Source organism: Pezoporus flaviventris, unplaced genomic scaffold (assembly GCF_033815535.1).
Source record: "Pezoporus flaviventris isolate CSIRO_AGI_PZ_B2104156 unplaced genomic scaffold, CSIRO_AGI_Pfla_v1 ptg000007l, whole genome shotgun sequence".
NCBI lineage: Eukaryota > Metazoa > Chordata > Aves > Psittaciformes > Psittacidae > Pezoporus > Pezoporus flaviventris.
The window spans coordinates 36039888-36111976 of NW_026892555.1; the positions used below are offsets into that span (position 1 = coordinate 36039888).

Genomic DNA, 72089 nt, shown 5'->3' on the forward strand with positions numbered 1-72089 from the left:
TTACACAGGAAATGTGATTTTTTTCTTTTAAATGATTTTGTGTAAAACAACCAGCATGCCATCACATTTTTTCTGTATGCTATCAGCATATAAAAAAATCTCATTTGTATTTGTTGGTTTAGGCTCATATTTTAATGAACAGGGAGATCTCCACAGCAGAGTCGTCCTATAAAGGGGAGACACCACAATTCCTTTCATAAAATGCTTAAACGTCACAGCTCAGCACTGCAAGTACTGACTCATGTGAGTAGGCTTTACTCTTATGAGATGATCTATTAGCTTAATTCAGACAATTTACCCTAATGAGAGCTTGCAGAATTGGGTCCTTCCAGCAAGATTACTTTTGGTTTTGGTTTTTTGTTTGTTTTTTATTTAGGGTGCAATGTTTATAGGATATTCTTTTCATTGTTTAATATTCTAAAGGATTCCAATTCTGCCATAATGTGTAAAAAAATTGTTCTCACTTAAGTATAAACATAGAGTATCTGGTTTGCATTATTCTGCTTGAAATTGCTAGTTAAACTGAATGAAATAAAACATACATAACAGTCTTTTAAAATGTGATCATGGGAAAGAGAGAACGCATGCATTTTTATTTCCAGTAGTGAATCACAGTGACTCACCCAAGCTAGTCTGGAAATACTAATGAAATTTTAAATTTTAAGGTGTGGATTTCCATATGGCAGCTCCAGAAAAGAATGTGTCCTTTATTATTGTAAGGCATACACTCCTAAGTAAAACAAAGCAAAACAGCCAAAAATGTACATAACATAACCAAATAAAGCCAAAATCTGTGAAAATCTCCTCATGTAAACTGCATAATAGCACTTCAAATGGCCCCTTTCTGTCATCCACTGTAACCATCACATTCCCATTTCTGCTGCAGTCAGGTGAACTGTCAAAGAGCTATTACGGTTGGCTGCATAGAATTCTGAGGAAAGACAAATCTGTGCAATTTTCTCCTTGGAGAAAAAATGGTTTTTGGTGCTTTTAGGTTTTCCTAAACTATTTTGGTAAAGAAAAATATTAATTAGTTTTTAAATATTTTCTTTATTTTTTATATGTATATGATAATACTAGGGGCTTTATCTGGGCTGAAACCTTTACTATGAATGTGTAGCTCTCTGATGGATGCACATTAGCATTCCAGTATGTGGGTAAGATTTATATATTTTTTTTCTTTTTCTGATACATAATATAGCTTCAAGTAGATGCTTAAGATGGTATGATGGCATGTTATATTTTAGTGTGAGTTTTGCACTATTAAAAGAACGAGTACACACTGAGTGGAACAACGAAATATATACACAAATGCAAAAATCATCCAATCTGTTATTCAAAACTAGTAACAACCCTACAATATTAGATGCATTTAGTTTTTCATGCCTGTTTAAAATACTGCATGCTCAGAAGTGAATACATTATTGTGCTGTGTAATACCGCATCTTCTGATAAGCCTTATCTCATAAATAAAAAAGACGTATAAATGACGTGCTTCTGAAAGGTTTTTCTTCAGAGGCAAGTATTTTGTCCAATCTGCTGAGGTATGTTGCATAAACAAAATGGGAGTTTGATTATGTCTTTCGTATAGTTAATAAACACGTGGTTGTCAGAAACCACAATGAGGTTTCTTGCTGGTTGTTTTCATCTCCTAGAAAAAATTAAGGTGTTTCAGAACTGACCTTTGCTCTGTTGAGTCATCTCCCTTTTTTCAGTTCAATTTGCCTTACTGATCAGTAGTATAAGCCAGAATTTTTATATCCTTAGAAAGAAGGTAAAAGAGAACTTGTTCCTTCAATTATTTAAGTTGGAATTTTTGTTTCTTATGTACATGATTTTGTTAAAATTTGAGACTTTTCAAATTGAAAAAGACAGCTCTGGATTTTGATTATAACTCTTTTGCTTCACCACTGAATTTCCTCACAGCAGTTGCCTGGTTTGCTGCTTTTCTATGTAGGAGTTGTTAAATAAGACATTCTTTATATTTAATTCAGTACTATATTAGAGTAGAAATCGAGTTGCATTCACTGTTTTTACTCTTATAAGAAATAGGATTTTAATTTGGTATATCTTTCCAGAAATAGCTTTGTTTACTGTATTCCACATATGTATAACTGCACCTTCCTGAAGAGTGTAAAGGGTGTAGTCCCACAAACAAGTTTAACACACAGAAGGAATGGTGCCCGCCCCAGAGTGTTTACATTTATGGTAGAAACTTACATATTGAAGCACTGTCATTCCTGAAAAATAAACCAACATGGTGCAGATAAGTCAGAGACAACCAAGCCCTTAGCCTCAGAGCTCGCTTCTGCTGTTTTCAACAGACAATGTTACAGGAGAAGAGCTTTTCTGTGTGCTAATCTGATGATTCTTCCTGCTTTTTTTTTTCCCACTACACCCCCTATTTGGTTTTTTGTTTGTTTGTTTGTTGGGTTTTTTGTTGTTTTTTTTTTTTTACAGTTAGTACTGTTTGGAAGTGTTGTTTGCGAGCTTACTTGCTTCTGCATTTTGTTTATAAGCAGAATATCATTCATTTCTGCATATCCGCTAGACTGGACAAATCAAGGTGACAATCCATGGTTAACTCTGTCAGGCCCTTTGTCCTGCTGCTTCTGTGGATTGAAATACAATGGAAACAAAGTGGAATACATAACAGTCCAGCTGCCTTGTGACACGGCGGCCCCGTGTTACAGTGCCTTAGCCCCTGTTTGCTTATCGATAGCCAGTTCATGAGATGACAATGCAAAGCCTGTGAAAGCTCTCCTGCAAAATAAAAAAATCATGTGAAGAAGGGGAAAAAAAAAATCAGACTTGCCTTGAAAAACAGAAACTCATTAAATGCTCTGTTCCTGGTACAGTTACTACATTCAGATGTAGGGCCTGTCTTTTTAACCATGGCATGCTTCTAAGGGATGCAGGTAGGCTCGTGCATTTAAATCTATCATATGGTGTCTGCTTACAGGGCTCTGCATTGATGTTACTTTTAAGGAAGCTTATATTTCATTTAAGCATGCAATTAATCATCTCTACAGTGTTGATATGACTGGCATCAGCAGTGTTATTTAATTAAATTTGAAATTATTGTACAGTAAATACAGGCTTCCAACTAGCCAGTCCAAATTAAATGCTGAGGTCTATTTCTTACCCATGGTGTTTCCAATTTAAATGCTCATCTGAAAGGTTACACTTCACAGGTTGAAATCATTTTTATGTTCTAACTGTTGCTAAACCCAAAGATCAACTGTACGTGAGTCTTTTGCATCTATTAGCTGTAGGAATGTGTACACATTACCTATATTTCTCACATTCCATTTCATATTAGTGATTTTATGACTGATGCTCCTTAAACACCATTTTTCTTCCGATACTTTGTCTTTTCTGTCATGTCAGCCCAGAGCTGCTTTTGTCAAAAAAAAAAAAAAAAAAAGAAAGAAAAAAAAAAAAAGAAAAAAAAAAGTCTTTCCTCCATTTTGTTTCAGCCTGGTAATCAAGCAATTAGCCCACAAAATGGAGGTATGCCGCTTTTCATCCTGCATCTTACTTCGGGTGGGCTTTACCTGCATGCAAGCAGCAGGCAGAGCACTTTGCTGCTGAGCCTGTGAAATCAGCCCCTGAAGAGCGTTCACACGATGGCCCATAAGTGGCCAACGCTTAGGGGGCCTCTGGGAGGAGGGAGACCTTCCCGGTGGGATCACCAGAGAATTACGTATGGCACGTGCGCTACCTGCAAATTCTGCACCATGTACATGAGAAAGCATGTGGCTGCGCTCCTTCTCCAGCTGTACTCGCTCCCTAATTTTATAGAAACCTGAAAACATGTGGTGATCCAAACTTTAAATGGTGGGAACATCGCTGATTTTCACCTCATCTTTTCTTTCAAAAAGGAAAGAAAAGGGAAAGAAGAATCAACCAAACCAAACCAACAACACCATTTGTTTTATGTTACAGCTTTCCACAGACAATTCACAACATGTCTAGCAAGGAATCAGACCAGAAATACTGTCTCACTCCTATCATATATATAATACAGCTTTTGAACACTGGAAAATCTGTCATCCGTTAAGTGCAGCTCAGGTCTTCTGTGTGAAAAGCACAAGCCTTTTTTTTTTTTTTTTTTAATGCAGTGCTGCCGTGTCTGCACTTTTTTGAAATTGCATATTTATCAGGTTATGAATTATTTATGAGTGGCGAAGGGAGGGGGGGGGGCTGGAAGGGGAAAGAAGAGTGAGAAAACATATGCTTGGGCAGAGGAATACCTTAAATGAATCCACTACCAAGTCGTTTGAAGGATTACTTGTAATTACTTTTTCATTTTGTTTTGTTTCTCTCATGTTTCTCTTGGTCATCTGCTATTGTGTTGTCGATTGGGTTTGTTTGGTTTTTAGGAAGCATGAAGGGATTGGGGGTAGTGTTTGCTATGAGTTGGATTTTGCCGTGCAAATGAATTGAGCATTTCTTTGACTTCTAAAGTACAGGGTGTTTAATAAATATTAATCCTTCAACTGTCAGACTTAATTATTGTCAAAAAGAGGCTGACAGATTGAGTATTAATGACGTGTTTTATAAATTAGAAATGAAATATCAGTGGAACGTCCAAAGCAGGGATCAAGAACGGACCAGATTTGTATCTTAGACCAGTTGAACATCCCATCTATGTCAGACTTATGCAGAAAACAAAAACAACCCTCCCTCCGTCCTGCAAACACACTTTCTGCTGTTCATGCACCAGGATCTGACATCTAGATCCCTTCTGCTTTAGGATCTGCATGTACCGAAATAGCAAATTTGTCTCAGACACCAGATAATTTGATTAGACAAAGGCAGATCCGTATCCTTTTTTTACAGTTTTGTTAGAGGAAAACTGGGGGAGGTGGAGTAATTTCTGTTCAAACATCTCAATGTCGTATTTTCCCACTATGAAAAATGCGATATCACAGAAAGCTGAAGACATGGCATTATAATGGTAAATTGTAAAAATGGTAGCTGCCTCTTCAAAAACATACAGAATTTCCAATATAAATTATGTATTAAAGGAAATATGTTTGCATAAACCAAGTAGCAGTAAGTTAATATAAGTTGACAGGATTTTTAGGGGAGGCTAATATATGTCAAAAAATATCATGTATAGTCTTTAATCAAACTCATGATCCTCAGTTGAATTATTGCTTGTAAAGCTGATTTTACTGTATTTTCTAATTCTCTTTCTCTTTCTCCCCCTCTTTTTTTCTTTTGTGATTATTAAGGGAAAATTAAGTTTAATTTGTGTAAGACCAGGTTTGTTTTGGGGGTGGCTGAATCAAGCAGTCATTTGGGGTGCCGTTCTTTCTCTTGGCACAGAAGTATACAATATGAAACTGGGCTACCAGAGTGTATAAAAATGTTTAGCTTAATCACTCCCTAATGACAGCGACTTATGTCCTTAGTGCAGTCGATTTGTTTCCTGGGTTTTAAAAGTAGATTATTTCCATGGTGCAGGCTTAGTGTAAGCTGTTGAGAAACCACAAGCACTGCACTTCAGCCTGAGTTTGGGACGTTCGCCAAGGGTAATCTGATTAAAAGGGCATTTTTTACAACATTGTGGTGCTTTGAAAATTCTGTGCAGCCAGATAGAGTAGGGCCAAAAAAAAATTGCTTTTTCAAAGCTAACGGTTTTGCCTGAGCTGAATTAAAAGCGTGATAAGCAGCATCACTGGAATGATTCTCTTCGACAGTCTTGCAACTGGATAAACAAAGCATCCTTAGTAACACATCTGTTACAGACCCACAAGCAAATTCATGATCTATTTAATGCACGGTTTTTGCTTTTTTGTTCTTCCTTTAATGACATTTGCTTGCTGCATAGGTGTGTGGTTCTGAGGCCTTGCTTTATCTAAAAGAACTAAAATGTTTCCGTTTTTCTACAGCAGCTTTGCTCTTCCATTACGTGACATTTAGAAATGTTCTGCTATGAAAGTGGTTATTTGTGATGTGCTCTAAGAACCAGTGTTGGGTACCATCTTCCTGAGAAGTTTAGTAGATGTATGTTGTTAAAAGATAATTATCCTACCTCGAATCTTGGATTTCTTATAAGAGTTGGAATGTAATACTAATTAAATATGTCATGTTTGCACACATCAGAACATATTCAAAGGAACTGTTCTTGGATCATTTGCCTTATTGAACTACTTTCATATTCTTCTGCAGCACCTAAATAAGGAAGAAAAGATATCAGATTTCTCTCCCCTTCTTTACAGCCCTGTATTTCTCTGAATGGCAAGTTCATGATGGTCTCCACACATGCTGATAGTACAGGACTGCTTACAGCAAGACATTTGTATACACAATGTACTTCAAAGTCACCAGGTTCAGCGACACTATACAACAGATCAGACTGGCACTAGGTTCTAGTATGACAGGCAAAATTAAATTTGTTTTCTACAAAACAGGCTATTTTAGTTTGCTTAATAAATATTGAATGACAAGACATGGTTTCTTATCTCCTACTACATCACATGGCTCTCTGGAAAGGGAAAGATACATAATGAATTAAACTGAATTAAATTTTCTAACTCTTTTAATTGTAGGTGCTGACTTGTAAGCAAAGCAGGACTGCAATGCATCATAAACTACATTTTTTCCCAGAGAGGCCTCAGTGATAAAATTAAAATTGTATTTCCTTCAAAATGGAGATTTATATTTTGTTTCTCTTTTTCCACATAGGTCAGAACATCTGTATCTTGCCCTGTGCATGTGGTAAAGCATGTTTTTCCTGTCTCTAGGAGCACCTTGTCATTTTTCTACCTATCAGCATCTTAACACTAGCTACCTTATGACTACATGATCCTTTTAGATATATCACTCACAGTATTAGCTGCAATGTGACGTATAGGCAATGCTGCATTTACTGTTTTACAGATTGACATATACATCCCAAATTCACTCATCCGTACATTCATATCTACATGTATGGACACATGTAATTATACAAAAGCCATTGATTTCAGTGAATTTCTCTGATACTCAGCTTTTTCTATTTCAACTCTATCAAATATATTTGCGTCTATGTCTGTGAGATAAAAAAGCACGTAAACTGCTTTTAAATCAGGTGAATGCAGAGCTACACAACAATTCAGAAGTAGCGTTTCCATTATGGGGCTGTGTGTATCAGAGCCTTGATGGGCTGAGAATAGCTTTGTCAGGGCAGCTCAGCTCAGGAGCCTTTGATGCAGTGCTAAGTTCAGTTTAGAGTATTTACTGATACGTGTCTTCAGCAACTGTCAAAACTGCTTGGAGCTATAAGATTCAGCCTTTTCCAATCCCAGTGACCAGCCAGACTCCCGAGGCACAAAAAAAAAAAAACGCTTCAGGGTAGCTATAGCCCACAAATTCACTTTGTTTAACCATAAAAAAAAGTGTTGGGGGAGCAATTTTACTGGGAGAAAGACTGAATGAAGGTGTCTTTGTGTCACACTTTATTTGCTGTGTTGTTACCACTGTTCCTCAGATATGGAAACAGAGCCCAGGCAGAATTAATTGAGAAACATCTGTTTACTCTGGATAGGTCGGCACAGCCCTCCTTTCCAGCATACTGAATGTTGCCAAGCATTTTTTTTTAATCTTCAAATTCAGAATGTACTTTTATTTAAAATTTTCCTTTTATGATTGAATTTTGTGCCTTTTAAAATGAGATATTCATGCCCGAAAGATGACCTGCTGTTCGCAGGGAGAGAAGGGGGAACCATTAGAAAAGAAGAAGATTTCTTGATAATCAAGGACACCTGTGATTCTGTGTTGCTTTCGAGAGCACAAAGACCTATAGATCTGCTCTTTCTTCCAGAATAAAATGTCTGTGATCCATAAGAAGCTCCAATCCTTACTTTTTTCTCACCCCAAAGAGAAAAGGAAAAGAAAAAAAATTATGCGCCATCAGATCAGCTGCTTTCCTTTAAAAAGCTGAGGATGTTGCTATTTAACATAAAACCTTCTGACCTTACTATCACGGCTGCTTTGAAACACTAGGCTATTTAATGATGCAAATTGCAAACAGAGGGAAAACATCAGAAGAACCTGTCTGGAAATTAGTGTGTTTGTCTGAAAATTAGCTAGCTTAATCGAACTTGCAGGAAGTGGAATTTCTACTCAGAAACCTGTCTTAGAGCTTTTGTCCATCGGGGCTGTTCTCAAAGAGTACAGGACCTTTGGGAATGCAAGCATTAAGGCTCCATGTAACACCCATAGTATTGTGCTTGTGTCTGATTTGCTTATATTTTATGTACAGGACCTTTGGGAGTGTAAGTATTAAGGCTCCATGTGACACCCATAGTATTGTGCTCGTGTCTCATTTGCTCGTATTTTAGACTGAAATCCTTATGATCTGAAACATGAGCCATACCTTGTGCAGTAATAAGCCTTAGATCAGACAGATCAAGCAACTGCTGTGGGTTCAGGTACCCGCTTTCTTAGACTAACAAAATCATGATGTTCAGTCAGTCTAACTGAGGGCAATATGTGTGTAGGGACGATGCTTATCCATTCATCCAAGTGTGGAGGGGACCCTCCACAAACAGATTTCTTTCTTTTTGCAAGGAAGAAAGACCTCAGCTGCCCATGTCACACTCCTCTATAGTACCAGGATTTAAATTGAGAGGAGCTCTATGGGCAAGGTGATTAAGATGAAGGAGTGAGAAGTCCAAGCAGCTGCTGGTGGAAGCAAAGTGCCTCTGTCAGCTTGTGCCCATCCTCACAACTCTGTGAAAGCATCTTGGCCAGAGGATTCTCACTCTGTTTACTATGTCCAAGACCTCATTGCCAGGTCTTTTCAGGGACAGGGTGGATATAGTACGTATGTTTTGCAAGAAAGAGGAAACTGAAGCCACCGCTCCAGGTCTTCATGGTAGATGAGTATTTTTCTGAATGCATGCATATCTCTCATTTACCACCAGCACATACTCTGTTAGGAAATTAAAGGCAGAATAAAGTAGATAAGCCATGTCCTGAGTGTCATTCAACTTAAAAGCTCTGATTGTGCCATGTATACAAAAAAAGGTTGGTTTAAAATACATACTTCAGCAAGTCTGTCTTCCATGTCTACAATAGTTGTGAATGGTTAAATGTAATTTATTTGTATTGCTTCCCTGGCATTAAGAATAGGACTCGGTATGCTGCCACAGGAAAAATAATTCGCCTAAGTAAAGGGTATGTTTCAAGCTTACAAAGCTCAAAGCTAAGGACCAAATTAAAATGATTAACAAATAAAAAGATGTAAGGAAAGATTCACACAGAAATTGTTCAAAACATTGAAATGGGAATGCTTGAAACTAGGACTGTAAATTGTCATAAAACATACACATCTGTAGATTCTGACTTCTGTTTTCCATCGTATCAGTAGGATTCTGGACAGCCACAGTCTCAAAATCAAGTTGTTTTTGTTAGGTATCCATATTTAGATTTAGTATTCTATATTTCAGCACTGTGGTTTAGATGTTTAGATGTTATAGTTTAGTTATGTTTTAATGGGAATTTCTCAGTTAAGATAATGAGAGCTTGGTCTGGGTAAGATTAGATGAAAAACAGTGTTTGTTTTGTTGTTTTTTTTTATCTTCTAAAAAAGACCAGGTAGGTTTAAAAGTGTAGAGAGATTTTCTAAGTTTTATAGGAATTTTCTGCAAAATAAAGGGCTAAATTGTATATTTGTGGAAGTTGATTAAATTGGGTAATATTTTACACTGGAGGTCTCTTCATGAGTTTCTCCATTTTGCTGTTGTATCATGCAAGTGCCATTGATTTTCAGGTGATATAACTACGTTTTATTCCTATTTTCATTTGATTCAGGCACCACATTACCAGCTGTGTCCAAGAACAAATATATCCATAGAGGCATTCATATTTATAACAATGGCTAGAGCCCTGTTGCAGAAGATTCACTATTAGGAAACATCCTGTTGCTAAATTTATCTGTTCTTCTGCACAGAGATATTTCTAACAAAGAAAGTCTAAGGAAAGAGTTGCATTGCTATAATTCTACTGTCTTGGTGTACCTATCTTTCCACTGGCATAAACAGCACAGATAAAATAGATATTTTTCACATTTACTTCCTTGGCACTGAAATTCCTATGTTTCTTAACTCCATGAAGGCTTAGGATAAAAATGGCCATTCATTGCTGAAAACATATCCTATTCTTCATAATTCTACTGGCAGTACTGTAGAATCACATCCCTTATAGGTCCTTGTCACAGTGTGATAGTGTGATACCACTTCTTTGGTCGCTTTAGACCAGCACGTCATAAATTTAACTTCCACGAAATAACTTGTATTGCAAAGTGCTACACTCAGTTATAAACTTTGCATTGAAAGGGGGCAACTCTTTGTCCTTTTTTTATAGGTAAAAACCTTGTGTTTTGTGGTAGCAAGGAATGTTTACAGGTGTAGGTGCTGAGGACATTGCTTTTCAAGCACTACAAAAACTAGCTTCCAATGATATATATATTTTTTTAAAATTTAAAAAGCAAATAATTTCCACATGTCTATGCTCATACCAGATTAGTGGGTTATAAACACACCAGTTGAAAATAAGAGATTTGTTTTTCAATGAAAAATAGAAACCCAGTGTTTTCCCTGGAAATGTTTGGAAAAAAATAAACAGTAGGGAAATAAGAAATGAGTATATTTTATAGAGGATAGTTAAAGCGGGGGTTAAAGTGTTTATTTTTTTTTTTTTTTGTCAGTGCTCTAGTCTGCAGCTTTCTCAGTAAAGCCTCTACATGTACGACTTAATTCTGACTACTATTGTTAGAATGAAACAATAATCAATGTATAATTCTTGTTTGCAAAAGAAATGCTTCTAAGCTGTCCATATGAAACACTATGCAACTAGTCTTTTGTAAACCAATGAACAGTAACTGTGATATATAGTTATCAAAAATCACTAGAATAATTTTTAAATCATCCAACACACAGAAATAGTGGGGAAAAAAAACCCTGCAGAAATTTAAGAAATTGAGTACCTGTTGTATCAAAATTTGGAGGAAATAATGAAAATTTCTTTTTGCCATTTTATCTGTTACATGCTTTATTTATGTTTTAAAGTGTAATTCACACCACTACAATGCAGAAGTTAACAATAATCCCTAAGCCAAGGGAGTGTACTATGCTGTTTCCCTGAAGACAAGGAAAGGCTTGTGAAATGTTTGGAAAAAATGTGTTTTAATTGCTGAAATAAATGGAAAATTTTAGAGAAGAAAACAAAAAGTTAAAAAAAAATTAAAAGTTAAGTATTGACAAGTCTGAATTAATAGAGACTGGTTTTCAAAAGGTTCGGTGTCAGCTATATATTGCATTTACTCATTCAGTTCCCACACTACTCTTGAGGCAATTGCTTAATTCCTGACACTATGTGGCAGAAAGAAACTTTGCTATAGAGAAATAATATCTATTTTGTTCTCCAAAACAGAGTAAAATACAAAAATTCTATCATTTTAACATTTTAAGGGGATATACACATGGGGTTATATTGGGCTCGGTTCACAAAAAAAGCTGTGGAGTTCTTTATTTGCATCTTCATTGAGCAGATACTAGTTCCTGCTAAAGATGGATTTTAATCCTGAACCCCTAAGTACACAACAAAGGACAGGTTAAAAAGTGCAAACAAGCACTCACTCTGAGTTACTTCCTGAGGGAGTGTGTTGGAGGAGCTTGCCAAGGAGCCTGAAGACTACAGTGAAAATATATACTTTGTGTCAAAGTATCACATCCTTTGCAGTGCCCTGAAATAATGCTGCAAGGTATTCTCCTGAGGAAGAGTTAAGTCTCTGGACAGATAACAGGCATCTGCCAAGACCTAACTGAATGCAGAAATGCTTTTCTATACTCAGTGCACTGGAGTTTTTTCAGACAAGCAATGCAGTATTATAGGCTACATACACATAGCCTGCTGCAATTTGACAATCATCCTAAGTTGGAGAAGACATTTATTAACTAAAGTGTCTTTGAAAACAAAAAACTGTGCCCAGACTATCATACAAAAATTAAGAAAATACTGACTTTTCAGGCACATAGTTACTGCAAACAGTTTGTTGTCCTTCGGGTACAATTCAAGAACTGTTACAGGGTTTCACAGATTGGTTAATGATTTTGGTGGCAGAACAAGTCTAGAGACTGTTCAGTTATAATATGCATAATATTCAGCTTGTTTGAGATGTCACAAGTTATTTTGAAAGGGCAGGGTGAGCCATATTTTGATCTTTTGATCTTTTTGATCTTGATGGGGGAGTTTTAACCCATCAGATGGTCTTTGCATCTTTATGCCATTAGGAAAACTCAGAGTCCACATTCTTGCTTTGTTTTGTGTGTTTGTTTTACCTGACACAATTTCTGTCCATGTTATATTTCCTTTTTTCCTGCTTATATAATTTAAATTGCAATATGACTGTGAATATTCATGGATTTAATACATGAAAATTTTCAAAATTATATTCCATATAATGAAATGTGAAAACAAAAATAGTTTTCCATATAGAAGACTTTAGTATTATATTTATTTCATGTCAGACTCAATTATGACTGAAACAAAAATTAATAAGATTTGTTTCTTTCTTTTAAAAATGTATTTTAAACAGAAGCTATTTGTCTCATCCTCCTCACAACTTTAGAAATTTCTGAGATTAGAGCTACAAAATTGGAGATTCTTAAAGATATGTCTAATGTACCTATAGGTAGTTTCATTAGAAATGTACGGTCTGGTCAAATTAGTGAATTCAAATGGAGGTGGCATATAAAACTTTGTAGCAAAACTTGTATATATTCTATATATCCCACGCAGGAGATTCTAAGTGTCAGGAAAAGATGGTTTAAACAAAACAGCTCAAGATAAAGGATCTTCAATTTAGTCATTATTTTTCATTTTTAAATCCCGCTGGACTTTTTTTTCCACACCTCCAGACTGGTGAAGGTTCCTACATACAGACATCGTAAGTGGAACAGTTAATTTGTCTCCCTGCAATTATTTCTTACAGTCAGTGGGACTGTTGCCGTGAGTCAGTTTGCAAGTTTGTTCTCATCATCTTTCTGGCAAGGAGTACCAACAGTTTCACAAGAAAGTCCGATTTCCCAAATCACGAATTGCAGCCCAATTTTGCTGGCAGGCTTGTGCTTTTTAAAGTATTTGAAAACTGAAGGTGAGTTTATCAGATAAAGAAGACCTAGCCTCCAGGGTTTGCCTTTTACTTGTCACAAGGAGATGAAAGAGTGACTTTCAAATTCTTTGGACTATACTACTTCTTCATAAGCCTGTAACTCTGTCACCTGTGCCACACTGACCCAATACTTAAAAAATGCTTTGTCTGCTCTCGCACCTGTGATCAACACGAATTTTAGCCTTGCTGATGTGCTGTTCCCAAGTATGGAGCGAATGCAGTTGGCTCTGAGCGTCTCATTGCGGCAACGTTTTGCTGTTTTTGTCACTGGTGTTTCAGGACTGTTCTTACATGCGCACACACGCCAGTTGTTGTTTCCTCACTTTCTCTAACAAAAGGAGAACTGTTGTCAACATTTTTGCCTGCTCTCTTGGTTGTATTTGTCGGGCAAAGATCATCATGCTCTGATTTAGTGTTTTCAAATAAGTATGCCCTCTGGTGCAACGCTCTATTGAGAGACAACACAGCCCAGGCAGGAGAGTTCAGCATGGCCACTAATAAAACACAAGTGCTGCTTTGTCAGGCCACGAGTGATTACTTGAACAAGTGCCAACCAAGAAACCAAACATTAGAGCGCAGCTCTTCAGACCCTCAAGACAAAGGGCCAATTGACTTTCCTCATTAGTTTTTGTGCCAAACATGTAAACACAGTTTCCTCTCTATCTTTGATGCTCAAAACATGCCAGCTTGTTAACATCTTGGGTGGTATGGTGGTTTATGAGCCTGTAAAGACTATTATGCAGTGGTGGGTTTTGTCCTAATTGAAAAGATTGGCTTATCCTAAAGACTCCCGAAACTGGCATCTTTTTGACAATTGAGAAATTCTGTCTTTAATAGGCTGGTGAAACTACCTAAAAGAAACTCAACATGCACAGAACCTTCACTGTCACACTTACACATTAAAGCTTTGTTAGAATTAGGATTGGTCTCCAGCTCTCTAAAAATAAAAACAAAAATAAACCCCCAGGTGATAAAAGTATCTTTGGCTACATAAACTGCCCAATGAAACCTCATTTGTTACAACTGTGCAGAAAGCTTACTGAGATTTTTTGCTTGATATTCTTTGTTTTACACTGCTTTTGTTTTGGGGACCTCTGACATTTTAACTTCCTTTGTATTTTACGCCAGCCTTTCTTGTTTCTAAATGCTGTGACTGTACAAAATAATGGAAATTTGAACAATTTTAAACAACCTGCAATGTTTGTGAAAGGTGTTGAATTTTAGTCAGTGCACAGGGAATGATTTATCTCTTGCAAATCCCCTCCACATATGGTGTGTCTGCTGGCATGAAATTTTACCAAAGTAAAACACTGAGAGTGTCTTAAAGTGGTCATTTTATGTATGTGTAGGGTGGTGAGCTCTATGAACTGTCTTCTCTTTCATCTTTGCAAATGATATCCATACCCCTTAGCTGAAAAGCTGAGTTTACTTTTCTTCCCCTCAAGGTTTTTAAAAATGAGGCTGATTATTAAGAAAACAAACAAACAACAACAAATCCCTCTATTTAGATCATGTTTCCAACTGAAATTGAAAAAGGTTGATTTGCCATCCTCTGTCTATATTGAAAATATAAAACATATAACCTTCCATTCATGGGTCTAATGAGAAGTTCATTATTGTCAATGCAGAAACTGTAAGAAATAGGCATGAGTAAATTATTTTGGATTTCCTTTTGAAGCACTTAAAGATAAGAAAGGAAAAGGAGAAGAAAAAGAGACAAAGACAGATAAATCCTTCTTTTAAAATAAAGGATAGAGCATGTGTGGAGTTATCTGCAGACAGAGCAGTGAGCACATTGTGCTTAGTGGGACCCCAGTTGCTGCTGGGCCTGAAGGCACTGAATGAAAGAGCTGGATTTTTGGTGGAGCATTGGCAACCTGCGCAGAGGCACAAACACGGCTCTTCTACTCCCTTACGCTGCAATTCTGGGTGATGCTAAGAAGAATGAGTACTAGTTGAACAGGAAAACAAGCGTATGGAATCTAATGGTATCTAATGCAGTATCTAATAACGAAACTCCAAGGTTTTTTTTTCCTCCTAGGCTACCCCACAGCCAAAAGCCCCTGGTGCTCACATCTCTGGTGCTGCAGCTACTGGCTTGCAGGGTATTTAGCAGGTGGCTGGACAGGCTCCCAGGCTCCTCATCCCTTTCCTGTTCCCACCACAGGCTGAGCTATGGGAGGTTTGGAGGTGCTGCCTGCAACTTAAGATATCTGCCTGGGCTGTCTGTGATTTAGGTCTCAGTCTGCAAGCTCTGCTTATTTGAGTTATCCCTGTGGTATCCTGAATTAACCCTAACCCAGTAGTAACAGCAGAGGGCTGTTAATCATCCTCAAGTGGACCATTTGTGGACAAACAAATGTTTTCTACCCAGAGCAAGCCAGTTTTCAAAAGCAATGCTGTAGAGGAACGATAACGAAGCAGGCAATCTCACAGCTACATATATGAGCCACCCGAGGGGTTGATGGTGGGTATCCTGCAACAGATTAAGTTTCAGATGTTTTCAAAGGTGGTACCTGCACTATTCACCTTGAAGGGAAACAAAGCAGAAAGAGACCTGCTTTCCTGAAAACAAAACCACCTTCGGTAGGCCACCAGGGAAAGATGAGCAAAGCTGTGGGGAGTTTGGTCTGGGGAAGGTATTAAAAACACTGTGCAAAATTGCATTTTCATGCCTAGGTGCACTGTCAGGTGCCTGTACGGAGTCGGAAGGGAATCCCAGAGGGCCTTCCTGCCCCTGGCCTGGGGAAATGGCAGGGTTAAGCCATAAGGAGGTCCATGGGCTCTGTGCTCAATCCAGGAGAGATTATGAAATAGGAATTTCATTTCCCAAGAAGGTTTTACTGAATTGCCTCCTCACACAAAATTGCACTGAGAGACTCCAAGCCAGGGCAGTGTCCAGACTCTTCTGAGGCTCTTAAGTCTTAAATTGCTCTGGGAACAGCTGCAAGTGGGACTAAAGGCTGCAGCCTTTTGAGCATCCAGAATGAAGATCTCAGCAGTTTTATGAGTTGTTGCCCAGCTCTCTGAAAAGCCTTCTGAAATTTTCTGTGTTTCAAAACTATAGCTATCTGATATTTAAGGAGTTTTCCCTACCAGTGAAGCTTCTCCTAGGTTTCTCGGTAGTATGGGTAAAATTAACTTCCTTGTGGTGCCAAAGCAGATTCTCAGTGCAAGGAGCAGTGACAGATTTGGAGGCAAAGAGATGGAAAGGTCTGTCTGAGTTGGGTGGACAGGTACTGCTGAAACAAAAGAGTCAGTGAGATTAATGGTGTTTGTGGTGATAGTCGAGAGAAATATGAGTTAAGATATCTCCTTTTCTCTCTTCCTTCCTCAAACCAACACTCCATCTCCCTTGCCCATTTCCTTGGGTTACAGGAATCTCAGCTTCTCCACATACTTTTCCCTCTCCTTCCTCTTCGCAGACTTCTACTTTCCCCTTCAAGCTGCTCACTTCCTTCATCTTGAACATCCCTCAGGAAGCAGTTCCTCTCCCATACCATGCATATAGCGTGCTCTGGGAAAGTTCAGTTCTGCCACGTTCTGGACAGTGTCTTCCCCGTGGATGTGAGGATGCCACGGCTTACTCAGGAAGAGGTCTTCTAGGTATTCCACATTTTTGAGATAATTTAGGTCTGCTTTCAAAATAAGAAAAGCCAGATACTGTCTGAGGCAGGTGATAACAGCTTTTGCTCAGGCCAAAGCTTGGGTATGTGACAGTCTCAGTCAGAGCCGCAGATGCTGCAGGACTGTGTAACTCTTTTTCTTTTTTTTTCCTTTTGAATTTGATTGAAAATATTGTGCAAACCACATTTTCTGCAACATAGTAGATTTGAAACAGCGCTGAATTTGGCTCAATGCACTCTGAATCAAATGCTGCATTTTGTAGTTTGTTTTAAATCTTCCTTAAAGAAATAGTAGTTTCAAAATGTGTTTCCAGTAGTCATACATTTTTGATTGCCCAGTGTTCAGGGTGAGTACATTAGTAATGTTCAAAATGTGGTTTGCAGCTTTTCTGACATCTCAACACTCTGGAATTTCAGCACTTGAATTTGACCTACAGAACCCTGTGTGCAAATCCCTTGAATCGATCATGCTGCACAAAGCAAAGCCTGCTGCAGTGTTGCTGCTAAAGGGAAAATTGAAGAGTATGGTATTGGTGCTCTTTTGCTACCAAGTTCATCACGGCAAAATCATGAGCTCATGATAGACCACATAAGTATAATGGAACTCACAACATTTTGACATATAAGCCAAGACCAATGCCTTGACCTTTCAGGGCTAGTAAAATGGATACAGGAATTGTGGAAGAGATGTCTGTTCTTATCCTGAGTCAGGCAGCATAGATATAGATAGGGTCATTGTGTTCAAGAAACACTATTCTAGATGTGTTAAGATGGTTTCCCACTGTAGTTCGGCATTGTACTGACATGGTGAATTTCAGGCAAAAACTAATTTCAGACATTACTGTGACAGAATGAGCAGTGCAGCGGCGTGGGAGAGACAGTCCCTGTGAGAAATCACTTTCTGTCAATTTTGCCACCAGCTAACTATGCAAAACAAAATGACCATTAGTAGATCAGGAAGATGAAAGTTAAAGTTGAAAAAAAGGCATAGAAGTATATGTGTCTACCTTGCTTCCAGATTTAGTTTCTGTCTGACTGTCACTCATCTGATCATCTGCAGCAGAGTTTATTGTTAGAGATTTGCAGGTTCTCAGAGATAGGGAGATTGCTCAATTTTTAGCAGAAACAACTGGTCAAAGTACACATTAAATCACATTGGGAACAGGTGAAAATTACTTCTTTGATTCTTCAGGTTTTTCTTTGTGTGTACAGCAAAGTGGCATGAAATGCCATTTATGATGTCTACTGGTGAGAAGAAAGTACATGACTGTAGGTGTCAAATTCTTTTCTTGGTAAGGTTCATCCTCTCTTCTTCAAATCCACAGTGATTATGTAGTGAATTATTAATGGTAAGGTAAATGCAGTTATTCTGGTGGAAAAGAAAAAGATGTGTACTGTTATTATGACTGAGAAATTGTTACATGGAAAAAGGGTAGGCTGTCATTTACAAACCATTTTTATATTTAAGGTTCTCTTATTCTCTTGTTCCTAAGTAGTTCCAAACAAAAGAGAGAGACTGGGACAAGCATGAAATTTCTTACTTTAAAGGTCACTCAGTTCAGTGGGGAGACTCCTGTTGGGCTTTTCCTTGCAGTAAGTTCTGCACAAGGCAAAAGCCTGTGCTGGCTCACATCAGAATTGTATCTAATCCCCTTTGCATCAGGGCAATAGGACCCAGGACTATCCAGGTATTTGGAATCATAGAATCATAGAATGATTTAGGTTGGAAGGGACTGAAAAGATCATCTAGATCCAACCCCCCTGCAAAGTGCAGCAACAGCTTGTGCTACACCAGGTTGCTCAAAGCTCCGTCCAACCTGGCATTGAACGCTTCCCGGGATGAAGCAACTGCAATTTCTCAGGGAAAACTGTTCAAGTACCTTACCACCCTTGCTTCTTCCTAATATCTAATTTAATGTTCTTTTTTTCAGTTTAAAACCATCCCCCCTTGTCCTGTCACTAAATGCCCTTGTAAAAAGACCCTCTCCAGATTTCTTGTAGGCCCCCTTTAGGCACTAAAAGCCTGCTCTTAAGTCTCCCTGGAGCCTTCTCTTCTCCAGCCTGAGCAACCCCAGCTCTCTCAGGCTGTCTTCACCACAGAGGTGATCTAGCCCTCTTTGTGGCCCTCCTCTGGACTTGCTCCAGCAAATCCAGGTCCTTTTTATGTTAAGGGCCCCAGAGCTGAAAGCAGTACTCCAGGTGGGTTCTCACAAAAGTGGAGTAAAGGTGGAGAATCACCTCCCTCAACATGCTGGCCACACTTCTTTTGATGCAGCTCAGGACACAGTTGCCTTTCTGCGCTGTGAGTACACATTGCTGGGTCATACTGAGCTTTTCATCAAATACTCCCAAGTCCTTCTCCGTAGGGCTGCTCTGAATCTATTCTCCACCCAGCCTGTGTTTGTGCTTGGGATTGCCTAAACCCAGGTGCAGTACCTTACACTTTGTTTTGTTGAACTTCATGAGGTTGGCATTGGCCCACCTCTCTAGGACATCAAGGTCCCTCTGGATGCTATCCCTTCCCTCTAGATGTCAACTACACTGCAAAGCTTGGTTTCATTGGCAAACTTGCTTAGGATGCATTCAATCCCCTTGTCCATGTTGCTGACAAAGATGCAATGATGTTAAACAGCGCTGATCCCAAAACTGACCCCTGAGGAGCACCACTCAACACTGGTCACCACTTCGAGCCACCTTGAGCCATTGACCACAACTTGATGTTTGGGAAAGTGGAAGCTGTCACTTTTTTTTTTCTTTTACTTTTTTTTTTTTTTGTGTGTGTGTATGTGAAATGAAAAAACAATGACTTTATAGAAGAAAACAGTTCCAGAAAGCCTAGTCAGGGAAGTGAAAGAGAGTCTAGAAATATGATCCCCAGAAAAACAGATTATGACTACTGGTGTTTAAATAATACAGGAAACAAATAAATATCTTTTCTTCAGTCACGTCCCTAAACTGGGGGAATATTACAGACACTTTGTGATACTGACTGAGCGATTTAGCGATTTGAGAATATTTTATCTTAGGTGTAAATAAAACATTTTAAATTCTTTCTTTTTTTCTTCATGGCTTAAAAAAATATGCAGAAATCCATATTTTGTATTTCTGAATTCTTTATCACCTGTAGTTTATGTACATCATATACTTTTTTCAGTCTCCCTCATTAACAGCTTTTGTATTCTATCTGTACTCAATCCAGAACAAATAGAAATATGGCATGATGGTTTTGTCCATACAATTACTATTTATACTATGTCACCATGCCGCCTTCTTGTACAGCAACCGACAAGATGGGATCCCAATCTGCTTTCATGCTGTAAGACTACTTACTACAATGCAGTAGGCACACATTTAGTTTCTAGATGCTTGTATACATACACAGAGAATTTTCGTGGGATTTAGAGTAATATATTACTCTTCTAGAAAAATGTTCTTTTTCTCTGAAGCTAAGTCTTTTAAGGAGTTAAAATCATTGTATCTGTTTTTTGCTCTTTGTAACACACAGTTTTAGTCTACTTATGGAAAATGATCTTTTTGCTTTATTAAGCCCATAAAAACTTGAAAATTACAAAATGAACTGGACAATATTTACACTCAACAACGCCTTTTCCTAAGTAGCAGTGAGGGTGACTGCACGGTCAGAGTTCAGATCTGATCATTTATTTAAACTATTACATGACTGAATTTTGTTCTGGTTTGTATTCAGGCAGCTTCCTCAAATATGCTAGAGATATCACATATTGAAATTCCAAAGTGGGTGCAGGGCTCCCTACTTTTGTTCTTCTGCACTGATAGTTTTTAAAATGAAAGCTTTAATCTGTATTATATAGGATCATTAATTTCTGCATTTTACACTTGAGCAATAGCATTCTGATTATCTGCTGCAATGAAAAATAAGCAGCCCTACTCCTGCAGACTTAATTACTTACTGCAGGGCCCATCCCTTCCTAGTTATGGCACGCAATTCGCAAATGGGGTCAAAAACATTATTAAAAACCAAATTACCCACTGGATGGAGAAAACAAACATGCAGTTGTGACCTAGAAGACCTCACTAAACAGGAGATAAGCCTAGCTGCACACTTTACACAGCTCGACAGAATTTGCTAAGGAGCTCTGTTCTCAGACAACAAAATAAGTGCCCAAATGAGGTCATCACACAAGATAGCCATGCATGCTATCATTATATAAAGTGTATTTTGGCTAAGGGTTTTATATAGGGGGGAGGTGACTAATGTAGGAATACACCAATGTGCTTTGGAAAATGAGCCTGCTTGACAAAGTGTCAGGTTTCTAGAAAATCTGGCTTTGGCAGCAAGGACCAGGAGCATATCCCTAAAATTGCTCTGCGTGGCCCTCTTGAAAATTAAGCTCTGTATGCCAGATCCTTCTAAAATGTGATTCATCCTTGAGGAAAATTACAAATAGACTTTAAATAAGTTAAATAATACATAGACTGTATCTACCATTCTTTAAAAATAATTCTGGTTGCATTTAAAAGCAAGCAGTAGGAGTTATGAGGATTTGAGAGATTTTAAAAGTTAATAAAATACATTATTGCTTACAGAAACACATGAAAATGGAACAGCAAACACAACCAAGAATGAGTCATTTGAAAAAATAATAACCTATTTGTTTAAACATAGTGTAGAAGAACATGCCATAATATTTATATGGTTTCCTTAGTTGAATGGATGAAAAAATGGGTCTGAGATAAGATTTTCCACGTCTAAAAGTCTAATGGATGGTAATAGAATTGTAAACTATAAATGAAATATTGATGTATTTATATTAACTGAGATATAATATTTGCTTGCAATATTTCTACCAATAGTACGCTGATCTAATTTATAAGACAATGGGCTAAAGAATCTATTGTTTTGAAATCGCATAAAAGCAATAATAAAACAATAAAATATTTAAAGTGCATACAAGGAAAAGAAGTCCATAAACCACACAGTTAACATTAAAAGATCATTCAGTACCATTTGGAATTTGTCTATTTGAATACATTGTATTTAATTAATTGTAAGAACTGGAAATTGCTGAAGCTTAAAAATATTATTCGGTCCAGCATATCATAGTATAATATTTTTTATATGAAATAAAAACATTATAAGTTATAAATAATAAAACTATGGAAAATTATCAGGTTACAACAAACCAGTAGTAAGTTATCAATATGCAAAAATATGAGGGACGCAGACAGCATATAATTATCTAGATATCAAGAGCAATTCCACAGTAAAGTTTGTGCTGTAATTTAAACTTCCATCAGGATAAAAATAGTTTTAAAAAATTGCATTTGCTGAATTCCATCTGCAAGTCCTGCAGAATGAATCTTCACGGGATAGGATTTTCTTTTCCTTTAATCACCTACTAAAGTTTTTCTATGATCCTGTGCTGCTGAGTCGCTGGTCTGCTTTCCTGACAAGTCCATCTGAATGGATACCCATGATCAAGACTTCTCACCCACTGAATTGGTATTTCAGCCAGAAGTCACACAGGCATTTTACTACTGAACACAGGAGGGCTTGTCCTCTTTATACTGGAGGGTTTGGAGCTGTGGGCCTCGTTTTTGGTTTTTGGTGCTGCATGTCTCTTCCCAAGTTCAGTGGCAGCGTCACAAGTGGCAACGAGCCCCTGAGAGGATGGAGATGGTGAGGGGAAGGATAGGGGTGTGGATGTAGAGCTGGGGGAGAGCTGCAGTGCTCCAGCAATCCAAGGGGTGGCACAGGGAGGTTAGAGAAGGGAGAATGTTCCTTAAGACAGATTTTGAATAAAATAGGAATTTGTTCAAGGGCTGGGAAGGTCTAGCAGGACTAAGGGCGGAGGGGTAAGGACTGTCTTGCCATGTATGTAGACAAGGAGGCCTGATAGCAGGGACCTGGAGCTGTACTTAGGGGTGGAGAAAGAGAAAACTCCAACTGCATGTGAGCAAAATCAAGGTAAAGATGTGCTCACAGCTTCCTCTGATCTGTGGATTCAGGTGGCAGCTTGCTGACCCGGAGTTTGGCTCAAAATCACTCGTCTGCCCTGGCCTTCCTGCACGGCCCTGTGTGCAGTGCACCAAAGCAGGACCAGCTTTAGGGTGAGACCCAGCTCACTGAACTATCTGAGAGGCTCCGCTCTGCCTGGGGAGAGCAGCGACTTCAAAATCCATCCCCACCTTCCCCTGCTGTGCATCAGTGGCTTGTGGTGCTCCCTGTGGGGGTGGCTGTGGGTCAGCCTGAATCAGGTGTCTGCTTGCAGGAGTCTGAGGGCAGAGCCCCCACCCCAGCCTTTGTTGACTCCCCTACCCTGGCATGGCCTTTTGATAGCTCCTCAGGTGCTAATGCAAAGCTCCACCTTGACTATCCCCCACATCTCCACCTGCTTCTGCACATGAATCCCTGACATCAGAATGAAAATGCAATAGCCCTGTCAAGTCGCTGAACTGCAAATGAGAAGAAATGTTTCAGAAATACAAGATGATCGCTGCAACAACCTTTATAACTGACAGTGCGCTCTCTATTTTTGCCTGCTGTAATCCATTGTTGGAGGGACAGCCTTTCAAGGAGAAAGCCTCAAGTCCTGTTCTTGCTGGTGTTACAAGTGTTACTTCCTCAAGTATTTTTTTAATATTTAGGCTTGTCAGGTCAGTGTCTGGTTTTGCAGGCCAATACCTGATATTCATATTCCTAAGGCCAAAAAAAACCTGCCAAGCCATGAGGTGAAAGAAATGAATCCAACCTATCACCAATGCCTTGCTACATGCTCCAGGAGGAGTGTTAAATCAAATCACACATTTCCTTAACATTTGCACAATGACAGCAGAGTTTTTGCTTCCTCTCTATCTCAAAACATTCCTGGAACAAAACGCACAGCAGTGGTTGCAAAGCTCGGTCCTGCAATAGCAGCGTGAAATGATTGTGCAGAGGCCCCAGATTTTTCACTTTAGAGGGAAGAGTGGGAGGAGAAAAATAGTTTCTTTTTCATTTCCCTAGAGGGCTTTGGAACTTACCTTGACATGGTGGACCGAAGACTACTTTAACTCCTCTGCATATTTAGTGGAAGCCAATTGTTGCTCTCCTTTTTCTTCCTTCAGCAGAATGCAGGGTCTCTCAGCTTTGCTTAAGTCTTCCAACTCTCTCACAGATCCTCTTATTGTAATTCCTTGAGATTTCCCCCTCAGCCTCTAGACCAGTTTTGCTCTGTTTCCATTCTCCTTGCTGTGGCTTCTTTAAATACATGGAAGTTTCTCCCTAAATTCCCAAGTTAGATATTAGTGCCCTTGCAAAGAAAAGCTGCTTTTTATTGGCCAGTTAACTTCATTACCAATTGAGAATTTTTTCTTTTGTCTTGCTATCTGTGTGTCCTTTCTGCTGTGTAATAAATGTTTCAGTATCTGCAGTTTTAAATTGTGTATTGGCCCATTTTTAAAGTATGTGTATATTAGCAGTGGCTCATTTCAGTTACTGACCATCTTGCCAGTGAACCTCTTCAAGAGATACACTGTTTTGCTGGTAGAATTGAAATCATGTCCAGAAAGTCTCCATGTTTGTGATCACACAGCATCAAGAGACTACATTTTTGTTAATAATTGCATGGATTTTAATCTTTATCATGAAACACCAGGTCCTATGCACCTGAGGAGATGAGAATCCAAACTTTCAAAAACACTTAAAGAAACCCAAAACCTTTTTTGTGACACAGAAATTTAGAGATTACACTGCAAAGCCTCAAAACTTAAACATTTTAAAAGAAGGATCCCAAGGAAGAGGGATGTACATGTATGGAGGGGAGAGGGTGCTATTTTTGCAGTTCGTAAAGAAGTGAATTATGGCTTGTAAATAACTTGGAATAAGTAGGCTCCTCTCATGTATGAAATATGATGCTGAATGCACATAAATAAAGAGGAGCAAAGCTGTATGGAAACATTGGCTGTTATGATTTTCTTAGTTGTATGCTTTGTGTTTTATTTTACACGGAAATTCTTCCTTTCTTTTTACTTTTTCAGTGGTCAGTGGTGTATGGCCTAATCTGTACGCAGAAATTAGCTTCTTGCTTTACTAATAAGATGCTTTGTGGGTACTTTGTGGGTTGTCTTTTAGTCATTCCATTTCTAGAATGAAAGCTCAGCAAACAGCACTGAGACAGTTGTACCATGAGGTCTGAATACAGCTCCAGGGAGAAATAAGTTATGTTTCATTCACAGACAGTGCTGGGTCAATGGGTTTTGTGGAAACGAGGGTATGGGGACTCTAGCATGCCTGATACCATTTTCAATGACAAACCAGACATACCATGTCTTGCACAAATTCCTCACTAAAATAAGACATCTGACAGTGGGACTCAGCCAGGTTTGGGTTTAAAACCTGTACAAATAATGTAACAGGGCCATTTTATTCTGATTTACTTTGACTTTTGCATTGAGTGATTTCTCAGCCTGTGCAATGTCTACCACTTTTGTTTAAATAATATTAATTAGAAATTATTTCCTTTTAGGTCCATTTTCTTATTATTTTCTTATTATTATCATCCTGTTCTGTGATAACTGATGAAACAAACTTTCAAGACTTGGGGCCAGAGGAGAAGAAGAGGGGAATGAATTCTGAGGAAGATTTTGCTTAGCTTAGTGCTGTGCTTATAATGGATAGTGTTTATGACAAATCAGTTAATTGAGTTGTTTCAAAAGGCTATAGGAACAATGTCCAAAGACTTAATAAGAATTTGTTTCAGGTTTAGAAGAAAAATTACTCCTTGGAAAAGTGAAATTGCTTCATTGTAGGAATTAAGCAACACTGATCTGATTTCAGAAGCCCATTTGGTATTTGCATCAACATCTTCTAACAACACAGACTTTAATTTTTTTCTTAAGCTGTAAAGTAAAGCCAGCTCAAGTGAACTTCTAAAGTACATTTGTGAAGTTTCATGGTAGACTCAAAATTAAAAAATAATTTGCTTAACTTGCATAAAAGATAAATTAGGCCTATCCTAGCAATTAAGAGCTTTTCTGTTATGAACATAATGTTTAAAATGAAAAGCAGTGTATATTTTAAGTTAATATTTTCAGAATATTTTCAAAATTTTCAGGCCATTAGATAAATATAATATGTGAAATGAGATGATGAACCTTGCAGAGTACTTATTTGTATACTGCCATAGAACGGACCTAAGTAAATTGTCAGTAGATACAGAATGCAAATGGAAAGAAATACTGATAAAGACAAAACCATGCATGTCAACAACACTGTTAAAACCAGCGTACTTAATTAAAAAAGTGAAGTCAATTAAAATCAAAACAACAGTGCAGCGAGTACAAATGCTGGAATAATCATTAGCCCTTGCTGAATAATGGAGGAGTATAGAATTTTTTTTTTTAAGTGAAACAGCAGGGGTGATACATTACACAAAGCAACAATCTACAACAATATGACAATAGAATTACTTCAGCCCCATTAGGCAGGTGCAGAAGAATAATTAACATGAATTTTTTCAATGGAAAGGAAAAAAAATCCCAACTTTTGTCGTGTATAAACTAGTTTTTGCCTCCAAAATGATGAGAAAATATGACAATGAGCAGAGTGATTAAAATGAAACCTTTATGTTTATCCTCTTTGTGAGTTTGGTTAATCATGAAATAAAATATGTACACGGTGTATTTTCTTATAGTCTGACAATGTTAAAACCGGCTGTGATGGCTCATACCAGCTTTTGGTCTTCTGTTGAGGTATAAGCATTGATTGCTCAGAATAAAAATAAAATATAAAAGGCAATGGGTTTTGAATTTTTAAACTTCCTGATATGAGATGTATTCAGTCATGCCTTGGATTCCATTCAGTATCTTTTTCCGTTTCAAATTCAAAACAAATCTGTGACACTGTTCCCAGGCTGGAAGTCAAAACACAGCACTGCACCAGCTACCACAAAGGAAAAACATGACTGCTACTGCTGAACCCAGGACACCTCCAATTTTAATCTGAACAACTGTTCTCTAAAATGACAATGTCTTATGAACAGAGCTTATTCTTAAAATCCAGCTCCTTTTCTGAAGTTTTGGAGTTCTATTAAAATACTTCTATTTAGTTTCTGTGAAAAATATCAATTTGGAGACAGACAGCCATGCGGTTTACTGAGGGACATTTGATTTTCTTCTTCTAGAAACAAAGAACTAGGTAAACACTACTGGTTATATTAGAAATATAGATAAAATATTTGGATAGAAGATCTCAAGTGATCAAGTTAGCATATCTTAAGAAGCTGCTGCTCTGCAGCCAGAGAGACTGCAGAAGGATGAATGTTCATTTTATGAGCCGAAGTTGCATGCTCTGGTATCTTTAACTAATTCATTCTACCTTGTGTACGCAATAGCCTGTGAGGAGCTGAAGGGCCCCATGTCTTTCAAACAATTCATCCTGTCTATACCATCACCCACCACTCTCTTTCCTCATGGCCTTTAGGCAGCTGATGGGCTACCAGTCTGCTAGTGCCAACTTCCATCCTGTACTGAGCTACTGTCTACTGGTGTATGTCTAGGCATCTCATATGCCTAGAATGCATATGGCTCACCTAAGTATATATACTCCTCTCCTCCTCTACTACTTGAGCAGACATATGACCATAACATAATTTTGCTGTATTAGCCTGGAGACACTTGCCATTCATGTGAGGCAAGTTGTTAGGACCATGTATTGCTATGATCAAATTTCCACTTACTTTGAAGAAGGAACAAGTAGCTACGACCTCTCAGTCAAATGAGATTAATTTCCATTTGAGAGTTGGGAGTCCCACAAGTATTTGAGGCTGCTGTATGAGCTGGTTACATAGATATTTTCAGGTTTATTCTTTTGAAAATTAAAAACTTGCCAAATTCCATCATCTTTTGTGTTTTCCTAAAAAAGTCAAATACTATAGACCTTTAGAGAGCTGGAACACTTATTTTGAAAAGAAGTCATGCTTTGGGATGAACATAACTTTTAGAAATGGGATCGCAACATGGTAGTTACCAAAATGCAAGCAGATGTTTGGTACTTTGTCCTCATTTGTGCATTTCTCCTGCTGCTATTTGAATCAGGTCTTTAAACCACTGATTTCTGGAACTGAGAATGCTAATTTTGTAACTGTCTTGCACTTAATACTCATTCCCTGCATAACAGCGTTGATGGACCTTTGTTCTATCCTTGCGCATCTTATGGCAGGCACATCTAGAGTGATCTCTCTGCTACAGTGACTTCTAACGTTCTGAGACTCTGCTGATGGCATCTAATTATCCCATTTAAATTTTGATGCCCTTACAGATACATCCTAGTTTTCATCCTATAATTTCAAGTTATAAAAGCTATGTTGACAGCCTGGCAGAAACTATGGCGAAACCACAGACAAAGAATGGACTGCTTCAGCTGCAATGACTGACATGGAAATGTCAGAGTGGACAAGTATCTCTTAAAGCAGGTGATGCAGAGATAAAACTCCCAGGACAGTTTCCAATGCTACAAAAAGTGCTCCCTCAAAGAATTTATACTATTGGAGGTTCTGCTACTGCTCCACAGGACTACTCCCTGAAAATGGTAACACTAAAAGCTGTCATTTCAGAGAAGATGAAAGAGCCAAGGAGGGCTAGCATCCCTTTCCTGCACAAACTCTGAAGCAACCCACAAAGGGTAGAAGCTGCAAAAGCATGCAGATGCCCAACATGTAGCTGAGATGGAGAAAGAGAGAGAGACACATGACTGACAGCCATTTGTACTGCGCTAAAAACACAGCGGTCTATGAAAGTGTCATGCACATTTTGCTCAAGGTAATAAATGGCTGTTGTTTTTTCTCATCTATCTGGACTTCTTAGTGTGTCTAAGCCTTCTTCTACCACTGATCCATCTTCAAAATAGGATTCAGGCAGCTAGAAATCTATTTTACGTGGACTGTTTTTCTAGAATGAAAACTTTAGAAACTTTTATTCCACAGCCTCTGACAAAACCATTTAACCATTTTTTTCTATCCTGTTTTTAGGCTGCTGTATGACCCTTCCAGCTAACTGCCACCCCTTCCCCAGAGAGTTCAGATGTGCCCTGTTCTTAAAGAGCTACAGGTCTCAAAATCTTCAAGCTGATGGCAGTATGAAACCTGCAATGAATAAACATTCAACCATGCTTATTAAAATAGCCGATACAGAATGGAAGTGATCTGTACAAAAACATTCTGTTGCACAGATTGAGAAATGCCTTGGGTTCCTAGCCACCTTTGCTTTTATGGGTTGTATGCATGACTATAGGGTATTTGGCAAGCTTCTACCTCAGCATCATTAACCTCTTGGGTTTGAGCCATTACTGTCACAGCTGATTTCTTTTGCAGCACACCGCTTGCAGTCAATAAAGCAATAGCAGACATCTGCCTGGGCACAAGCATTAGGCAGTAACACTTACTACTAAAGAACCCAGGATTTGTTCTGGGGGTCTTTACAGAGGGAGCTTAAGGGGAAAAACATCTGCAAGCTCAGCCAAGAGTAGGGAGATGTTGTGAGGTGGTTGCCGTGGTGATTAGACTCACTACAATAACCACTTCTTATGTGTTTCAGCTGCTCCATCCTGTGCAGATACCCAGCAGCCAGAAATATGGTATGCCTGGAGAAATCTCTGGTCGTGAAAAGTGAAAGGAATACAGAAAAGGTCATCTCTAGAAAAGAGGAGAAATAGCAGCTAAAAATAAAAAGAGTAATAGAGATATGAAGAAAAAACAAACAATTGCAGGAGCTGACACAAAAGTAGGCAATGCTCAAGAAAGCTGCTTCGTTCAAAGGTCCTGTTCTGCACCTCAGTTACACCCTTGTCATGCCATGCAACCTGCTGAGAAGGGCTCTGTCTGGCAGCATCATTACACTATTCCAGATTCCTGCTACAGACTCCTCCCTTTCTGCACCCCAGCCCAGTGAGAACTCACCTTCATTTTCTCAGGTAGAAGTACCTTCTTGCAGATTTCTGTCCCTTGACTCATTGACCTATTATTGGAATATGATGCATACTCATTTGTTAGCAGACCTGAGCATGTGGGTATGGGTGCACTTTCTAGAGCTCAGGTACTGTACTTTTCCTAGGGCTCAGATATCATATTTTTCCTTTCAATTTCGGGAGGAATACATTATTTTGTTGGTGATGAGCCACAAGAACAGTCTGCCCTGCCTTGTGCTCAGTGATGACTACAGAGTCAGTTCATGGGCAGTTACCTGTTTCAGACTGAAATCCACAAAAAAGCAGCCCATGAGAAGAGTTTTCTTAACCCAGCTTCTGAAATCCTGCCTCTTCAAAAACTTACATGCCTGCCTCAGCATTTTGGAGAGATTTTCAGCTGAAAAAAGGCACAATGGACCAAGACCACTTTTATTTACATCCACTTCTGAAAGCAAAAGTGGTAGTTAGTGTGTTTTGTTCTTGGAGTCCATCTTTCCCTCCCATTCTAGAACATACTCCTGGACAATAAAGAGAATTAGCCAGCACTCCTGTTTGTTTCCAATCCTTATTGCTTGCATTATCCATTCAATCTCTGAAAATTTATAAGAACAGAGTAAGTGGCCCATAATACTATAGCCTAAGGAAATGAAGCTGATGGAGAAGACTTTTTTTTAATAAGCAAACCAGCTGAAAGCATTGTTATTTGAAAAAAAAATTCATAGAAAAGAAGAGGCATTTACTTTTAATAGGAATAAATATTCAGGAGATTATTCACTCTGTGAGCAACGAAAACTGAACACTAAGTCAAGATGCATTTGCCTTATGACCAGTTTTACATAGAATACATGAACCTTTGGGTACAGCCCTCTATTTCATAGACTCCACTGAACTGGCTGTCTAGATCACTAGATTAGAGAGTAATACTTGTTGGCTTACTTATCATCTTTCTTTATGGCTTCCTAAGGATAAAAATTATGAGAGTACCTCTCCCATGATCCTGCTATAAGGGTGCAGCTTCTGAGGTGGATGGGTTTGATTCCTATTTAATAAAGAAGGGAATCAAATCCTGGATACACATCTAATTTCCAACCTTTGTTAGATGAACCCCCTGAGATTAGTTTGATTATTGTGATGAAGGAGAATCAGCACCTGAGTGGGAGATAATACTTCTCTGTGGAAGTTTCTTTTGGGAAGTCTTCATATGGAGCCAGAATGAAAAATGAAGGCTCTGTATAAATCAAATAGGCGCACATTATATCTACTCCAGGGTTAATGTTCCTGTGACAAATATTTGGACACAACTGCTATTTAACAGACAATGTTAGACTGACATACAAAGTCTATATTTGTATCATCAAAAATAAATTCTAACTTGTACTAAATGTACTCATAGCAGGGGTAGCCATTTTTTGCCTTCATCATGTGAGTGATCACATGGCGTTATTTCTTTTGATAACCTGACATGAACATCATACTTTGGAGGTGAACTACATTCATGTTATCTCTGAACACCATGTTCTTCCTTCCCCACGTCTCACCTACAGTTTATTTGGAGAATAATAAAAAGGCTTCTTAAAACTGGTACAGAGTGAATAATCTCTTGAATATTTATTCCCATTAAAAATAGATGCTTCTTCCTTTCTATGAATATTTTTCAAAAAGCAATGCTTTCAGCTGGTTTGCTTATAAAAAAGGCTGCAAACATTACTAAAGGAATTGGCAGCTTTTATTCGCAAGAGAGTTTTCCCTGGAAGGGAAGTGTTTGGTGAATCCTCTTTCTTGCTTACCCCCCAGCAGTTATCACTGCATATAAAGAGGTTGGATGAGCCCTGAAGGTAGTAGGAATATTTGTCCCTATACAAGCATTTTAGAAATGCCAAGTCAGTGTGACTAATGGGTAAGACAGAAAGCAAAGCCGGTGATCTAAGATGAATAGAAGCATTAGAGGAAAAACAGGAATGCAAATCTCACATTGTTAAAAAAACAGACTTTATGTCTGCTCCAGAATTTTGTTTCAGCAGCTCTTATAGCTCATGGGCTTTTTCACTGTATAGAACGATTGTAAAACCTGCAAAAACTGGGAGAGATAGAGCCTGTAGAAGCTGCTGTTTGTATTTAAAGTTGCTTGATGGAAGCTGCTAAGCAATACTGAAAATGCTGGCAGGAATCCCATAGTTCAGAGGGAATTTCCATGTGCTGACTCAGACGTGAATTTTAGCTCACTGGAGTAGTACAGCTGATCCTACTGAGGTTATGAAATCTGGAAACAAGGCTGAATTCAAGGTGAACTACTGCAGTTCTTACAAGCACACACAGAAGACACAAAAAGGAAGAGTGATGAATGTAAACAGAGTATAGTTCACTATCATCCAGAGTACTGCTCTGAGAAAAAATTACAAAGACATTCAGCTGAAGAGTAAGTCAAGTGACAACATCTGGGTATAGGGACAACAAAGTTCTTGCCCTCCCAAATTAACAAGACAGATAGATTATCAGGTGTTTAGCCACAGGACTGATGGCCTTTAAAGGCTGCCATTTCCTAAACTGTGCTACTTTTTTATGCGCTACCTTTAGCAAAACAAACATATACTTACATTTCAGTATGGATGTTAAATCTCCTAATAAACTTTTCTGATACTTTAGGGTATAAGTCCAAAATTACTAATGCAAAATCAATTTTCTAACAATACCAGTGAAAATGGAAATTCTAGATTCAGTGTAGATGCAGAAGTAAGATGATTTTTCTGAAAAAGGACATGCAGAACCTAACCCAGCCCCTGTGAGAGCAATTTAATCGAGCTGCAGGGCAGTAACAGGAAGAAGCTCTTCTTTAACTAGTGCTTATGTATTCCTATGGGAAACTTGCAGACAAATTCTCACAATCTTGCTTTTTCTATTTCCTTTTTCATTGTCAAGAAAGTTTCTGAAGAGCTACTTGCTGGTTATATTTTTATTATTCAGTAATACTTTAAAACATTTTGACATCTTTATTTGTATGGGAAACATCACCCCTTTCCTTCCAAAATCTTTGAAAACTTATCACCAACCACACCATCTGCTTTTTCTGGTTGGTACTGTTTGTGTCTCAAGCTAATAAAACAATTCAGAAAAATTCATTCGATATGTCCCTGTCCACTGTGGCTCATCAAACGCATCATGGGTTTCTCAAATTTCTTGTTGATTTGGAAGTTTTGTGGAAAAAACAACAAAACAATGAAAAAACAACCCCACACAGGGTTCTTCATCTTTCAGTCATTTCTCAGCAATCTTTTGCAAGCACTGTGTTTCAGCATCAAGCCTGTGATTGGATGTAAACCAAGAAGATTGCTGAGACTGATTAGAACCTCTTCTCAGAGCTAACACTTGAAATTACAAATTGGAAATATTTGTGGCTGTATAGAAGCTTGGTTAATTATTTTATTTTTCCTTTTCCTGGTATTAAAAATTTCAAATAAGACTGAAAAGTTTAATAAGCAGCTGATTATAGACGTGATAAAATGGTCTTGCTATCACAGGCAAGATTTTCAGAAGCAAAGTAAAGTTTTCATCCATTGAGGTCCATGATAAAATCCTGTGTGGACTCAGTGGGAGTGGGATTTTAAGCGTTGCCAAGTACTTTCCAGAATCAATGAATTCTTTTAGAAAAAGGAAGAAAGATTTAACAAACAAGTGGCAGCTTTCAAAAACTCTTAGGCAAGTGCTATTGTGTGCTATTTTGCACACTGAGAAAGGCAAATACCTATTTTCTTTTCTGAAATGACACTTATCTTACACATAATAATAGCTTGTTTAAAAGCAAAACAAAACTGCATTGAAATATGTAGGTTTTTTTTCCATTTGCTTATTTCAACTTCCATGCCCTTTAACTTCAATGTCACTTTCTTTCCATTGAGCTACGTGAATTTTATTAAGGTTTCTTTTTACTTGGTGCTAAAATATTTGTGTTGACATAATTAGATCTTATGGTCATGAAATAACACTTATTCAGCTGAATATTCAGCATTTATTCACTACATGTCCTGTTTCATCAACAAATTCTAATCTACGGCTCTTCCTCTCTAAAGACAGAAAGCAGAGTTAATGAAATTTGCAGTAAATTTTCTGTGAATGAAATCAACTGAAAACAGTGTGGGTTTTGACAGCAACTGTATTGCTTAAGGGAAAGGAAATTTCTGCCCAATTTTGGGTGGCAGCTTTGGGGGATTTTGCTTAGAAGCAAGATTTTTTTTTTTTTTTTTTTATTTTTTAGTTAAAATTCACATCACCCTTTCTTTCTAGAAGAAGATACACTGTGTTATTTTCACACAAGGCTAGGGTTAGGTACCAGCAGATTAATGCTCTTTCTAGCAAATACTGAAATGACATCAGGCTTGTGTTTCAGAGAGAGTGCTCTGAGGGATTAGCAGTTCTGTGTGGACATGGCACAGGCTTAAGCCATGAGGAGCCTCCCCAACAGGAGCAGAAGGCCATAAACTATTTCTACAAAATACTTCTAAGAATTCCTCCAGTATGAAGCAGTTGCTTACTCATGAGTCACCTTGTCATGTGGTGTAGGCGACCTACTGCAACAAGCTAACTTGTACCCAGACTCTTTTTTAGTTTTCTCACTTCCTTTCAATCTGCCTACCAGCTTCCAAGAGCTAGACATGTCCCTGTACATGTGAGGAGGCGAAAGCTACAGTTCATTATCAAGTGGGTGGGTATTTGTGGGTTTTGAGAGATGGACACAATATTTGCACAGATGCAAGCACAGGAAGAGTTCAGTCTTCAGCAGGAAACTTATTTAAGTTCTTCCGTAGGTTTATTCACATTAACAGGGGACTTCGTGATTTTTGACTCAGAGAGTTCTCTCTCTAAAGGTCTGTAAAAAGAAGAAATAGAAACTAATACAGAATAAGTTTTTGGTTTAAAGGAGTACATTTCTCAGTGTAAAAACTCACTTTGTTCCTCTAAGATAAGCAAAAACTTACAATTAATTGGGAAGGGAAAAAATATTGCAGCCAGCATAGCTTAACTTAGTTGTGAGATAGTGGTAGGGTACATCTACAGAGTATATTTTCAGGCAGATTTGATCTCACCGTGCTCATTCCCTGAGCCAACTGAAAACCCAAAGCTCTGTATTGGCAGACATGTAGCTGTAGTTCTCACAACACTCACTCTAAACTAATAAGTCTGGCAGAGGGAGAGAGTATATTAGCTCATTCTTAGTTCCAGCAGCTACCCAGAAGGCATTACAACACACTTGAGAGATATCTCATACAAACTACTGATATGTCCCCACCACACAGAAGTGACTGCAGTGTGCTGTAGGGACAGCTGAGGCACCAGGAGCTGTGACAGCTCAAAGTGAGGTATTATACCTTACATCCCAGGCAGACTATTACTGAGTTAAAGCTGGTTTAGCTGTAACTCCTGTGGTTGAACCTGTGAAAATAATCCAGTTTCTTCCAAGCAAAACTCTAGTAATCTCAGAGCAGCATGCATGATTTCTATTCTTGGGCTCAACAAGGTCTATTTTAGCCTCGGGTACCTCTGAATATTTCCTGGGTATAGAGTTCATGTGACATAACTTCTAAAAAGTGCCTTGCTTACAATCTACCAGGCCAGGAAAAAAAGCAAACAAAAAACTATAGGAGGGAGATGAGCTAGGATAAAGTATAACATATTGTCAGAGGAAATAAATTGTCATCTTGTTGCCCCTATCATTAAAGAAGACCACACATTTCAGAAGCTGGTAAGTATAATTTTTTTTCTGTCTGGGGCTGTCAGATGAATTCAGGACTGAACTCGGGATTCCTGATTCAGAAGCAGGGTCACCAGTACTGCAGCGAGGCACTTTGTTTACTCCTTGTAGAGACACAAAGATGTGGATGCTAGAGCAGAGGAGCATCTCTGCTGTGAGCCTGCTGTGTGCCTGTGCAGCCAACAAGCTAAACAGCATCCTGGGCTGTATCAACAGCAGCATCCAGTACATCAAGGGGAATCGTCATTCCCCTTTTCTCAGCACTCCTTAGATGGCACCTAGAGTACTGTATCAAATTTTGTCCCACCCGGTACAAGAAAGACATTGATCAAATGGGCAAGTTCAGTGGAGGCCCACCAAGATGGTCAGAGGCTATCCTTTGGGGCAGAGACCAAGGGACCTGGATTTGTTTGTCCGGGAAAAGGGAAAGCTCTGGGGAACCTAAGCAGGGCCTTCTAGTGCCTACGAGGAAGTCATTAGGAAGACGGAGTCAGGCTGCTCACAGCAGTGTGTGGCAGAAGGAAAAAAGACAGTGAGCATACATAAATAAAGAGGGTTAGATTACATATAAGGGAAATCTTTTTCACCCTAAGGGCAGCCAAGCAGCGGAAGAGGCAGTCTAGGTTCTCATGCAACCTCCACTCTTGGAGGTTTGTGAGAGGTGACTGAATAAAGACCTGAGCCATGTGGCCTGATCTTTTAGCTGAGCCTGCTCTGAACAGGAGGCTGGACTAAAGACTGTCAGAAATCCCTTCCAATCTCAACTATTCTATGATCCTATTTCTTCAACAGCTTTTTAGGGAGGTTACAGGCCACTTCACCAAAGCACTTACACATACTTAGACTGCTCTTAAAGGCTTTCCTACAGGCAGCAACTGCAAGCAGACATGTTTTGATCAAAGTATTAGCCAAAAATACTTTCATTCACTGTTTACTTTGGGGTAACACCTTATCTTTGCACAAGTTTCATTCTTCATTTCATAACAGATGAGGGGTTTTGCCAGTTCTTTTTCACTGCTTAGTTCCTCAAATGCATTTTCATTCTCTTTCAATTTTTTTTTCTTTCCATGTTTTACTTTGTTCCCAAGCTCCTACTACATGTAAATATAACTTCTTTTACTGAAATTCGTTATAGTAGACCTTATTCAAAGATACGCACAAGGGCAATTACTGCGTGTATTACCAAACATCAGCTAATCTTCAGCAACTGATAGGCTGTTGCAAACTTTCTAAGAAGGTTATCAGCTTATGTTTCTTCGTGTAAGCAGAAGTCTTGCTTCACCGTTGCACTGGAATGTGTTGCCCAAGGAAGTTGTGAATGCTCCATCCCTGGCGGCGTTCAAGGCCAGGCTGGGCAGAGCCCTGCCCGACGTGGTCTAGAGTAAGGTGTCCCTTCCCATGGCAGGGGGTTGGAACTGTATGATTTTAAGGTTCTTTCCAACCCTAAACATTTTATGATTCTCTCAGGTTGCTACAGAAAGCCTTAAAACAGGTCAATATGATACATATTCAACTGGCATCCAAGGAAAACACTTCTGATTTTGGTGTCTTCCTGGATATGAAATGCAGTTGGTAGAATCAGCTTTATTAATTTGGTTATTTATATACTCAGAATGTATCTAACTTCATTTATCACGGCATGTGACTTCTATGCATAATGCTCTTGTGTATTGTACTTCAGAATAAGCTGTGTGTCAAATCTTTGAGCATTCTTTGCACAAGCTATTTTGAACTTTCAACTGTTAAAAATGTAAATATTTTTTTTTTTTAAAAGGTAGTTTGATCTGAGGTGAGTGCCTGTCGTGGTTTAAACCCAGTCAGGTAACTTGTTCACTCACTCCCAGTGAGTGGTGCCGAGCTGACAACAATCAAGGTCCGTGTCCGTCTCCCCACCCCCCCCCACTGCACCGGGCCTCTCCCCTTCCCCGCTCCCGGAGGAACGGGGAGGAGGATCGAGAGAGTGCAACTCCTACGGGTTGAGACAAGAACAGTCCAGCAACAAATCACCACCGCTACTATCAGCTAAAACAATGATAAGGGAAAATAACAAGGGAAGAGAATACGATACCACCGGCCAAGAAAACGAGTTCCACCCGGAAGCTCCTGTCCTTCCGGGTAACTCCCAGTTACTCCCCACCCCGGGCATGACGTGCTGTGGTATGGAATACCTCCCCGGCTAGCCCGGGTCAGGCGCCCCGTCTCTGCTTCCTCACAGCTTCCCCTCTTCCCTGGCAGAGCATGAGCCTCACAGAGTCCTTGGTCAGGGTAAACATCACTTAGCAACAACCGACAACATCGGCTTCACCAACGCTGTTCTCAAAACTAGAAGTCAAAACACAGCACTGCACCAGTTAACACAAAGGAAAAAACATGACTGCTACTGCTGAACCCAGGACAGTGCCCTATTCTAAATTTTTTTTCTCGAGTTGTCTAAAATGTACCAAAGTACCTCCTCAGCATAGTTCTGGTTACCTGCCATTTGCTACAAATGGGACTTAATCACACCACTCTTATTCAATATAAATCAAAACTGTCCCTAGACCTTAAAACTTGTAGTTTCAAAGAAACATGAAAGATTTAGGCATGTGCAGCCCTTGGACTTTTATTGGGAATAACAGCATTGCGTTGCGAGAATCCTTGAGTATTTCAGCTTTAATTCTTCAGCTCCCACGTCATAGCTGTGCTCAAAAATAAGACAGGTTTGGTTTTGTTTTTTTTTTTTTCTATTTTATTTTTATTGCATAAAAATGAGTCATTGTGATATTTAATTCCTCAGAAATGGACATGCACCATGAAATGAACTTTTTTTTTGTTCTCAATTAGAACAACCATTTGTCTTTAGACTGAGATGTTGATGTATATTATTCTGCCTGCACAAATATATTTGGTCACTTCTCATTCATCTTCCTCATTGTTATTCCTATGCCCTTAGGTAGCTAGCTAAATGTTGCTGAAATCGAATTATCAGTTGACTGAATGTCGACCTAGTATACTGACATAACTGTGAGATCACACCTAGAATATTGTGTTCAGTTTTGGGCCCCTCATTAGAAGAAGGATAGAGCAGGTCCAGAAAGGAGCAACAAAGCTGGTGAAGGGCCTGGAGAATCAGTCTTATGAGGGACGACTGGGAGAACTGGGGTTGTTTAGTTTGGAGAAGAGAAGGATCAGGGGGCACCTTCTTACTCTCTACAACTATCTAAAAGCAGGTTGTAGCAAGGTGGGGGTCAGTTTCTTCTCCCAGGTAACAAGCAATACTTGTTACAAGCTGCACCAGGGGAGGTTTAGATTGGATATTAGGAAAAATCTCTTCACAGAGAGGGTGATCAGACTATAAACAGGCTGCCCAGGGCAGTGGTGGAATCACTGTCCCTGAAAGTGTTCAAAAACCGTGTAGATGAGACCCTCAGTGACATGATTTAGTGGTGGTCTTGGCAGTCCTGCATGGACTTGATGATCTTAAAGGTCTTTTCCAACCTAGCTGATTATATGATTTTATGATTCTATGATTCTAACTGAAAGGCTGCATAATACCACCTGTTTAGTCAGATGGCAAAATGGTATAATTTGTTATTTCTTTTACTTTTATTTGAATGCAACAAATTTAATTTTATAAACAGGGAATTAAGTATGGAGACTATTCATAGGTTTCTTGTAGAAGAGCTTAGCATAACGAGGTCACCTGGGCTGCAATTGATATCATTGCTTGTGTTACATTGCATGTAATTAAGTGAATAGCTTGAATATGTGGCTACAAGGTTGGAGGTGCAAAGTGGTTAACACTTCTGGGTCACATCTTCAGTCTTTGTGTGCTGTTGATAGAAAGCACTCATGCAGGCAACTAAATAGACAGGAATTTCCCTAAATAAAAGTGAGTACCATAGAACAAGTTAAAAATGTTAACAATAACTTACTTTTACTGTCAATCAGTGATAAAATGAACCATTACCAGCTGCTGAGAGAGTTTTCTAAATGCTTTTTTTTACAGATCACAACTTAGAGCAACCCATGGGCTGTTCTAACCTCTAACAACCTGACTTTTCTTTGGCATCTGCTCAACACTCCCCACTGATTAGCTTAGCCAGATCCTCATTTGTCTCACTGGCTTACAGAGATCCTATTATGAAAAGCCAAATTATTCCCACCTGTAAAAGGCTAAAGTGTCTAACTTGGGGCTGTTGATGTCAAGATGCTGAAGATGTTGAGATGAATGGAACCCAGGTATTTTTTGCCAAGCCTGCAAGTGAAAGTCCTATAGTGTGTTTAGCTGAAACAACCTTGACACTCTGTTTTCAGCTGCAAGCTATCACTCTAACTCAGGGATGGCTGAGTACATCCTCTGAGCACTTCTTGGTGCATGAATGCACAGGCAGGTGGATCTTACATGCTTTAGCTACACACCTTGATAGGTCAGTGCTTAGGAAATCTATATCTTACCCACTTTATCTACTGTCAGTCAGGATTTGTTTCAGTCTAAGGGTCTGGTCATGGGATTTGTGATGTTGCATGGCCAAAGCAAGAGATGAAGATAGCAAAGGAATGGTCATTTTTCTTCTGTAGAGGAGTTCTGCAAAGTGGGCACAGCAAAAGTAAGTCACCCATATGGAAAACAATTAGTGAGGAGGACAGGAAGATCTTTCTTGTCAGCAGCCTACAACTTGTTTGTTAGGGCATTTAAAATTAGACAAAGTCAGCCAAACTAAGACTTACCTCAAATGAATATTCAAAGTGAGAAGCTAGATGTTGTGCTGTGCTGCCTTCAGGCTGATGAAGCAATAAGGTATTCAGAGAGGTAAGTCTTAGAGCATTAAACAAACAAGAAAGTACCTGAGAAAGCCACGAATCAGAGGTTTGATTGTTGTCAGAGAACCTGTCTAACCTGTCTCTCAAGCTGCTTATCTGTGCTAAAAATTGCTTTGAGCACTTCAAATTACAAGTGCTCAATCTGCATAAAGTGGAAGTAATACGCTGGCAAAGTCCTGTACAGGTAGCAATCAACATCATCCTGGACAAGCTACAATATTCCTAAGATGTTTTAAGGAAGACCTGCCAGAGAAGCATTATAGTTATTAACCCTGATTGTCAGAATGTTGGGCAGGCTTGAGTCTCAGGAGCTGAAGCATTCAAATAAATAAATAAAAGATTACTTGATGTGCATCACTGCTTAGGGACTGTGAGTCTGAAACCAGCATCCTGAGTCCATAAAGATAACAGCTTGCTCACAATTGATGTGAATGGATGGCAATAGGAACCTTTAAAGGTGATCAGCAAAGACAGAAAAAAGGGGTATTATACTGTTTTCACTATGTAATGACTAAAGAAGTCCTGAAACTTTCTTCCCCCCATTCTCACATTTCACATTTTGTATGACCTGCTTTCCTGGATGATTCTATAACAGATTAGAGGGAAAGTATAATTATGACCCCACATTATACCACAAAACCAATACTGAGTTAGGAACAAAAAGAGTCATGGTTTTTAAAATTAAACCCACTGAACTCTTGGAGTTCATATTTTTGTTAGCAGCTAGTTAATTCCAATCTCCTATCTTAGAGCCTTAACTTCTATCTCTGTCAAAATTCAACACCTCCAGTTCTACAATAAAATGATAAAAAAATGCCAAATCCATTTCTTTGGATATTCCACAGATGTCACCGAGAAAAATAAAACTAAACCTGATATTACCAGAATGTTTAGTCAAAAAATAAGTATAAAATAAGGGTGAAGCTGCCACTGTGTTGGCACACAGCAAAACAAGAAATGATGCTAAGTGACATAATGCCATTATCTCTGCCATCTTTGAATCTGTAATGCTACAACATTAAAAGATGTGTGTTTAAGCTCTTAAATGAGATCTCATGTAAATAACATCAATATCTGACACGTTAGCATGCAAAAGTTGCTGCAACAGCTTATTTAGCATGAGTAACTTAACAGAATTGAAAGAAACTTGGAGTTCAAAGACATGCTTCAGAAAAAAAAAGTACATTGCACAAAAATATAAAACTAAAGGGCTGGGCTTTTTTCTGGCAAATTACATTCTCTTCTGGTATCTTATAGATCAAGACTGGTTTCAGGAAGCTCTTTTGTGACTAATGTTATTGCTCAGCAACAGCATTTACTCCCTGAGAAAGAGAAGAAATAATCAAAGCTGATCCAAACAGTATAAGCAGATATTCCACATGGGGTAAAAATCTGAACCATTTATGATAGCCAAAGCATTCCTTAAATCTCTCCCAAAATAAGCATGGATAAGGAAACAGTCACAGATGGCCAAAAGATGAATCAGAAATAACCCACAGGAAGCTTAGTTCCAAAAGTAATTGACATAGTCATCAAATCAATTTCTGTTGGTACAGACACTTTTGCACTCAATCTGTTTCCTCACCCTGTAGATCATTTGGCATGTCGTTCAAATCACTGCTGCCCAATAGGAGCAGTTATGAGAGGTTTGGGTACTTTCTGGAGTTCACTTTCCACATACTCACAAAGATGTCAGGTGAGGACCAAGTTATTCTTTCTGGTAACTGAGCATTTGTTAAGATATTTACTTTTGAGATGTAGTGTTTTCCCCAGGTATTTTCCATTTTGTGTACAGGAAGAGAGAGCCCTGGGACACTGTGAAACTTTGGACAAGATGTTCCTTCACAATGATTACAGTAAGAGAAAAAATGCACAGACCTGGTTGCCAATGTGCTTTTCAGGCTAAGCATTTAGGTCATTAGTCAGAGCAATAGCAGTGACTTCTTCCATAGTTCAGAGATTACTGCACAAAGTAATAAGGAAGAGTATTTTGTAAAAAGAAAAAAAAAAATCTATTCTTTCAGCATAACTAAAGCACTTTTCAAATTGTGAGAGATTTAAAAGTAAAAAAGGAGTGTATTGCCATAACTGGCAGGAAAAAGGAGAAAGAAGGGAATTCTACCTGGAGAAACACCCACTGAGGAAGTGAATCAGAAACTGAGTTTAATGCTTCTTTCAGGCAGTAGATTGCCAGCTGAGTAGGAACATATTTTGTTTGCTGGGTTGATCAGTAGAAATGACACATTAGTAATTTCCAGCTGCCTACCTGTCTATAAAGTGCCTATCTGTGCACTATCCAGAAGTTTAAAGTTGTTCAGAAGCATAATAGTTGAAAAATGTTTGAGGTACTGATGGATATTTATTCCTGTTCAACTGAGGAGATGGTTCCTCTGCTTATTTCAGTAAGACTGAACACAAAGCTGTAATGGGTTTTGGTGTGCTTGTGCAATATAAGAAACATACTGAGTGTCCTAACAAGTGATATATCATGCCAAAATACCTCGGTGATCTAGGAATCTGGTATGTTTTGCAACTAGTTTATATTTCTGTCACTGTGGGATGAAATTGGAATTTTTGGACCAAAGAGCCATTCCTGAATCATGAATTCTTGCTCTCCTTCTGGGAACGAATTGTATAGAAAGAGCAGGCAGATGCCTCTTCCAGTGGAATGCCAGTATGAGAAGAAACTTGCTGCATGAAAAGAAAATAAGAGGCATCATTACAGAAAACTAAATACAATAGAAATAGAGGGCAGGTTGTGCTAACCAAGATGATATTATTCACCGTAATACATTTACAAAGACAGCACAGAAGGCTGAGGTGCCAGGGTCCCACTACCGGCCTGAGCACACTCAGTACATATAATAAATCTACTATCTCAAACCTGTGTCTCTACAGCTGCTCAACAGTCACCTGTATCTGGCCCAAGGGATAGACCCAACTATTTCCAGCCCACAAGTGTAGGTTCCTGAACCCTGGGCTAAAGGAAAATGTCATTGTGTGTTGCAACACTGAAGTTTGTAATCCCTGAGATACATACATACATAAAATATGCCACAACTCTCAGCTGATCTCCAGCTATATCAGTTTGCTATTAGGTAGCAAAAGTAAACAATTTAAAATCTTGTAATCAAAAGAAGAAAAATGAATTTTTCTCCAAAAAAGTTAGAGTGAAATTGGATTTCAAAGTGCATTTTCCAAAGAATTATTTCTTCTTAGCCTGTTCATACCACAGAACTAACAGGAAATACAATTGACATCCAGAGTGTCTGCTCCAAGTAGGGAAATCACATTTGTACTAGATGAGCCTCAAGTACTTAGGGGTAATTAGTAAAGACATCAGGTGGAAAAGGCTTTCCTACAGAGCGAACAGTGATGGAGTCATAGAAAAAACAGACTTTCACAGAAAATAAGAGCATCATTTGAGAATGCCCGAGGGAAGAAAGCAAAATTTTCAAAATTCAGATCTATTATCAGAATAAAGAAATATAAGATGGATCTGATGCATGCAGGCCAATCAGTAACACAGTAAATAATATATAATTCTGGTCTATATTGCATTTGTGTAATTTCACTTACATTTTAAGTCCAGGATGTTCAATAACGAGTACTGATTTTGGATGTACAACTTTGGATGGTCAACTGCTGAGATGAGTAGCTCAACAGAGGACGCCTTCAACACCGGAACGGGGCGGGAGGAGATCAGCGTCCAGGAGCCTCAACTCAGAGCGACAAGAGCCACCGAGGGACCCTCAAGTCCTTGAGAGGACCTGCCCAGGAGCCGGCAGCTCAGCTGGCGACAGCGAGCAGCTGACTCACACGGAGCGGAGCCAAGAGGAGCGGCACCAGCCCTGACTGGGTAAAAACCTGCCTCAGGGAGCGCGATAGAGGCAGCTTGCGCCGGGTGGTGAGCACTCGTCATGTGAGCAGGCCCCAGTCCGGCAGCTCTGCTCTGGCTGCCCCGGCTGCCCCGGCGGTGGCCAGCGTAGGCACCCAGACAGAGCCGGTGAGAGGGGAGGCTGCAGTGCAGAGCTCGGGGTGCAGAGAGTGCCTGCACTGGTCTGGTGAGGGGAGGGTGCACAATGGGCAGGGCTGCACTCGGTGCTCCCTGGTGGAGGTGCTCCCGCAGCAGGTGGCTGAGCTGCGGGATGCTGTTAATAGGCTGCAGGATGTCAGGGAAGCTGAGAGGAAGCAGGAATGCTTGCTCCAGGCCCAAACTGTGCAGGGGCCTCGAGCTTCCCCTCTACCTCATGAAGGAAAGAAGGAGACCATTAACCCGGGAAGCTGGGAATTAGTGACAAAAAAAAAAAAAAGAAAACAACAGAAAAAGGAGGAAGAGGATAATTAAAAACAAGGGGCTTCCTTCTAAATCTGTTGTCCCCATGCAGAACTGCTTTGCTGTCCTGTTGGAGGCTAATGAGGAAAGGCACTCGCACCAGAAACAGCTGACTGATGCATTGCTGTCCTGGGTTCAGCAGTAGCAGTCATTTTTCTCCTTCTTGGTAGCTGGTGCAGTGCTGTGTTTTGACTTTTGGCTTGGGAACAGAGCTGATAACAATGATGTTTTGGTTTGGCCAAGGACTTTGTGAGCCTCATACTCTGCCAGGGAGGAGGAGAAGCCAGGAGGAAGCAGAGACAGGACACCTGACCCAAGCTAGCCAAAGAGGTATTCCATACCACAGCATGTCATGCCCAGGATGTAACTGGGAGTTAGCCAGAAGGGTGGGGAGTCTGCAGGGTTGGAGGAGGTATCAGTCAGTGCTTGGTTTGGTTGGGGGGGCAAGTTATCAGTTGGCTGGTGATGAGGTGTTGTATTCTTTTCTCTTGTTATTTCCTTTATCATTATTATTATTGGTGGTAGCAGTAGTGATCTGTGTTATACCTTAGTTACTAAACTGTTCTTATCTCAACCCGTGGGAATTGCATTCTTTTCGATTCTCCTCTCCATCCCTCCAGGAGTAGGGGGGAGGAAAAGAAGGGGGGGGGGGGGAGTGAGTGAACGAGTTGCCTGACTGGGTTTAAACCACAACAGTTCTTTTTGGTGCCCAACGTAGGGCATGAGGGGTTGAGGTAACAGCAGATCTGACCAGATTAATAGTCACTCGTCACAATGCTGATTTATTGGCTCTCAGAGTTGTTCCTCTTGATCTCACAGTTTCAGAATGTAGTACATTACTTAGACCCGGTATTTGCTGTGTTAGTGTTTATCAAGTGTGGAGCTTGGGCTAAGGTTTTTGTTTCACTGTATGGCAATGGCTTGTAATACGGGTGGGCTCCAGCAGCAGGGTGGGACGGACGTGGCCGTGGACTTGTACCTGGCCGTCCGGCTGCTCTTCACCGTCCTGGCCCCCGCCCTCGCCTCCGTCTTCGTGAGGCCTCGGGGAGCCGAGGGGGAGCAGCCCCGGGAGCCGGCGGCTGCTGAAGAGGCCCGGGAGAGCGGCCCCGGGGACCAAGCGGCGGCGGGAGCGGGGCCGGAGGCCGCGAGGGGACGGCTGCCGGTGGAGGAGGTTGGGGCGGTCGAAGAGCGGAAGGAGGCGGCTGCCGAGCAGCGGGAAAAGGCGGTGTAGGAGCCGAGCCCCGCGGAGGAGCGGAGCCCCGCAGCCGAGACCAGCCCCGTGACGGCCGAGAGCGTTCCCCGAAACATCTCTACTGGTGCGGCCAGGAAAAAGCAGCGGATCGTAATAGTAGTAGGGGACTCTGAAAGGGACAGAAGCACTTGTCTGTCGGCCTGATCCGGTCTCAGGGGAGGTGTGTTGCCTACCAGGGGCACGGATCAGGGGTGTTGCAGACAGGCTGCCTGCTCTAGTAAGTCCCACGGACTATCACCTGCTTCTAGTGACACATGTGGGTGCTAGGGATATAGACAGTAGTAGCCTGGGGAACATAAAGAAGGACTACAGAGCCCTGGGAGAGGTGGTTAGAGGCTCTGGAGCTCAGATGTCTTTTCATCAATTCTCCAGGATACAGGGGAGGACCTAAAAAAAGCTAGGAGGATTGGCCAGGTTAATAAATGGTTAAAAGGGAGGTGTCATAGTCAGGGGTTTGGGTGTCTTGAACATGGGACCCAAGTTTGTAGGCCAGGTCTAGTGGGGGCTGGTGGAGCTGCTCTAAAGAGCAGTTTTGGTAGGAGGCTTGCCAGACTGGTCAAGGAGGCTTTAAACTAGATGTGTTGGGGGAGGGGGGCATCATTCCATCCCAACACACCCAGTCAGTTGCCAGCACCTATAATAAATGCTCAGAGCAATGTAGAGATATCCCAGCCCCTCCAGCCAATGAGCCGGCTTCATTTGGAGCTCGGCTCAGATGCCTCTATACAAATGCCCGTAGCATGGGGAACAAACAAGAGGAATTAGAGATGTGTGCACGTCTACGGGGGTATGATATAATAGGCATCACAGAAACATGGTGGGATGGCTCCTATGACTGGAGTGTTGGAATGGAAGGTTACAGGCTCTTTAGAAAAGACAGGCCTGGCAGGCGGGGAGGGGGAGTTGCCCTTTATGTTAGGGATAGGCTGGAGAGTATGGAACTCTGTCTGAGGGCAGGTGAGCAGTTAAGGGAGAGTTGGTGGGTCAGGGTCAAAGGGAAAACGGCTACGGGAGACATTACTGTGGGGGTCTGCTTCTATGATTCTAACCTGTGGATGAAGCACTCTATAGACAGATAGGAGCAGCCTCATGCTCACAGGCCCTTGTTCTCATGGGGGACTTCAACCACCCTGACATCTGTTGGAAGGATGGTACAGCCCGGCACAAGCAATCCAGGAGGTTCCTCAATCGTGTGGAAGACAACTTCCTTCTGGAAGTAATAGAGGAGCTGACAAGGAGAGGTGCCATGCATGACCTTGTGCTCACCAAAAGGGAAGGGCTTGTTGGAAATGTGATGCTCCTGGGCAGCCTTGGATGCAGCTATCACAAGATGGTCAAATTTGAGATCCTCAGGACAGTGAGAAAAGCGTGCAGCAAGCTCAGTGCCCTGGACTTCAAAAGAGCAGACTTTGGCCTCTTCAAGAACCTGCTCTAGTAAGGTTCCATGGGATATAGCCCTAGAGGGCAGGGAGGCCTAAGACTCATGGTCGACATTCAAGGATCACCTGGGAACAGGAAGTTTAGGTTGCATGTAAGGAGGAAATTCTTTCCTGTTAGGGTGGTGAGGCACTGGAATAGGTTGCCCAGGGAGGTTCTGAATGCTCCATCCCTGGCAGTGTTCAAGGCCAAGTTGGATGAAGCCTTGGGTGAGATGGTTTAGTGTGAGGTGTCCCTGCCCATGGCAGGGGGGTTGGAACTTGATGATCTTAAGGTCCTTTCCAACCCTAACTGTTCTGTGATTCTGAGATGAAATCCTGTAATTATTCAGTGTCCAGAAATTATGAGTTCATACCCTTCCCTCCACCTTCAATGCTCCGGTCAGTTTTCATATTTCTTTGTTGAACAAGTCAATAGTTTCTCCTCACAACCCTCTTACTGCCCATAAAAGCTTCCCTTTATGCCCACCTGTTGCTGAGGAGAGACTTCAGTTCACAGACTCCTGGTGCAACAGCTTAAAACAGTTCCCTAAAAGCAGTCTACTGTTATGTCAATATAGTTGCCCTGATGCAGTAAGTATTAAACTGAAATTTCTCACAAAGAATTAGACCATATGGTTTCTCTGCTAGGTTTAGTGAATTAACTAACTCCCTCCTTTGTAACTTGCAATAAATAGCTATAAAACCTTCTGCTGTCTTTTTAAAGAATAGTACAAAGTACAAACACTGCAGAACTGGTTTAGCTCTTATCAAACAACAAGAAATGTAATTATATTGCATTTCCCCAAGAACTATTTTCTTTTATTTAACCCTGTTCCTTCAAAAAGACAGAAGAACTTATTGGTCTTACATATACTGCAGCCGGATTCAACAATCCATTGCAATTGCTGATTTTTTTCAGAGGCCTGTGCTCCTCAGCTGGACCACTGTGGTTCCCTACTTGTGCCCTGTTATTTCAGGAAAAATCCAACTGGACCCAATTTTTCTGTGAAAGTAAGGGCTCTAAATTGAAATCAGCTTCTGTGTCTCCCTTAGATCTCCTTTTACATGCTGCTGCTTTGCAGAGTCTTGTGTCACTCTCCCAGGACTATGTGTATTTCCTCTCATTCAGCTCTTGCCCACTGATCAGGTAAGCTATCTGCTATATTTTGGACCAGTTGCGTACACCTGTGTTTTGCATTCCTGTAAAAGGTAATTTTGATCTTATTCATTCTTTTAGCTGTGTATTCTTCTTGGAAGAAAAGGGATGGAAAATCCCACACTGACATGCGGTAATAAAAGGGCAGAACAATTTTCAGTTCCTATTGCTGCAAGTAATTTCTTTGTACTCCCAAATTCTGCCCCTGTCATATTGTCAGTAGCTGGTGGCTAGCAAGGTATCTTGAAGTTCAAAGCAGAGGTCTGCACATTCAAAAAGGTGTTGGAACAGAAAACCAAAAACTTTACCTAAATAATGGTGAGGATAGGTGACCTGTTGGAAATAAAGAAATATTACTTCTAAAGCTATCTGGAAAGAAACCAATTGACCTCAGTGCTTGCTCTGCCCTGAAGAATATCCAGGTAAATTTTGATGCTATAGCATTGTAAGCAAAAAACTCAAATGCCAACCAATTCATGATTGCAAATCATGGAAACTGTTGGAACCCAGGTGTCCCTTTTAGCACTACTTTGCAGCTTCTGCAGTATCACAGAGGTGGTCCAATGAGTAGGACTGGAAAATAATAGATAATTTGAAAACTCTTAGAAAAAAATCATTTAATTACTTTCCATTTCTCCTGCTTGCACCTGATAAATGAACATATTAAACTGTGAAGACTCAGGAGCCTTCAAAAGCCTTTGATGTGTATTAGAATAATCTAATAATTAACCTAATAATTCACCAGCATGACTCATTGAGGTGAAGTGAAACAGTGCTTATGATGAAGGGAATTCCAGATCTGCCAACCCCAAGGTACCAACCTGGCTTCATTCTCCTCTCCTTTGCCGTGGAGAGCTCTGAGCTCCCTTTGATCTACATCTTGCTGTGTTTTATTCTTGGTGAGAGGTTCTTTTTTCGATGCAGATATTTTAAAAAGCTGGGAACATCATGTTTAAAAAGGCAATATTAAGATATTGAGAAATAACATTTGGCTTTCATAATATAAATGTAAAAGAAGATAAATTTTCCCCCTGGGCTGTTTTTGTCAGTACCTGATATTAGAGAACACTGTTCAATCCAGAGTACCTATTAAATATTTTGTATTGATGTGGTTACTGGATCTAAGTGTGAGCCCTCTCTTTAAAGTAAGAAAACCTACCCTCACAACTTACCCTGCTTCTTTGTCTAATACGATAATATTGGTCTTACTTCTGTTCTAGAGGATAGTACTTCAGCTCCTCTAAGTGCCGTTAAAGAGGTGCCTGTTTTGCATTGATAAATTGCTCCCTTTGCCTTTAACTGGAGGCATAATGATCCATAATAATATAACTCTGTATTTGTACCAGGACCAGAAGTGATCACCGATTTTATGTACTCAGATTAAATAAGTACTTTTATCCTGATTTTGTAATGTACTGGAAAGCTTTGATGCCAGTTGGACCAAATGGTAACCGAGGGCATCAGCAGCTCCCTGAAAATGAACACTCAAAACCTGGAATTGATTAAGGAGTGGACATTTAAAAACCTGGGCAGCAGTTTCTGTTGTCTGTGACTCTCTGAGTGCTTTTATAATATACTGTGGGAGCCAAGGTATTCCCAGACTCAGTGAAGAGGACCACAACTGTGACTGATGAGCCAGGGTCACTGTACAGCTTTCATTCACAATATGATTCAAAAGGGAGAAGCATACCCTCTCTTACAGCTGCATGGGCATATCCAGAGCCTCCTCCATGGTAAATCAAAAGACACATTAGAATGAGATGCAGCAATACCACTGATAGGTACAAACTGTGAAGCTGGAAACACCCTAAGTCTTTAGAGGGCTGTCTGGGAGAAACCAGGATTGGGAAGGACTACCGTTGCTGAACCAAGGAACCTTTTGAGGTGTCCAACAGTGACCAACATTTTAATTTGGAAAAAAAATGAGTTTCATTGTGCTTTGAACTGGGGATCTAAGCCTCATAGAAGCCCTAGAAATTGTTTCTCAAGGAATAGAAAAGCTGTTCTCTTTCTCTCTCTCTCTCGTGAATAAGCTATATTACATATCATTACATATGTCTCCATTATAAACTAACTGCCACTCAGTGCAGTTCCAGGTCCAGATCTTCAAGATCACTGACACACCAAATTCATCCATTGTTTTTTCCAACACTTTCATTTCTCAGAGCATTTGTCTTTTAAAAACAATGCGGTTTATCCAAGCTAAAGATAATATGTTCCTTCTGTTAAAGTGAAGCAGCAGATTTATTCAAAATAACACTTGTATTAGGGCAACCTGAGATACAACTGCCTGGGTTAATTTTCTTTCCATCTGTAGTGAGTCTGCCTGAGTCATACTAAAACTGAAATTATAATTATTTTTACTGCTATCAAAGGAGCTCCTTTTAGTACTTGAACGCGATGAAAAGTCTCAGATGAACTGTAGTTAATAATGGTTTGTGGTGAATTTGGGAGGGCACTTCAAGCAGGGATATCTGCTTTTGACCATGTTCTGTTCAATACTGTCACTGGTGATGTGACCAGCAAAGCAGGGAGAGCGGCTGTATTACTTGAGGTGAAGTATCTGAAAAACTACACAGGATTTCAAAGCCAGGTAAGCATCTTCATTCTGAAAGCAGCAAACCAGAGATTTACAAAGGACAAGTGGAGCCTCGGAACTTGGGAATGAAGATTTAAAACGGGCCAGGTAGTAACTAGGCAGAAAAAAAATCTGCAGTTTACAATGTGCCACAAATGCATTCGAGGCTGCTGCAAAAGATCAAATCCCATTCTGGGATGTTTCTAAGAGCACTGTTGGATGTAAGACAGAGGAATGAAATTATTCTGCTCTACTTGCCACTGGAGAAAGCTCAGTGGAAGTACTGTATTCGATGTGGGGCATTGCACTTAAAGACAGATGTATACCAACTGGAGATAATCCAAAGGAAAGCGGCAGGATTGATCAGTTTCTAACAAATGTGGCAAAGGAGGAATGAGCCTCATTTCATTTAATAAAAAGGAAAGGAAGAAAGAAGGGTGATAATGACTCCCCAAGTTGTAAAAGTTTGTTATAAAAAAGAGGTGGTCAGTTATCCACTAAGTCCAAGACAGGAACGCCCAGAAGAAATCAGCATTCTTTGCAACAAATGAGATTTAAATTATTCGTAAGGAAGAAAAATCTAGTCACAAGATTTATGAACACATTAGAACAAGATAACAAGATGCAAGTTAAATTCCAATTAGTGAAGATCTTTAAGGACAGTTTAGGCTTAGGTGTGGTGAGTTAGGTATAACTGATCCTTGTTCTTTGAAAGGGTATGAAGAAGGTGACCTCTTGATGTCCCTTCCAATACTGAAATTTCTAAAGGGTGAATTACACCCTTTCCTTTCTCTGTGCAAAGATGTAGAGTGGCGGTTCAGAGGTGGTGCTGCGATGGCAAGTAAAGATAGTAATTAAATTTTGAAAATAATTATCTGTTGTCATGTGTGCTTCAAACATGCTGTCCCATATCATGGCATCATAGAGTTTGACAAGAAATTTGGATTGAGGACAGCAAATGATGCAAGTTTAGGACCTGAAAGAGATTTATAATCCGTATCCCTAGAGCTAGAGAGTCTGAATTCTTCCTGGCTGCTTAATGTCCATCTGAAACACTACTTAGAAACATATCCTGATGCTATGATGTTTTCTTTCCTGTTCTTAGGGGAGCTGTTCTCACAGTTGTCTGTGAGAAGATCAAAGCAGATTGCCTGCATAAAATGCTCTAACTTCCAGACTGTGGGCTGAAACGGATATATATTTTTTTTACAATTATTATTCAAAAAGTCCTAATGGATGTATTTGAAGATTTTGCCTAGAGATGAAATCATATTGTCATGCAAAGACATATCTAATCAGAGTTAAACAGCCAGCTAAAATTCACAGGATAACTTTCTACAGCAGGGAACTTCCACAAGAACAGCTATGCCTTTCATAGGCTACAGGTCCAAGTGAATATGAAAAGATAAATTTGAAATCTAGTTATTCAGCAAATAAACATGGAATCTCTGAATCAGCACATTTAAGCCTTTTTTCTAATCAACACATACTAATTATTAGTATAATTGGTATCATCCAGAAGGCCTGGAAAGTGTTATGTAGGGTTATTCTGGAAATTGCTGTCTAAGGCTGCCTTAATCTGGATATGACTGGTTTTGAATAAGCATGTGTAAGTCACTATCAATTTTCATCAAGTTGGTCCAAGCGTATTTATCCTTTCTCTGTATGTGATGACAGGCACTGCAGCCTAGGTGAAAATGTCCCATCCGCCTCTCTTAGAAAAGCTTAATAATTTATTTGTAGTCCGCCTCATTCTAGACTGGTGCATACTGCGTATTCTCTACACTGCACAGCTGGCTTTTAAGGAAGCAGTACTGCATGCTACAGACATCTTTGCCTGGCATCCCTCCATTTTTCACAATATTGGTATGGAACCAGTGTGTGAAGTTAGCATTTTCAAAACAAAACAGAATGAAGAATCGATACTAGTGCTGGGAGAAATGTCATGACCTTGATTACAACTAGTACAATTCAGCAACCAAGACGCAAAAGCAGTTTCTCCCCACTATCACCAAGGTAAGGATGTAGAGGAAAGAAGGTGCCCACTACATGACTTCCATAATAGGGTGTTAATGCTGTGAAACTAGTGGCAGCTCATTAGCTTCCTTCTCTGTCGTGCTGACCCCCTCTTTGTTGTGTAATAATGAATTTGGCAAAGGAAAACAATGCTTTCCCTTTTTCTTTCTTTTAAGGAGCTTTGGCTCTGTTTTACCAGACCAGTACATTGCTGCATTCCACCAAGAATTGACTCGTGTGACACCTGAAATCCCAGTGCACTGAATGAGGTAAGTCATGTAGTCTCGCTCCTCGGGTTTCCCTTGCTTGCTTGCTTTTCTGAGCAGGCAGTCAGCTATTCAACTTCAGGCTGCCATCATCAACTCTGCATCCAGATCTTTAAGCTCGTGGGGTGCAGCTGCTCCGTGATTCAGCAGTTCTGCCTGCAGGAGGTTTGTGGGATCAGGTTGCTTAACACTGTAGGTGCAGCCATCCTGTCTCTGCCTCTTCCAGCAGCAGCCAGCTGCTGTGCTGCAAGGGGATCCCATCACATACTTGTTGCGTTACTGCAGGTCAGACACCCTGTGAAATCTGACTTACCCCACTTACCCCACCATCACTTTTAAAGCATGTGTTTACACAATTTTGAAATGTACCACTCTTGCCTCTGAGCAGTGCTGAAGACCCAGGATTCAGAAATAGGAGAGCATTTCTGAGCCAGGCAAGATGGTCTGGGTTTGCAAAACTGAGCTTCAGGGCTGTGCGTACAGTCTCACATCCAGACTTCCCTCTTGCATCGAATAGAATTACTGAATGAAGAAAAACACAGCCCCAGAGGGTCTATCTGGGGCTGAATAACTTTGCAACTATGCAAACAGAAAGAGGGTTGGCTTTTTCACATTATTAAGTTTGCAGTGTCTGACATCTGTGAGTTTCATATCCCCTGCCTCAGCTTTGTTGCACTAAACTGCTCTTCCTCAGGTCTTCTGGGCATTTTCCCCTCACTGCCTCCCTCCTCTTTCAGAGACCTTCAGTTACGGCAGTGTCCAGTTTCTCCCTTTCTAGAGCACACTGATTTTTAAGGTTTTGGTCTTCTATACTAAAAGGCCTGAAATCCTGTAGTCTGCTTGGGAGAGTTTGGTGGCTTAGGACAGCTAGGGGCAGGTGTTTTCCTATGGACCTGAGACTTTGCCTGTGATTTATGAGTGGCCATTTCTAGACTCCACAAGGTTACTTCTTACCCTGTTCACCCCCTTCAATTTCCCTCTCTGTGTTTTGGTAACATAATAGTTATCAAAACCATATATTTTTATGCTGACATCTGGACTGATCATTTGTGCATTCTATAATACAAGGTTAAAGAGCAAGCAAAATGCATGTGTCACTGCAGGGTAATAAGTCCTAACGTTCAGAAAAGCCAGGTTACCTTTTCCCCCCCCCATGAACTTGACTGCTCTTCCAAACCCAGGCTTAGGCTATGTTCTTGCTGATAAACTAAACAGCACTAGGGCATTTCCCCTTTCCTTGAGAAACCAGGCAAAACCATATATATAACTGTATTTTCTTACCCTCCAAAATAGCCTCAAACTGTCAACAGGGAATGATCTCTGGCCTGTGCTGACTCACAGCTGTGTCCAGGAATTGCTTGTGAGAGAACCAGTTAGTCTTGACCGAAACAGCAGCAGGAGCTGTGCCAGCCACTCGAGCGTATGGGCATGAGCGTGCCAGGCTGGGGGCTGTGCTCTGCGTCTGCCTGCTTTATCAGTACAGACGTAGCCTGAGGGAGCCAGGGACACTGGATGCTGAGGTATGCACATATCAGAAGGCTGGTAAGAGAGACAAACCCACAGATCCTGAAGACAGGATTGCACACCTGTGTGGAAATGCAGACTCATATCTGCTACTCAGTTCATACAAGGAGCAGTAACAAGGGTCATACAGTGGCATGGGCACCAGCTTTGCTAGTAACCAGAGGAGGCACAATGGGTCCTCGGCAGCAATATGTTTGGATTTGCATTTTGTAAAGCCAGTTCTGTTGCACTCTCGCTGCTTTTTTGTACCTATACCAGTCTCGACGACCTAGCAGAATTGTACTAGCTCATGCTCTAATTGAGCCCTCATTTTACTGCACAGACAGCACACATGTTGGATTGCCTACAGTGCAAGCAGGACCTCCCTCATAAGCACATATTGGCTCAAACTAGAGGTCCCCTTAGTCCATTTCTCTGTCTCTCATAGTGGCCCATAGCAGATGCTAAGGGAGTAGCAGGGCATGCATCATATATCCCAAAGACAGCAGCTGAGCAAATCTGGGACAAGGAAGAGTTGAATGAAAAAGTGTGTTTATCATTTTTAGAGTTTGGGTTTTGTCCATGTGCTCTGGCAAAGGGACAGAGTTTTCTGTTTACATGCATCATATCACTTCTGTCATAAAAGCAAATGACTCTTTCTGGCCTGTTGCAATGCAACAGCAGAACTGGTACTAACCAAATTAAATGTTGTATATTCCTCCATAGTTCTGCCCCTCCACACAAGCATGGTATAGCCTGGATCCTCACTAAAGCCCACTGAAGCAAGAAATAAGTGTTGCTTCTTGGTTGTTTTGTGGCAAGATCTGTAATAGGATTTAGGTCTTGCAGCAACTTTGAGTCTGGGGGTCACTGCATGGACCAGGATTTACAAAGCTATAGATGGCCCAGGTCAGGCTGGATAAGGGCATCCTCCAGGATGCTTTTTTCTCCAGCAAAAATCAGATCAGGAGCACTATGCACACAGACATTTCTGCTCTGGAACTGGACCCCACACATCTCTGGCCAAGGAAAGCCTTGCAGCCCTTGGCTCTTCTGCAGCAACCCTGTGAGCCAGCCCTGTTACCACTCTGTATGCCCCAGTTTTCTCATGGCTCTGGAGATTTGATGGCAGATGTCCTATTGTGCATGGAAGAGGGCACCTCAGAGAGTCCCTCCACTCTGCAGTATTCTGGCTTTTTTTCCCAGAAATCAGCATAAAGCAGAACAGGCCAAAGGGGTTTGCCTGAATAAATGGGAGTTCTTACTACTACTACCTGAACCCATACCGAAGAAGCATGTCTAACTAACAGAGGAGAAAGCATGCAGGAAGAAAGGTGAAAAAGAAGGAAGATGATAATTTAATAAATCAATTTCCTAGTACCTAATGAGAACAGCACACTTCCACGATTAAAAATTGCCTTTAGGAATCCTCCTGTAACATGTTGGCTTCCCAAAAAGGCCTCAGCAATTTAGTAGACTATTATTTTCTTTACTTTTTCTCTCCCTTCCAACCCAGTGTTTTGCCAATAACATGGTAAAAACCATCTCTTTCAGAGATATCTCCTGCCCATACATGTATACACAAAATGTTTTCATCTACTACCTTGGCTGCTCACTGGAAGCTTTGAGTTAAGCCAACATATTTCTGAGCTCTATCTCAGTTAAGACTTCAGTAAGTGAAATGCTGCAAATTTTAAAACCAACATGGTTTTGAAGCTGCCTCTGCTCGTGATAGCTTCACTATCCCCCAACATTCCTGCAGCCCACATGATATACATAGCCAATATTAATTGCCTTATTATAGCAAGACAGGCAAAGCTAGCACCAAAGAAAGCAGAAACTACAGAAGGCAGTGTTACAGCCTGCCAGCTGCAGCCCCGGGTTTTATGTAGCCTCTCAGAGTGCTCCCATCTGAGAGGGTGGCCAGACTCCTGTGAGAGTCCTGTACGCCTCAAGCATGTGCCACATCATTTTTCCCCAGACTTATTGTAGACAGCCATCAGCACCTGTCTGTCCTCACTGACATTCAAAATGGGATAGTTCAATACAGCTGATGCTTTTGTGTTAGAAGGCTTATCTGTTGTATGTGTCCTACAGCCTGCATTGTGTGTGTGACTGCTGCCTCTGAGCATGAGCTGGGTGTGAGGTGGGACAAACTTTTGTGTACTATTTGGTGCCAGCCTGACTCTACAGCATGAAGTTGTAATGCCTACAGTCATTTTGCACCATCCCCCGGTGGGCTCAGGCTTCCTTCTGTGAGAGAAGTATATTTCCTGGAAGAAAGAGGGGTGAGCATCACTCAGCGAGGTTTACCTCCCTTCCTACAGCCAGCATCTCTGCATTCAATTGAGCCCTTAGCTCCTGTTGTCTTTGGTCTTCCCCACCCTCTGTGCTCTTTAGGCTCTCAACTGCCTTGACTTTCTTTTTAAATTTCCCTGCCCTTCCTTGTTTCCTTATCCTTCGGGACTTCTCTCTGCCTCTCCCCTTCAGACTTCCTGTCTCCCCTTCAAGACAGCACTTCCGACAGCAGGAATTTTGAGATATGGCATGCTCATATATTTTGTATTAGCTCTAGGGGCTCTTAAGCCTTCTGACTTCATGGAGTTACACAAACTAGCAAGTGCTGTAGGCCAGGAATGCACCTGGAAGTAAGAGGCAAGGAGGGAGGGGGGAAATTAAATGCTTAGCAACAGGAATGCCACACTTTTGAAGAATTAACTAGCTATTCATTCAATCTGAAAGGGTTATTGCATTAAGAACTCACATTAGAATTAAGGGGGGAAAAAAGTACTTGCTGGCTAAAGGCTGAGGATAAACCCAGCATTTCTTTATCACTGCCTAGGGAAAAGAAAAACCTTAATTACAATACTTGTCTTTGAATAATGTTTCAGTCATAACAGCACATTCTCAGATTCTTCATGATAAGTGCATTAATATTTATTCATTTTCTATGACCTTTAGATAATTCCTAAGGGTACTATTTTGCTAGCGTTGATGGTTGCTCACTTTTTATGCTGCTTCTGTACACTGGTCCAGAGCTTGATCTCCATATATCAGCATCTTTCTTGTCTTTGGAAGCCTATTTCTGTGAATGGAGTGAAAGAAATTTGGAGATAACTTTGTCCTCAAGCTTCAAAACTAATCTTTAGGGGTAGAGATCTGCCATGGTAGACCCTGGTGGACATCAGACTGAGTGCAGAAACCTATTCCTGTTGCAGCTGTTGAGACTGGGAAATACTTGCAGCCACTCTTTTTACAGTAGTTTTCCTTGCAGTCTCAAATGCTTGTCATTTGTTGATATATAATTCCCTCTTGCCAACTGTAATACACATCCTGCTTGCCTTACATGGTGTGTGTGGGGGGCTACTCTGGAAATTACAGGAGTAAGACTATCTTCTTTTGTTTTAATTAATTTTACTTTAAAAAAAAAAAAGTATATTTGTACCTCTACCACTTTATAAATGCTTTCTGCACTCTAAACCCAGATTAAAATACTTAGAATTTGGCTTCTTCACCCACTGACACTCAAATTGAAGAGGGTATTGTGATTTTTTGCAAATTTAGCAATTTGTAGATGAGCAGTTTTTGTCACTGTTAAGGCTTCTTTCTTTTCAAAATGTTTTGTTTCCATGAAAATGTTAGTATATCAAATTACAGAAATCTCTGCTGGCTTCCAGACTTTACAGAACTTGTTTACAACTAGTATTTTGAGTGAAATGACTTTTGTATTTATAAGTCTGGGCTAGATAGATCATGATCTTCCAAGTAGTTTTCAGGCAAAGACAAATCTATAGTCTTCCATCTAATGTCTGTGCATGTTTGCAAAAACACAGAGCACTCTAAATTTCTAGAAGCAAGTGCATGTGAATAAGGCCATGTCTCCCTGTCTCCCTCGTCCTCTTTGGTACACCAGATACAGAACTCCTAATTGTATTGTTGAGTCTTCAGGGATAAAAATACAATTCTGAGAGGAGTGTAAATGCCCTTTATGCAAAGAAAAGTCTCTTATCTGCAGTAATTTGGTGAATAGGCTCTGTGATGATATCTGAAGTGCTGTGCTTCACCCACAGAAACTCTGCCTCCCACCTTTATTTTTTGGCTCAGTAATTTCAAGAAATTGGAGTGATAGCTAGGCAAAGAGGTGCCAGCTTGGGACATTTATTTGAATATCAGTGGATCACAGTCTCTTTTTAAACTAACAATTTAAAAAAAACAAAAGACACTATCTTTCTGGATAGCTGTGTTTCTTTCATAAACAAGGTCAGTAGATAAGGGCATATTTCTGTCCTCAACTAAGGAGTATTTTATCATGAAAAGGCATCAAACTATTATCTAGTCATGCACTTGTCCCTGTGCAAAAAAAAAAAAAAGATTTTTGAAAGCTGAAAGAGAAAAATGTACAGCCTCGATATTCAAGTCTTCTACTGACAATACAGGACAATAGTGATGTTTAAAAATTAAAAATACTGGGTTTGTTTTTTTGTAAATGCAAAAGATACAAATCTTAGGGTCCAAGTTAATTTTGACTCCATGTGCAAAACAGGAGGAATCCAGACTAGCTGCAGTTATTTCAATGAGGAATATTCAGTGAGGCAAGGAGGAAAGCTTTTTGCTCAGAGCAGGAACTAGGTTTCAGACTGCTTTGCACTTTATACGTGACCTTGGATTTATAATTTGGTTTTCAGCTATTCTTAATATTCACAAGAGCTGGAGAATTTTCTTTAGAAACTGGAGCAGTTGCTATTCCCACATCCTAGGCACTAAATCGATCAAACCCATTTCCAAGACAGGAGTCCCAAATCCCTCCCACAGCTTGAAGCCCAGATGCACTGAAATGATGGATCTTTTACCGGGAGCAGATTACTAGAGCATAAACACTGTGAACACCTATGTAACAGTGTATCAGTTGCTGGTGCCATATCTGGAAATGCATTCAATATATTCAACTGTTTCAGAGCATTTTATTTCAAAGACAAAACACAAAATTGCTCCCTCTATCCCATACATGAGAAACAAAATTCTGGCTGACACAAGCAAGCATTACATGTATCATAGGAATAAATCTCACAGCATTTGTCTCACTAGGTGTAGCCACTGTCTACTGGCTCCAAGGCAGCAATAGCCTGACAAGAAGCTACCTCAGTGACCAGCAAAGTATGATATAACATTGAGACCAAGAGCAGACGTGCTTCACATGTACTTCAGCATACACTACAACCTTCCTTTTAATCACATGAAAATCTAAATTCACAGTCACTGTGAACATTAAAGTGAGTTGAAAATCCATCATTAACCCATGCGCTGGCTTTCTCCTGGCTGTATTGATGAAGGATAAACACAGCAACCTTGACTAATATTTTATTTTAAATTAGAATATAAGTAATTTGCAATAAGCCCACAACACAGGGAATTAAAGGAAATCTAAACAAGCTTTATGTATAAACCTGTAAAACCACTCTGAGGCAATTTGAATTCTTCATCAGGCTGGGGACTGTAGTCATATGTATATATTTATTTATTTATTTTATTGAGTGCTCATGTTTCATGAGCAGGCCTGCATGTATTGATTCGATCTCATGTTCAGTGAAGTGTGTATGTGCAAATGCTTAATGGGAGCAAAGGCCTGAAAGATAAAATGTTTTTTTTTGGCCAGACCACACACCCTTGGAGATTTGCCTGGACCAAAGAGGATGTTATTGCACAACTGGTACAACCTCTTTTTGGAGCTTAGAAGGGAACTCATGAAGGAACATTCGTGCATTGCAGCTGAGAAAAGCTCTAATTTGTACTGCTTATCTCTGATCCATGCACAACAGATCTGAGAGGAGGATTTTGCCCTTAATTTGTTCCCTGGTGTCTACACATTTTGAGCGTGTTAGATCAATGAATGATGCTGCATTCCATATGTGCCACAACATGTATACCTAGCTAGGTATACTGAAGATAAAGAGGCAGCCTCAACTTTGAACCTCCTGTTTGTAAAACAACTTAAAACATTAGGCAGATGACTTTGTAAAATGAACTAATTAGCAATAAAGACCAAAGGCACATTCCATGTGAATAAACAGCATAGATTTAGATCTTAGTTAAAAACCTAGTGAATGTCAGCTAATAAGGAGGTCTGTGGAATCTGTCAGGCTTTGCAAATCCTGCTTTTCTGAAAGGAAAAGTATTACTGCTCCTAGCAGAAAATACCTATATAAGGTTTGAGTCTGTGTGGTGGAGTGAGACCTGCAGCTCCAAGATTCAGCATCTTTAGCCTTCTGTGGGAAAGATCTTTTTATAGTTGTTTTTTATTTAGCTAGGGGTTTCTCTGGGGAGGGCAGGAGGGCGTTAGCTCAAGAATTCATTTGATAGATTTCAGATCAGCAGCTAATCTGTCATTTCAAGGGGTGACAATGACAGGAGGGAGAGACTTCTTAATTTATTCATAAAATACTTTGTCTGTCAATTCCATTTATTTAGTTCATTCTTCATAGGTAAAAGTATTGTAAAAAGGAAATTAATCCTAACCTTGGAGGTGAGAAGCAGAATGCTGATAACTCCTGCTCTTGGGGCATGAGTAGTCCAGGACTTTTTCACCCAAGAGTGTGAAAAACATGACAGACTGATATTATCTCATGCATTTTACCCCTCGAATTCTTGTTGATACCACAATACCACAGAGGCTTTACTGACCTATTAACAACACTTACTGGAAGCTCATATTCAGTATAGCGAATCACTTACCTTGTTTGCTATTTCGGCACAGCACAAAAATGCCCATGGTACAGTTTGTCTGTCTCTGTGCAATCGTTGCCAGTGAACAGATTACATTACGTTGGAAATGTCTGAAATTTCTGAAGGAATTTTTCATGAAGTTTAAGAATTAACATATATTTTTCAGTGAGCTGCAGCTTCTTTTCGAGAAAGATCAACACAGCCACGAAAGAATTATTGTATGATTTGTTGGTCAAAGACTGAATAGCAAAAATTCATTGGCCAAACCCCAATACCATTTTCTGTCTTTGATGAGAGTTGAAAAAGCACTTAGAATTTAATTTCACTAGGTTTTCTATGGCCTTAAATTTTATGTGATGCAACATACTTATGGAGGACAGGATGATTCTGTGTAATTGCATATTGATTTCATAATAATATGGAAGAGTGTTTTATTGCTAAAAGTTAAATCCGCATAACAGGATAAGTCCACTTATTCAACCACACTGAGATACTATAACTTTTCTTTCAATTAAAGACTTTGTCACCCGCAAAGCCCAGATGCAATCCTTAATATACATTTCAGGACCACTATGCGAAGTAAGGTATGAAGACTCAAGAACTTGACACCATCTGTCAATTAATGGACTAAGCTTGGTTAGAACTGAATATTTACTGATCTACACTATCAGCTCCTGAGGCAGGAGATGCCCCATCCCTGAAAGCATTAAAGACCAGGCTGGAAGGAGGTCTAGCAACCTGATCTAGTTTAAGATGTCCCTGCTTATTCCAGGGGGACCTCGAATTTGATGACCTTTGAGGTCCTGTCCTAGGTTCAGCAGTAGCAGTCATTTTTCTCCTTCTTAGTAGCTGGTGCAGTGCTGTGTTTTTGACTTTCAGCCTGAGAATGGTGCTGATAACACCGATGTTTTTAGCTGTTGCTAAGTAATGTTTACTCTGACCAAGGACTTTGTGAGTCTCATGCTCTGGCAGGGAGGAGGGGAAGCCAGGAGGAAGCGGAGAGGACAGCTGACCCAAACTAGCCAGAGGTATTCCATACCACAGCACATCATGCCCAGTATATAAACTGGGGGCAGTTACCCTGATGGATGAGATTACTGCTCGGTTCTGGCTGGGTATCGGTCAGCCAGTTGTGAGTGGTTGTATTCTCTTCCCTTGTTATTTCCCGTATCATTATTATTATTGGTGGTAGCAGTAGTGGTTTGTGTTATACCTTGGTTACTGGACTGTTCTTATCTCAACCCGTGGGAGTTACATTCTTTCAATTCTCCTCCCCATCAGTCCGGGAGCAGGGGGAGGAAGGTGGGGGAGTGAGTGAGTGTCTGCGTGGTTCTGGGTTTACGACTGGGCTTAAACCATGGCAGGTCCCTTTCAACCCAAACTGTTCTATGATTCCATGAATCTATGATTCTGTATGCCACAAGCTTCTTGCCCACTTTGGCTGGTCTTTACAGACAGTCCCAGCTTTCCTCTTCCAGGTTTCAAACTTCAAAGTTCTGATGGCTTGTGGTGATGAAGCATATATAGTGGGGATCAGATGTAGTTTTTCCACAGTTACACCGAACCTTATTAAGATCTTCAGAAAATGGACCTCTAAAACCACCCTAAGATATGCTTTTCAAAGTCATGTAATTTGACCAAGTTTGAGTTTTTGCTGAATCTTTTTAGCAGATCTGCAAAAAGTACATTTTTACATGAGATTGTTTTCTTGCTAGGTGTTTCAATTTTACAGCAAAGAATGGAAATACTAACATTTCTCACAATATAGCTGTGAAAATAGACATAACAGCATACTTTTCCTTAATCTCATTCTTGGAATGGCAAATACATATTACGCTAACCTATTTCACAAAAAAAAAAGAAAAGGGGGACAGCTAGAGACATGTATTTGCTGTGGAAAGCATAAGTTTAGTTTTTTTTAAATATAACACCAGCAAACAGATAGCTACCATGCAAAGGGAAGAGTGTTGCTATGTGAATTTCTGATAAATTCTTCAATTGTGGAGCTCTCAGTGTATAAAGCAATCTCCCTCAAGCAATATAGGAATGTAAAGTAACAGTATGGTGCGTGGCTGGTGCAACTTGGCAGCAGGGGGGACCAAGCTAGAGTTTTCAGGTTTTTTGCTCTACATTTTTGTTGTGTGGTTTTCAGTTTTTCTCCTACAGAAGATCAAGACAGGGAGAACAGTGTACAAATTAGACTCATCTGAATCTAGAGCTGGGATGTATGTAAAGTACAGGACAGGGCCTGTGAGCTGGGAGCTGTTCCCTGATCCCATTTAGCCAGGGGCAGTGGACAGTCTATACATATCAGCTTTCTTAATAAGACCTCACAGCAGTTCATCCTCTTGTTTGCTTTTTCTTCATCCACTATCGCTCAAATAGAGCTTTTCAACTCTGTTTCCTCAATCTAGTATTTTTCCCTAATTATTTGCCTTGAGCCTATAGTATCTGAAATTGCTACATGGCCTCTAGCTCAAATATTTGTCAGGCCCAGGACTCTGTAATGTCTAAAATAAATGAACTCAATACTGCCAACATGACTTACATTCAGTAAGTTCAGTACACACTGCCAACCAAGGTAGTGCAAGAAGATAATATTTATATCAAGGTTTAAAAAAAATTGATTACTGTTTTAAAGACCATGTGAAGAAATATGTATTTAAATGTGAGTCATTGATTTACGTGCTCAGTTATGCATGAATATATCATTAGGAGTTGAGAAACCAGAATCTCAGTGAAAGCTTTGTTGGAATTAGCCTAAATGGTCACAATGATTATGAATATATAATGTTGGGGGTTAGGTAAATATAAACACTAATATGTCCATGCATGAATACACATATATGCATGATCAGAGGTATGCATGTAAATGCATGTGCATGCATTTACAAATACGTACAAGGAAAGCTAATGGAAGAGAAACAAAGCAGCTGAAATTACTTCCACCTCTTCATTCACAGGTTTCTTTGTGTCACACAAGGCCATGGCAAAACCTATTCCATGAGTGGTTAAACCTCCAAGGGTCCTTGTGTCACTGCAAACCAGAAATTTGGAGGATCTTACTGTTGTGTTCAGAAGCCTAGTTTCCATTAAGCTGTGAGATGGTTAAGTAGGTAATGACTGTTGCAGATAATGCAAGTTATATATGTAGGGCCCTGAACTACTCAGTGGGAGACTGTACCTTAGAACACACTTCATTTGGAATCATAATTATTAATTTAATAAAATGAAGCATAATAAGTCTTCTGCATGGGATAATTAAAATCTAAAAATGAGGCAAAAATTAGCAAGTGATTGGAGAGAGAAAGGAGAAAATCGAGGGCTAGAGAGTGGATTTTCCTCACCTCTGTAGGCAGCAAAACTCATAATGAAAGCCCAATGGCCAGGCTGCTCACTGGTCTTCCCTTGCAGTAGCAAAAATCACAGTGGGGTTGCTTTTTCACTGGTTTGGTCCTTTGGCTTTTCAGAAACAAATGTGTGTAAGTTACAGCTATATCAACTTTCTTCTACATCTCCTCTTTGCAAAGCATGTTACAGCAGAGAGCTCCTCCATCTGAGCAATTTGCACCTTCCCTTCCGTGTGGGACATGAGGCAGACCTTTACAAATAGTTATGATGATAAATCATATTTTGCAGGTATTCAGCAGCAAGTTTTTGCATAAGTAACACACAGATATAGCCATAGACTTCTCTTGTCTGCTGCCAGAGTTTGCCAAAGAGCATCTTCCTGCAGAGTGAAGGAAAAAAATGGTGGCTTATGCTTTCTCAGGGCTCCTTCCTAGACATTTCTGCTCCTGTTGAGTGATTGGTACTGTGTGAAGGCCTGAGAAAAGAGGAACATATTTCAGAAAATGAAAACAAGGGAAAGTAAGCATAATTTGCAATTTCAGCATTACTGAATCTTGGAGCAGATTCTCCTAGATGGCATGCTAAGGCACATGAAAATCAACAAGGTGCTTGGTGACAGCCAGCATGGCTTCACTAAGGGGAAATCCTGCCTGACCAATTTGGTGGCCTTCTATGATGGGGCTACAGAACTGATGGACAGGGATAGAGCAGTTGACGTCATCTACCTGGACTTGTGTAAAGCGTTCGACACTGTCCCACAACATCCTTGTCTCTAAATTGGAGAGACATCAATTTGATGGATGGAGCACTCGGTGGATAAAGAACTGGCTGGATGGCTGCATGCAAAGAGTTGTGGTCAATGGCTCAATGTCCAGCTGGAGACCAGTAACAAATGGTGTCCCTCAGGGATCAGTGTTGGGGCCATTCTTGTTCAACATGTTCGTCGCTGACATGGAGAGTGGGATTGAGTGCGCCCTCAACAAGTTTGCCGATGACACCAAGCTGTGTGGTTCGGTTGATACCCTGGAGGGAAGGAATGCCATCCAGAGGGACCTTGAAACGCTTGTGAGGTGGGCTGATGCCAGCCTCATGAAGTTTAACCATGCCAAGTGCAAGGCCCTACACCTGTGTCAGAGCAATCCCAGGGACAGCTACAGGTTGGGCAGAGAAGAGATTCAGAGCAGCCCTGCAGAGAAGGACTTGGGGGTGTTGGTTGATGAGAAAATGAACATGGGCCGGCAGTGTGCACTTGCAGCCCAGAAAGCCAACCGTATCCTGGGCTGCATCGAAAGGAGCGTGACCAGCAGGTCGAAGGAGGTGATCCTGCCCCTCTACTCTGCTCTTGTGAGACCTCACCTGGAGTATTGTGTACAGTTCTGGTGTCCTCAACATAAAAAGGACAAGGAAGTGTTGGAACAAGTCCAGAGGAGGGCCACGAGGATGATCAGGGTACTGGAGCACCTCCTGTATGAAGACAGGCTGAGAAAGTTGGGGCTGTTCAGCCTGGAGAAGAGAAGGCTTCATGGAGACCTCATAGCAGCCTTCCAGTATGTGAAGGGGGCCTATAGGGATGCTGGGGAGGGACTCTTCATTGGGGACTGTAGTGATAGGACAAGGGGTAACAGGTTAAAACTTAAACAGGGGAAATGTAGGTAGGATATAAGGAGGAAATTCTTTCCTGTTAGGGTGGTGAGGCACTGGAATAGGTTGCCCAGGGAGGTTGTGAATGCTCCATCCCTGGCTGTGTTCAAGACCAGGTTGGACGAGGCTTTGGGTGATATGATTTAGCTTAAGGTGTCCCTGCCCACGGCAGGGGGGTTGGAACTTGATGATCTTAAGGTCCTTTCCAACCCTAATTATTCTATGATGCTCTGATTTCATGTAAGGAAAAAGAAGTGTCAGGATCTACTTTGTCCCCATCTACATGTCCTTGGCCATAAGAAAAATTCAGAGAAGAAATCTGGAGATGGTGAGAAAACAGCCTGCATGCAGACATAGATGGCCCTCACACTGTAACCTGGATTCAAAATCATGGATATTTCAAGGTACTGGAGAGCTACATTAGGTGTCCCGCATTGCTTTCTAAATGTCTTTGCTCCTACTTGCCACAGAAACTTTAAAATTTTATCTAAGGGTTAACTTAAGTCACATATTGAGTTTTAAAAAAATTATAGTCCGTTCTTTGTATTGACTCATCTTAAGAATTTAGTCCTTTATGTTGGCTGAACAGCATAAACATCTTTCACCACTTCAGAAATATACTGTTAAATATACCTTGCTGATAAATAAAAATTGTTTGCCATGCTATGGGAGTATGTCTAAGAAACTGAATAATAAATTCTATAGTGAGACAGGTCCTTTGGTTAAACACAGAAAGAATAGATCATGTTGGATTTTCAATCTTCTTGTCTGGGAGAAGCATGGTTATGCCATATATAGATATATGCATATGTATATTATACATACATATACATATATATGCAAGAAATAATTATTTTTAAATTAGATATAGAAAACCCCATTCAATTTTGATTTCAAAACCAGAGTATGCCACCAGTTGTATTTATATTCATTAAATTCCAGGGTTAAATTTCAGAAGCAGTAGGATACTCACTTTGATCCTAAGATTAGAAAAACGTCCATGCTCATTTTCTCTAGCACTGAATTGAACACAAAATGCTTTCTGAAAATTCACTAGGCCTTTTTCAGCCAAAATTTCTTAAGCATGTCTGTTCATTGTAGAGCTGAGGAAATGCAGAGAGGATGAAGACTGCTGAGGATTTTTTTTTTTATATATATCTGCAAAGCATTTTTATCATTTTCCTTTGAAGTCTCTGCAAGTTATCTAGTGTTTGTGTTAACTTTCTGTATGAAAAGAGAAACTGATTTATCCTCCTAGGAGCCATTTTAAACATCAGAGAAAGTGAAGAGCAGGAATGAAATCTACCTGACGGAACAAAGACCACAGAAAGCACAGCCACTGTAAGGGTTTGTTTTAAATTCCAACTTGATTCCTGCAATAGAGCTATCCAAATTCAGCTCCTAAATACATGAACGCTGCAGCTCCAATGTGAGATTTCTCTCTGCATGTCTCAATGTTTCTTTTGTCTTGTAATCCATAGATTTCAGAATAGCTCCATGGAGTAAAATAAAAATAATAAAACTCCCCCCAAAATAACATCAAACACAAAAACTCCAGAAAATATAGGTAGAGATAGTATTTATAGCATCTTACATGATGACTGCTTAGAAACAGAATTTCACTGCTTGCTGATGGGTTTCATGAAACTACAGCAAGTTTTGTATTTGTTCTTCTTGTTGGTCCCATAAGAGAACACAATGCTTAAGCTAGTTTGTATTTAGTGGAAGTTAACCCTACTCTTACTTCAGCCTTAACACAAAATACCCCAGCAAGTTTATTTTAGGATTTCACAGGTTTGTTTGTCTCTAAAAACCAGGGAAAGACTAATCTAATGTAGTTTCTGTAACTCAAATATAACAAGAAGTCATAAAAGTCCTGACCTTCCGTGCTTGATTTCCTGATGAAACCAGTTGTTAAAAACTAACCTGTTTTATGTAATTTTAAAAATCTGGTATTTGATTTTATTCTCAGGTGGAGATAGATTTTTTATTTAGTCTCAAAAAGAATAATTGTGGAAGATTTTAGATGGAAAAAGAACCAATAGAGAAGGACACTGAGGAGTTTATTTAGAATTGCTTCTCAATTTGAACTCCTGTGCATCTATTAAATAGGTTGCATAAAGTTTATCTATCTATTTTAGAGTTAGAGTTGGTGGAATGATACAACAAATACATTTACAACATAGTCAGTAATTGATGATCTTAAATTTATTGTTACTCTTGCCACCATGACAGATGTTTCCAAATATTAATGGTGCAATGTTCACAATATGCAAAAGTGTCTGTGAATCACCAGTATTCTCCAAATTTGTACCTGAAATGTTCATTGCTCATTGTTCATTATTTGTTGGTCATAACTCATTATCTTTTGTTAAACCTTCAGTTATCTAATCAAGAAGCAGAAACTGCACTCTATGACCAATAACATCCCACAAATAATGATTAATCAAAATGAGCATTTCATGAACAACACAGTGACTAAAAATCATTTAGCTGAGCCAGTTATCAAAGACGTACAATAGGAATGTATTAACACAAATCAAGATTGGTTTGTGAATGAGTCGTGAACCAAAAATAAATTTCATTTGGGGGGATCCTAATGTCCCTAGTATATGAGTGTTTTGACATAAAACACTAAATTGGTCACACTCCCCTTTCTTTAAATATTATTTCTGTGTACCTTATCAGAGTGATGTGTGCAATTGCACCTGACTGTAGAACTGCCACTGCCTTTAGTGGGAGAAGGATTAGCTCCTATATATGTTTTATTATGACCACTTGCTGGTTAGTGTTTCTTTAGCTTGTTTTCTCTGTACCATCTTGTTCCAATAGATCTTGTCCTGTGTCTTGCTTACCTTCCAGCATTTTTTCGCAGAAACCCTATTTGTTGATTGAAAGATGCAAACAGGCATTTCTGGGACTGAGAATCTGACTCTATACCATAGTTCTAGTCACACACTTAAATTTACCATGTTTGTGTAAATTCAAAATAAAGAATAATTTTATTATCCTTTAGGTGTATTTCAACACTTTATATCTCAGCATTTTGAAAGACCAAAATTCCTAGATGGAGATCCATTGTATAATGCATTATGGTATTGAATGGATAATCTACTCCAAATAAGGCTCCAGTAAGTCATGACAAAAATAGGTACTACATAGAGTCATAGAATCATAGAATCAGCTAGGTTGGAAAAGACCTTTAAGATCATAGAGTCCAACCATTACCCCAGGACTGTCAAGTCCATCACTAAACCATGTCAATAAGGGCCTCATCTACATGTTTTTGAACGCTTCCAGGGATGGTGACTCCCCCATTTCCTTGGGCAGCCTGTTCCAATACCTGATCACCCTTTCTGTGAAGAAGTTTTTCCTAATATCCAATCTAAACCTCCCCTGGTGCAGCTTGAGGCCTCTTGTCCTATTGCTTGTTACCTGGGAGAAGAGACTGACCCCCACCTCACTACAACCTGCTTTTAGATAGTTGCAGAGAGAGTGATAAGGTCTCCCGTGACCCTTCTCCAGGCTGAATACCCCCAGTTCTCTCAGCTGGGGAAAAAGAAAAGAAAATGGTTTTCTGAAAAGAAAATGAGTAAGTTTAAAGACATTATGAAAAGAATGAGCAAAACATAAAGACGTAAGTTTTATCTTGGAACTCCACAAGACATTACCAGGATCTCTGATTTATGTGACTTTTGAGGCCCTAGTTTAAATTTGATGTAATTCCATTCATTAAAAATGACAGTGTGAAGATATGGTTTCAGCCAGTTATATTTAATTATTTTTCGTGAGGAAGCTGATTATGGTGCATCCTGCAGTTCCTTTTCCAGAACAGCTACACTGAGATGTCATGCCATTCTACTTCCAAATGTTAATCCAGAGATTTAAATCAGCCAAGTCTAGTTAACTCAGAATTCCTGAAGTAAGAAAAAACAAGAGTTTTTACAATTGTCTAAACAGATTGTGCCATTATTTACCTGGAGGGAGCACTTTTATTTTCAGGTCATATCTAGAGAACTGCAGGGATAAGAGACCATAAACATAATAAAATTTAGGGTCAGAGGAGGAGAACACCTGCTGTTATCATTGCATGATGTTTACTAATATCCTGTTGAAAAGCCTCCTGTTTTACATGTGAATATACGGCATTATTGTCATGCTTCATGTAAACACACATTTTACATGATAATTCATTAGACATATTTTTGCAGTACAATGCTGATGCTTTTAAGTAGCTTCTTGGAACTTTAAAGAAAGCCAAACAGCAGCATACCTATTTATAGCTATAATCTGTATATAGTGCATGTTACCCTGCATTTGCAGTGTAGTAAGTGCCCTTCAAAGAATAAACAAAGACAGTAATACTAAGTGAAGGTATGCAAATCATAAACTTAATGAACCTGGTACCTAAATCTGGGAGAAATCAAGTAAATAAATAAATAAATCTATCCTTGACATGGACGTATACTGCACTTGACAAATCCAGTCAGAATAAGTGGTCTAAAGGACAGCTCTTTCCCATAGGGGTTGGAGAAGATGTTGATTCTGCAGTATAATTCCCCTCAATTTTTCCCTCTCTATGAGCTGTACTACCATCATACAGAGCTATTTGTTGGAGAAATTGCCATCTTTTCCCATTAAAGGAAACTGCTTATCCTCCTAGCTTACCTTATTTCATGTAGCAGATGATACCATGCATATAAGAGAGCTCAAAATGACCTTTTGGGCATGATTTTGATGCTTTTTATTGAGAAATGCTTCATACACATGCATCTTTTAAAGCAATGCAAATGTTCCTATATTTGCAAGAAAAAAATCTTAGAAACTGCAGCGTGTTGGTGGTTTCAATTCTTTAATTCATATGGCAATTAGTTTTGAAGATTATCTGCAAATGTCATACTTCAGATATTTTGCATGTCTTTTGTTTTACTAAGTGTTTCCATCCATGTTTTCCCGTGAAAATACTGGAACAAGACTGGAAAAAAAGCCGTGAAATAGGATGAAGTTTTAACATAATATTAACAGTTTCTGCCACTTAATTGTTTAGCAATAGGGAGGTGAATAAAACCAGAAAGAGTGAAAATGAAAGTACACAGTTTGTGATCAGAAAAACCATGCTCATCAGCTTGCAGAGGAAATAAATACCTAATCTTCATACATGGGAACACTTCCTGATTATTAAATTTTAAGGATGCATAAACCATAAATTTTGAGGATGTATAAGCCATAAATTTTAAGGATGTATAAAACTCTTCTGCAATTCTCTAACTTTGTATTTATGCTCCAAGCAAAATTTGAAGTGCTGTGACTACATAAGTGTTAACTATGCTTGAAAGAATAAACTCGGACTTTTAGGATAAATTTTTCCTGGTAAATAGTGCTGCAATTTGGTGATTTCAGAGTTTATGATGGCTTGCCTCTGACAAAAAGGAAACTCCTTTTAGATCAGTAAAATGACATCATTCACACACTACATCACTGTGATCAGGTCAAGGAAGTCTGTGAAGTCCCATTAAAAGCAAATGGGCATTTCTTGCCCTTAGTTCTGTCTTTATGATATTTATTGCTCTGTGCTTTTAACTCACAA

General features: G+C 39.8%; 2 long non-coding RNA genes across 2 annotated transcripts in view; both read left to right on the top strand.

Annotated features, from left to right (window-relative positions):
• Window positions 1-894: 894 nt before the first annotated feature.
• On the top strand, window positions 895-48806 carry LOC133266341 (uncharacterized). The gene is made up of 3 exons (XR_009742332.1): window positions 895-1157; window positions 48325-48418; window positions 48509-48806. It is a non-coding gene; the product is annotated as an uncharacterized LOC133266341 (long non-coding RNA).
• A 17978-nt stretch (window positions 48807-66784) lies between these two features.
• Window positions 66785-72089, top strand: part of LOC133266342 (uncharacterized) — a 12424-nt gene continuing 7119 nt past the window's right edge. The window contains exon 1 of the long non-coding RNA XR_009742333.1: window positions 66785-66906. This is a non-coding gene — a long non-coding RNA (uncharacterized LOC133266342). The remainder of the gene's footprint in view (window positions 66907-72089) is intronic.